This window comes from Rosa rugosa, chromosome 3 (genome assembly GCF_958449725.1).
Source record: "Rosa rugosa chromosome 3, drRosRugo1.1, whole genome shotgun sequence".
Taxonomy (NCBI): Eukaryota; Viridiplantae; Streptophyta; class Magnoliopsida; order Rosales; family Rosaceae; genus Rosa; species Rosa rugosa.
Window position 1 is genome coordinate 16,396,402 of NC_084822.1, and position 71,886 is coordinate 16,468,287.

At 41.4% G+C, this 71,886-nt stretch overlaps 3 protein-coding genes and 2 long non-coding RNA genes across 11 annotated transcripts; 1 reads left to right on the forward strand and 4 right to left on the reverse strand.

Moving 5' to 3' along the window:
• The first annotated feature begins 10,886 nt into the window (after nt 1–10,886).
• LOC133740004 (uncharacterized) lies at nt 10,887–19,306 on the forward strand. Its single transcript, XM_062167833.1, has 10 exons — nt 10,887–11,274; nt 11,961–12,515; nt 12,640–14,004; nt 14,112–14,436; nt 14,542–14,806; nt 15,444–15,660; nt 16,520–16,875; nt 17,001–17,144; nt 17,352–17,431; nt 19,054–19,306. The coding sequence occupies exons 1-9, from the start codon at nt 11,161–11,163 to the stop codon at nt 17,419–17,421; spliced, it is 3,411 nt and encodes a 1,136-aa protein (XP_062023817.1). The 5' UTR covers nt 10,887–11,160; the 3' UTR covers nt 17,422–17,431; nt 19,054–19,306.
• Nucleotides 19,307–27,829: 8,523 nt separating this feature from the next.
• On the reverse strand, nt 27,830–28,746 carry LOC133740067 (protein RADIALIS-like 3). The gene is made up of 2 exons (XM_062167915.1): nt 28,338–28,746; nt 27,830–28,076 (listed from the first exon to the last, which is right to left on the reverse strand). The coding sequence occupies exons 1-2, from the start codon at nt 28,613–28,615 to the stop codon at nt 28,049–28,051; spliced, it is 306 nt and encodes a 101-aa protein (XP_062023899.1). The 5' UTR covers nt 28,616–28,746; the 3' UTR covers nt 27,830–28,048.
• Nucleotides 28,747–31,857: 3,111 nt separating this feature from the next.
• On the reverse strand, nt 31,858–34,107 carry LOC133741414 (uncharacterized). The gene is made up of 3 exons (XR_009861904.1): nt 33,701–34,107; nt 33,175–33,235; nt 31,858–32,096 (listed from the first exon to the last, which is right to left on the reverse strand). It is a non-coding gene; the product is annotated as an uncharacterized LOC133741414 (long non-coding RNA).
• Nucleotides 34,108–38,566: 4,459 nt separating this feature from the next.
• On the reverse strand, nt 38,567–40,729 carry LOC133741507 (uncharacterized). The gene is made up of 3 exons (XR_009861974.1): nt 40,323–40,729; nt 39,797–39,857; nt 38,567–38,718 (listed from the first exon to the last, which is right to left on the reverse strand). It is a non-coding gene; the product is annotated as an uncharacterized LOC133741507 (long non-coding RNA).
• A 2,650-nt stretch (nt 40,730–43,379) lies between these two features.
• Nucleotides 43,380–48,333, reverse strand: LOC133735857 (uncharacterized). Of its 7 annotated transcripts, XR_009859304.1 has the most exons (10): nt 47,579–48,333; nt 47,073–47,163; nt 46,569–46,649; nt 46,417–46,488; nt 45,920–45,995; nt 45,655–45,752; nt 45,536–45,586; nt 44,873–44,958; nt 44,564–44,629; nt 43,380–43,900 (listed from the first exon to the last, which is right to left on the reverse strand). XR_009859304.1 is itself a non-coding variant. In XM_062163291.1 (6 exons), the coding sequence occupies exons 1-5, from the start codon at nt 47,734–47,736 to the stop codon at nt 44,625–44,627; spliced, it is 423 nt and encodes a 140-aa protein (XP_062019275.1). In that variant the 5' UTR covers nt 47,737–48,333; the 3' UTR covers nt 43,380–43,900; nt 44,564–44,624. The 7 variants fall into 7 exon arrangements, 3 of the variants coding, with proteins under 3 accessions (XP_062019275.1, XP_062019274.1, XP_062019276.1); XR_009859302.1 differs by having other exon boundaries at nt 45,920–46,488; XR_009859305.1 differs by lacking the exons at nt 46,417–46,488; nt 46,569–46,649 and having other exon boundaries at nt 45,920–45,945.
• Between the last annotated feature and the right edge of the window lie 23,553 nt (nt 48,334–71,886).

Sequence of the window (71,886 nt, forward strand, 5' to 3'; positions counted from 1 at the left end):
TCATGTCCGGCGGTGGAATCGACCAGCTGATCGATACGGGGTAGCGGGAAACTATCCTTTGGGCATGCCTTGTTGAGGTTTTTGAAGTCAACACACATCCGCCACTTGCCGCTGGGCTTTTTGACCATCACCAAATTTGAGATCCACTGGGGATAGACGACTTGGCGGATGAATCCAATGTCCTGGAGTTTGGCGACTTCTTCTCCGATTGCCCGGTATTTTTCTTCATCGAAGGCCCTCCGCTTCTGCTTGATGGGATAAAAAGAGGGTTTGATGGTCAGTTTATGAGTGATAATCTCAGGGGAGATACCTGGCATGTCCGCGTAGGACCATGCAAAGACGGAGGCGTTATGACGTAGGAATTGAATGAGTTCTGCCTCTACTTCTGGATCTAGTTGGGCGCCTATGCGGACTGTCCGCTCAGGGTGCTCGTCCGAGATGCAGACAACTTTCAAGGATGTGTCCGGGTTGACCGGCTCCTTCCTCACATACCTCTCCTCCTCATCCCTAGGGTCCTCGAAGATATTTGGTGGCGGTGCGTGGTTTCCCACCGTTAGGACATCATGGCGGCGTGTTGACCGCGCCATAGTCGTTGAATAACACTCGCGTGCCAACTGCTGGCTTCCCCTCACACTGCCTGTGCCGTTAGGTGTGGGGAACTTCATGAGAAGCATGTATCCGGCGATAATGCACTTAAGCTTGTTGAGCGCCGGTCGTCCGAGGATGGCATTATATGAGCTGAGACAATCAACGATTATAAATTCTGTATGTACCTCCACCATACACGGACTAGTGCCAATAGTCAACCGCATGTAGTCAGAACCGAGCGGCTGTGTGACGTCACCAGAGAAGCTGAGCAGTGGCTCATGATCCTGGAGCAACTTGTTATTCCGCTTGAGATGGCTGTAGCAACCGCTGAAGATGACGTTGACAGCGGACCCGCTATCTACCAATATTCTCCCCACTGAGAACCTACCAAGAATGGCGTCGACCAAGAAGGGGTCATCATGGGGTAGGTGCACCCCGCGCTCTTCCTCCTCAGAGAATGTAATAGGTTCCCAACCTACCTTTGGGATTTTGGCGGATCTCTCGTAACGGATATTGCAGACTTCCTTTGGGTGATTAATGCGTGCGTAACGCTTCCTGGCTCTGTGAGACAAGCCCGTGATTGGAGCACCGCCGTCGATTGTGTTAATGCGGCCCAACGTCTCTACGTTGGCGATCACTGGTGGCGGTTGGCGCACCTTGAACTGTTCCATCTTGCCTTCACGGTACAAGGTCTCAATTGCCGTCTTGAGTGCGTTGCAGCTGTTGGTATTGTGGCCGCTGTCCTCATGGTATTTGCACCATCTGCCGATGTTTTTGGGTTTGCCCGTCCTTGGGTATTTTGCTGGAGGAGGTGGCGGGATCTGATCCTTGCACTGATTGTATATTTCCTCGTACGAGGTTGTGAGGACCGTGAACACTGCATACCGTTGAGAAGACTCCGTTTGTCTGTTGTGGTTATCTTCCTGGGTTGGGCGGTTTCCCTTGTGGTATTGATCCTTCTGCCGCTTGTTCTGGTAGTGGCCCTGTGGCCATTCCCTCTTCTTGTCAGTTGGTGATGCGGCGGGTGCCTTATTAACGGTTTCATGACTGGAGGTAGGCTGTGTGGCCTTTGCTGGCGTTACCGGTGGCGGTGGGACTTCTCCATATGTAATGAATTCCGCCTGGGCGTGAATGACCGCCTCACTCATGATATGGTCATATGCCGCATTTGGATGATTGTAGTTGAGGTGATAGAGGAACGACCCTTTGAGGAGTCCTTGCTTGAAGGCCGCCGATGCCATCGATTTGTCCAGATCGCGGCACTGAGATGCCGCCGCTCGCCACCTTGTGACGAATGCCTTGAGTGACTCATTCTCTCCCTGTTTGACGCTGAACAGCTGACTCGTGTTATGATGTCCGGCGGACAATAAGATGAACCGGGAGAGGAAGGTATGTGACAGTGCGTTGAATGAGTCAATGGATCCTGGCGGACATTCGAAGAACCAATTCATTACCTCTCCGTCCAGTGTTTCGCTGAACAAGTGGCAGAGGGTGGGGTCGTCAAATCCCTTGTTGTTGGTGACCTTTTTGAAGGTGTCCATGTGGACGAAGGGGTCGGTTGTACCGCTGTAATGCGACATCTTTGGTGTTTTTGCGTACGCAGGCCTGATAGCTTGTAGGATTGCAGCGGTGAAGGGCCCTGGTCTGGACGTGAAAAGTTGAGTTGACGGCGCGGCGCCCGACTCTGCCCGGACCAACCTTTGTTCCAACTGCTGCATCCTCTCCAGGATTTGGGCTGTTGCGTCGCCGGCGGGTCCGGCCTATGTACTCCGCTGGGTCTGCCTATGCCTTGGCGCAGGCGGATCACCCTCAGTTCTTGCCCTAATTTCCGAGCGGTTGGTGCGTGGTACCGACTCTGCCTCCTGCTCCAACATGAGTTGGGGAACGGGCGGCGGTCCCATCCCTAGTAGTTCGGGGGGGTCCAGCGGGACCTGCATCTGTACGACTGGTTCTGGTCCCAATGTACCAGCGTTGGGATGACTACGCCTTGTGCTATGCGAGTGCTCGCTCTGTACCGGGTTGGCGGTTCTTTCCAACGTCCTTTTCAGGTCATCAAAACGTGACATCAGCGCAGCCACCTGTTTTTGGGCCTCGGTCTTCTCTCTGCGCTCCTCTTCACGTTCTCTGTTTGCCTTGTGAAGGTCTGCCAGTGCCAACTCGTACATGGCGGCGAGGTCCTGGCCTGGTGGGCGGCTGCTGCCTGGATCCGTCTCACCGCCAGGGTTAGTTGGGGTGTTGAATAGTGCGCGGTTAACACCTACCGCTGGATTGGATGGTTGGGGGATGGCGGATTGGTCTGCCTGCTCATGGGCGTTTCCCCCGCTACCGCTAGTCATGGTAATTGTGATGGGATGACCTCTTGTTCAAGGATTCCCACAGACGGCGCCAATGTTAATGCTCAAAGTCTGGCGGTAGCCAAGCCTTCGTTTAACGCGGGTCCGGCGGGCGGACCGCTACTCTGTATATTTGGTGATTCCTGCTGGTTGCCAAATGAAAGACAGGGCGTCAGAGGGAGACCGCGTTGGGCGGTCTTCACTTCTCCGATGCCTAAGTCAGTTGATGCATATAGGCAATAATAATAAATGAGTAGTTAATGCGTCCGTAATGAAGGGAGAAGAGAGGACCTTTTATAGGTGAGGAGAGGTCTGATCTTCTCCCTTGTTTTCGATGTGGGACTGATATGCTTCAGTTTCCCAGTTCCAGTAGCTTCTGATGCCGTCTTGGCAGAGTGCGTGGCGGCGCGTCAGCGTTGATCCCGGGGAACGCTTGTGCTCAGGCCGTGGCCCGCCTGGCTGCCTATCTGTGGGTTACTCCTTTGACGGTAGTTGGTATCTCTGGCGGTACGACGAGTGTGTCTGATTATAGCTAATTATGCTTTGCAACGTACATGTAGGTACACTCTAATATTTCAAGGTGATGATATGCATCCCGAGTCCCATTGTACTTCTCAATTTTGAAGGGTTTTGCCTCCTGTGGATGCTTCTCGGCCCGTATTTGGGGTATGAATGGTTCCATTTTCCCTTGAACCCTGTTGTTATTGGTTGCCAACCATACCTGTTTTCGGCACTCTCGATTCTTGCTTGTAGGGCAGTGATGGTTTCCCTCATTTGCAGCAACAATCTTGCTTTGGGATCGAGTGGAGGTATGGTATTGGTTGTTGCGGCTGTGGCAGTGCCACGCCCCTGATTTTAACACAAATAAAAATCGATATATAATCCCATAATTATACATCCGTGATCGTTCAATCATCAATACAAAATACCTGGAAATCTTTTTCCCCTTAAACAAAGTATATACTGATGCCCTGAACCCACTATGTCAGTATACACTCGCTCCAAAGAGTTATATATTACACAAACTTACGAATTAAATTGTCGACAACAAAATAAAACGTAAATGCTCCTCAGAGCTTACTACATAGCGGAAGTCATAACAATGGCAAAACCAACAAAATTTGCTTCCTACCCGTTCTGCTGCCAACAAGCTACCTCAGCTTCAGCCACGATTACCCTGACCTGCAGGATCAACCCCTACACCATTGAATAGTGCACCAGGTTGCCACACAACAAACCCGGTAAGCTTGTGAAAGCTCGTATGAGTAACTCATGAACATCAATCAACAACTCACACAAATCAGCTTCAGGAAACAATGCAACCATGATTCCTTCTAACATTCCATGTCCTTTCCACCGAAGGGACAACTTAAGTCACCGCTGTGACAATGTTCTATTTGCTAACTTAACCATCAAGAAGCAATTCAAGTCTCATCTAGACAATAAAAGAAGAATACTCTCGGAACTCTCCTTAAAACTACATACTTATGAGTCTCCAGCAACCTCGACCGTTACCCCCATAAGCTATAATGGCAGACATACTAGCGCTCTAGCTGATCGTAACCATTCACCCTGCCAAAGACGTGATTCCCTATTTCTTGCCTTGGTCACCATCTGCGACCTGTCACCATCCGTGACATATGATTTTCAGACCCAGTCTGGTCTTAGAATCAAACGTTGGTCACCATCTGCGACCTGTCACCATCTGTGATATATGAATTTCAGACCCTGTCTGGTCTTAGAAACAACCGTTGGTCACCATCTGCGACCTGTCACCATCATTTTCAGACCCCGTCTAGTCTTAGAATCAAACGTTTGTCATCATCTGCGACCTGTCACCATCTGTGACTCTTGGTACAATGACCAATACATTTAAAATAAGTCACACTTGACTCAAAAATGTAACATCAAACTCACTTCTTTTCAAACAATAGAAAACATCTTTTTCCACAATATTGTTTCCTGAAAAGTCGCCTTCAACAATAATATGAGCACAACCATGCATATTATTCATCACACATCACTCACAAGAATATATATATATATATATATATCACGTAAATATATATATACGTAGTCATTCGCTCAGGAATGCCTACTAATACCAACTATAGTTTGCAGTTAAATAAATAACACCAAAACAATAAGGGTATTCCGTTCGTAAATGAACCTTGTGAGATTACTCACCTCGAAATTCCTGCTGCGTCTTCACAAATCCCCAAAGTGGCGCCAATCGAGGCGAAACCACATCCGAGACCTCCCAAAGTCTCCGGAATACTTCCACGATCGATGTGTCCAAACCACAAGTCGATCGGATGCTCGGATCCTCACGGATCGAATAAATCAAACGGTCCGAAACCGTAAAAATCATAACAAATTCATACGAACTCCAAAAATTGCGTATTATATATCGAAACGCTCGTATCGACGAGTAGATGATATATAATACCAGAAACTATCCATTACAAAGACGGAACGCCGCCAGAACACCACCACAGGCGGTGGCGCACCGCTGCCGACCAAAATTCAATATTTCCCAAAACTTCCAACATCAAAGATGTTCATCTCAGCGTGCTCATCCATTTTCATAACTAGCACGAAGTCAAAATCGAAGCGTAAAGGGTCGAAAACTATCTCGCAAGCCGTGTATTACTGTTCAATCCGAGTTGAACAAAGTTTCACGTGAATCGATCCAAACAACCACCACAGATCGATCAAGGAGGCTCCTGCGAACTCCACAAGCCTGGTTTGAAGCCCCGCCGTCGTAGAAGATCGGAGAACCGATCAGGTCCGATTTCCTCAAACTTCGCCGCTTTGCTGTGCCGCACACGGTGAGTATCGCCGCTAGAGACTGCCACAGAGACGACCGAAGCAAGGAGACGAGTCGATCTGGAAAGTTTCACCGGTAGAGGTCACCGGAGCTGCGAGTTCCGGACGGGTCGGAAAACCGGGTCCGGGTCCGGGTCGGGTCTGACGCAAGGAAGAGAGAGAACGGAGAGTTTGGTTTCCGGAAAAAGAAACTCAAATGGAAATAGTAAATTTCCTGAAAGGGAAACTTCTATTTATAGTGGTTTTCCAAAACTTCCGCAGACCATAACTTCCACATACGAACTCCGATTTTCGCGTTCCACATGTGCACGAACTCGTATTAACGCGCTCTGCAACTTTCGTGAAGGAAGTTTTCCGAGAATCGCAACGAATAAAAAGTCAACCTTTGCGCCCCCCCTAAAGTCATACTTTCCGAATAAAATTTTGTCTGAAACACTTCCGCTCCATCCACGAGCCACGAAACCGTCCAATAACCATAAATTAGATTCCAGAAATTCGTGGAAAAATAAATACGAATTTCCGGGGCATCACAGGCAGTCCCCGAGGTGCCTGCCGTGTCAAGTACTGGTTGAGGTGGAGGGGGTAGTAGTGTTGTGTTGAGGGAGTTAGGGAATAGGGGTGAGCATATGTATATGACTTGTGGGCCCGTGCTCGCGTTTCCTGGTGTCGGGTGAGGGTCCCAGGTGTTGTCTTTGTTGGATTGGGTGCAATGTTGAAGGTACTAGCGAGACCTGTGCTTGGGTTTGTAGTGAGAAAGGTCCTTGGTGTGTTGACACCACTGATCGTTGGCATTGGAGTTTGCTAGTAAGCTCTATCTAGTGCCTCGTTGTGTGCTATTCTCCACTGAAGTGCTTTTCAGAGAATACAATTCTGGTTGGCCATATTTTCGACTGCCCTGCGAGCTTCCTCAACGGCTAGGCGCTCAGCCTTCGCCTGCGCTCGTGATTGGAAAATGTCGTGCTTGGCGATCTCAAGTGCTGTCACGGGGTTAGTAGTTATTGTGACAATGGAAGTCTCCCCGCTGGGGCTAAGGAAGTCGAGAGTACGTTGTACCTCACGCGATTGGTGGTCGTCACCTGTATCGCTAATGCTAGTAGTCATTTGTTAGAGCGTGTGGTGACGTGCCAACAAGGATAGGAAGGGACTCCTTCTGGCGCCAAATGTTTCTGTTGAATAGATGAGTATGGTCTAGTCCAGTAAAATCACAGGATGTCGTTTTACTATCGCTTCCTGGCTCATTTATCTGTAAAACAAACAAAGGTCAGAGGAAAGACCGGTTGTGCCTGCCTTCAACATCTGATGCCTAAGTCAGTATCATTATAAGATAAAGATAGTGGAAAACGATAGTAAACAGTTACCTCTTTAGGGTGTTGGAGATGGCCTACTTGTAGAGGATTTGGGGGGATGTAGCTCCCTTGCTTCCAATGTGGGACGTTTGGGCTCTCGACACCGCTCTAAAGGGTATCGCGACCCTTGTCAGAAAGTATCTTTGCTGCTGTTTGTAGCTAGATGAGTCTTGTGCTTCCGGTATTTGTGCCTATGAGGTATATATACCAATATCCATTATCTCCACTGAACCTCTATCTTTCGTTCTTCATGATCATTATAATTTTTTTTTCTTCCTTGCTATCTTCAATTTTCTACTGACTAAAAAAATAATAAGAATTTTTCAGTTCTCAGGAACTTGGGTAAAACTGAGATTGAACCTCTGTAAAATCTCCAGCTTGGTTAAAACTAGTTCTTGGGTCTTACCCAGATCTCATTTTGATTTTCTTTGTTTTTGCTTCTGAGAAAAGAAATCAATTCTAGGTGAACTCTGGGATTGAACCTCAGCAAAATCAAATATCAAATCAAAACTTGGTTTACTTTACTTTTTTTATTTCTGGTTCGTAGATTCTTCCTTGCCTTAATTCATGCATTGTAATTCATGCATCATGACAATCTCGTACTTTGAGGATCATAACAACAACCACACATTAACCAATCGAAACATAGAATCATCTATAATTGTTCCTTTTTTGTGGGCAGAGCTGACCATGAAATTGGTCCCACATAAGATGTAGATCAAACAACATGGGTTTTGCTTTGGCTTGGGTTTTGCTTCGGCCTCTTTTTTGAAGAAGAGAGTTTGAAGAGAAGAAGAGAGAGAGAGAGAGAGAGAGTCCTTGTTTAGAAGAACAAAAGAGAGAAACAACAAAATATAAACAACAAAATATAAAAAGACAAACTAAGTTTTGTTGTAGACCATTGGATTTCAATATTGCCACGTGTCTTTATCTAGCTAAAATCTTATGAAGATTAGGAGAGAATTTAGCTTAGGAGAGGATCTTTTCTCGTCAAGTAATGTACCAAGAACACAGTTGAAGCAAAAAAACTCACCAATATATATATATATATAAAGGAGAAAGAAGTTTACACTACCTAATTTGCCATTCATACGTACTCATTATTTTCTCTTTTAATTGAAATTCTTATACAAAGACAAATTTAAGATACAAAAACAGGAAACAATTAAGGACTATGGATTGTAAAATAGGAGGTGGATTTCACTCTCTATCTAAAAGTTCACTTTTTATACCCGAGATTGCCGATTACAAAATGTGATAGAAGCTTGGCCCGTGACCCACCACTATATCGGTATTGTCCCAACTTAACCATTCGGTAGGTGTTGGGTTTTAATCACAAAAGGCCTCGGTACGTTCCCTCACATTGAAACAGGTGTTGGGTTATAAGTTATATAGTCTTTTGTCACCTTTTCTGATGTGAGATTTTTCCTCTCGAACACGTTCCCTCACATTGAAAATTGGGACACAGGTCTCATATCGACAACTTTGATCCAAAGCCCACATCAGACACTTGGTAACAATCCAATTGGAATTTTCGGATGACAATATAAGGAACTCAAACTTGAGCCCATGACAATTGGAGAGGCAATTGGAGAGGGACCCGCTCTGATACCATGTTAAACAATGACAAGCGTGGTCTGTGGCCGAAACCACCCGGTAAGTGTTGGGTTTTAATCACACAAGACCTCGGTACAATTGAGTGTAATCTACCCACTTATAAGTTATATTATCTTTTATTACTTTTCTAATGTGGGATTTTTCCTCTTCAAACAGATACCAACAAGCGCAACCCCATTTTTAGAGTAATTTTGAAACACATCATATACCATTACCCTCCATTTTAGTGGGTTTAGTATTTCCAGCAATTGCAACGGCATTACCATTACCAATGCGATTACCACCCTAACCCTAACATAATATGGACCCGCTAATTTGGTTGCAAAATGTTCCACACCTACAGCAATTAATTAGCATTTTTGGGATGCATGCAATGTTATATAAATAACTAGTAACTCCGGAAATCACCACAGGTGGTCGAGTTGGTAAGAGCCTCCAGGTGTGGAACCCCCATACCCCCGGGTTCGAATCCCGCCGACGCTTATTGGAGTTAAATCCCAATATATTCTTGGTGGTCAGGGGGGAGGAAGCGTTCTGACAAGATCTCCCGAGCACGGATTAGTCTCTGGGCCTAGGAAGCCTTTGAGGACACCGTGTGATTGAACAATAAAAAAAAAAACTAGTAACTCCGGATGCAATAACAAAAACTTGTGTAGGAAAAGAAGTCATCGACTGTTGGTCTTTCCAAATAACTATATAGGATATTGTTAATTGGTCTCTCTTTCTTTCACTTTCAATAAATTTCTTAGATTAATTAGCTCCTTTTTCCTTTGATGCATTTTTTATGATCTCGATTTACAACATGGACTGGAAATCGAAGCGGTAACTAGTATTATGGACTGCCATTATTTCCTCTTGTTATGTATAAAGGAAGCCAGGAAGACACTACATAAGTACGTATCTACATCCTTCGGCCTCACTGATAGAGGAAGAAAGAGAAAAAACGAGGGGCGAAAGAAAAGATGGAAAAGAAGTCAAATCAGTTTTAGTCGTTGTTTTGATTAGGGCTGGGATTTTAACCCGGAAACCCGAAACCCTACCCGGGACAGGCCCGAACGGTCCGGGCTTTAGAATTTATTTTATCTGTTTTGCAAGGCCCGGCCCGAAATAAATATAATACGGTCCGGGCCCTGGCCGAAGAAATCAAAAAAAAAAAAAAAGCCCGAAGGCCCGTTTTCTAACTTTCTCTATCAATATTTAATACTTAAGCTACTAAACCCTACTCTCTCTTCCTCTTTTCACTGCCGCACACACCCTTCTCCTTTCGTCTTCTTCCTTTTTCTTCTCCTCTTCTCTCCTCTCCTCTCTTATTCTGTTCATACCTTCTTTTTCTTCTTCTAGCTATGATTTTGTCACACTCTCTTCTCATCTTTTCTTCTCTCTCTCTCTTCTTCTTCTTCCATCTCCTCTCCTATTCTATGTTCATACCTTCTTTTTCTTCTTCTAGCTATGATTTTCGTCACACTCTTCTCCTATTTCTATTTCCCCGTACCTCAAATTTCGGTTCATGTGTTGATGTCAACAAAGTTGCAGACTTGCAGATCGGAAAGTTTAGTTTCCAGATCCATGCCATGTTGGGGAGAAGGCCAAGAGAATTAGGGGGTTCATGTCTTCAAGCAATTTAGGATATTTTCTTCATCTATGTAAAGAGGGTTTACTGATTTAGTGGTTAATTAGTGGACATGGGATTTTGATTTTTTTAGGGATTTTGGATTTTGATCAGTAGCCTTGTAGACTTGTATGTTTTGATTTCGACTGCAATTTGTTCAATATCTTGTGTTAATCTTCTATTTTCTTCTCTGCATTTTGTTTAATTCGTGAGAAGTAAAACTTTAAGATTTGTACGAAATATGTTGATCTGAAAGTCTGAGAAAAAGTGACTGAAAAACCAGAGCATAAAGTATGGCGTCCCCCTCTGATATTGAGGTTGAGCATTTGTACAGATTTGGGCCCAAAAACCCGGCCCGAAAAAAACGGGCCGGTCCTAACTCGGTCCCAGAACTTGAAACCCACAATTTGAGCCCGGCCCGAAAAATTTCAGTTTGGGCTCGGGCCCGATCCCAGCCCTAGTTTTGATATTAAGAAAGGGAGAAATTGCTACACGTATCCGCGTGTGGCTGATCCACACTCAAAATGAATGTGAGCCTGACATTTCCCTTAGATCCTTTTGCTGTTTTGGTCTTGGTCCTTGGAAAAGGGTACATGTACGTTGCCAATAGCAAAGTAGCTCTTCAAGGCTAAGTAAAATGCCAGCTTGTGGGGAAGCTGATTCTCTTTTGCTCTTTATCTTTCACTGTAAACAAAACGATCCTCTCCTTCAAGGCTAAGCAATAATCAAAGATAAAAAGAGCAATCTAGGTAGATGGATCGAGCTGAACTAGCTAGAACAAAGTGATAGCACGCAGAAGGAAGAAAGAGTAGTACATACATAGGAATTGTTTAGAATAATGGACAAGGAGAGTGGTAAGCCAAAAAAAGAAATTGGAGGTAGGAGCTTGATTGATTTGGTCTTCTCTTGGTCTATTACAGATGTTCTCAATAAAGATCATTACAAAAACCAGGTTTGCCTCTTTGCCTCTTATGTGATTAGTACAGCTAGCCCCAATTTTGTCAGTTCTCATTTTCGTTTCGTTTCCTTCTATTGGATTTCCTTCATAGGTTTTCGGTAAATGACCAAAAGATATGCTTGTGGGATACGGTTAAATTTCTTGCTTGATGAACATATGCTTTTAGTTTATGTAATGTATAAGTTTAGATGTGTTGTGATTTGTGAAGTGTTTTCTCAATCTTAATATTCTTATTGGCATGTTTAAGATGTTTATTGCATATCCTTGTTATCAATTAATGGAGTATCTTGTACTTAAATGTTTGTGTCTTTCATTGAAAAAAGAAAGAGGAAGGTACATTGAAAATTTGAAATCTTCAACTCGACTCTTGAAATTCTCAAGTGTTTCTCACCACCTAACCATTATGTTGCATTAGTAAATTTTGATTCTACTCAATCCGCCAATATCCCAGCCTGTGGTAGCTAGATTGCAGATTTTACAGTGATAGGGGAATCCTTATTTAGCTTATGTCTTTCGATGATTGTTAATTTGTATCTTTATACGTTTGGTTTGTGCACATTTTCTTTTATAACAACTTACCAAGCTATTGTTGATCCACCAAAAAACAAAAGACAAGTGTTAACAATAACTACGTGCTTATCTGCATTTGACATTAGATAATGTTTATGAGTGACTTGCAGGTAACTACGATTCCTGAGACGTTCTCGACGGTAACGAGTTACATGAAAGCATTTGTTCCTTCACTTCTTGAGGAAACACATGATGAATTACGCTCAAGCATGATGTCCCTGTCGCGGGCACCAACTTGTGAAATTCTAACAGTTGAAACTTCCAAGGATCATAAACCTCCCAAAGACTTGTTTTACCAAATTACATGTGCAGAAGATTACGTAGGAGCATACGAGCCAGTTGTTGGTGATATCATTGCCTTGACCAATGTGAGACCAAAATCCATTGATGATTTGAATAGATCCAGAAATTCTTATCTTATTGCTTATGTTATTGGATCACAACATGGAAGTTCTGATAAGCTTCCGATACTCGCATCAAAGTCTATCAATAAAGGAGAGTCAGGAAACAAAAAGATTAAGAGCAAGAGTGATACACTTTTTGCTGTTTACCTCATGAACATGACAACAAACGTACGTGTATGGAAAGCTCTGAACTCAGAATTAGGCTCAAACACAAATCTGTTTAAGAAGGTTCTGCAAGTTCAACCACCAAATCCATCACATGTATTCTTCTGAACTTTTATCTTTACTTTAACATCATGAACCTTAATTACCTAACTTCATGTTTCAGATCAGCGCATGAATGTTGTATTCTCAATGTTAATACTACTTTGTGTTTGTTTCTCAGGGTCAGAATTCTTGCAAGATTTGTTTTTCCAATGATAAGGGCTGCCCTGAGCTTTTTACTAGATGGCCCACAATGTGTTCTGATCTAAATGATTCCCAAAAGGCTGCAGTTTTGGACTGTATCAGTTTGAGTAAGTGCCATCACCAGAATACGGTCAAGCTAATATGGGGTCCTCCAGGGACTGGAAAAACAAAGACAATTGGTCTGTCACTATTTGCTCTATTTCAGTTAAAGTGCAGAACACTGACATGCACTCCCACCAATATCGCCATCGTAGAAGTGACAACACGGCTCCTGAGATTGGTTAACCAGTCATTGGATTATGGCAATTATGGACTTGGAGATATAATTCTATTTGGGAATAGGATGAGATTGAAGATTGATAATTATGATGACCTTCTTGAGATATTCCTTGATCATCGTGCTACAATTCTGTCCACATGTTTGTCTGGTTGGAAACATTGGCTAGAGTCAATGATAGAATTGCTTGAGGATCCAAACAAACAATACTCATTGTATTTGAAATCAATAAGGAAAAGACACAATTATGAACATGAAGATTCTGGTGATAGGAGCTCAGCAAGTGATGGTGAAAACGATAATCTAACATTTGAGCAGTTTGTGAAGGAGAGACAGTACTCACTGTATTTGAAAAAGAGAAGGGAAAAATACAATGATGATGGTAAAGACAGTGATAATAGGAGCTCATCAAGTGATGATCACAATGGTTTTTTGACACTTGAGGAGTTTGTGAAGGAGAAACAGTATTCACAGTATTTGAAAAAGGGAAAGGAAAGATGCGATAATGACGGTGAAGATACTGATAACACAAACTCATCAAGTGATGATGAAACTGATGTTTTGACGTTTGAGGAGTTTGTGAAGGAGAAACAGAATTACATTGGTGAGAATCTGAAGCTGTGTATGGTAAATTTGTATACTCACTTGCCAACTTCTTGCATTTCATTAAAGGAGGTGAAGGACATGATTAGAGCTATTAATTTTCTCGAGTCAATTAAATCTTTACTGTGTCAGGGGGTTGGCATTGCTAGTGAAGGGTTCCAATTGGTCCTGAACAATTGCGTTCATATACTGAAGTCACTTCGTGCATTTTCTGTTCCAACTTCTAATGATGGTCAGACAATACGGAACTTGTGTTTGGAAAATGCTTGCTTAATATTTTGTACTGCATCAAGCTCTGCAAAATTGTACCCGGAAGGAATGAAACCACTGGAACTTTTAGTCATTGATGAAGCTGCTCAGCTTAAAGAATGTGAATCAGCAATCCCTTTACAACTACCTGGCCTTCGACATGCTATTCTCATAGGAGATGAGAGGCAACTTCCTGCTATGGTTAAAAGCAAGGTTTCCATTTGTCCTTCCTGCTATTTACTTTTTCAAATTTGCAGATTCTTTTTATGTATATAGTCTTAGCATCTGAATAAATAGACACATATTGACTTGTCAATTAGATTGCTGAGAATGCTGGTTTCGGAAGAAGCTTGTTCGAAAGACTAGTCCTATTGGGACATGAGAAACACCTTCTCAATGTCCAGTATCGAATGCATCCATCAATCAGCTTATTTCCGAAAAAGGAGTTTTACAATAATCAGATATCAGATGGTCCAAATGTCAATGAAAGGAGCTATGAGAAATGCTTCCTTGAGGGAAAAATGTTTGGATCCTACTCCTTCATAAATATAGCCGATGGAAAAGAAGAATTTGATCGTGGACACAGTTTGAAAAATATGGTTGAGGTTGCTGTTGTCTATCAGATAGTTCTTAGCCTATACGAAGGTCAGCTGTTTTAAGATGTGTCTGGTTATCTTTTTGGGTTCTTTTTTGTTAGATATACGATTTTTCAGTTTCCTTAGTTTCCTTAATTTTGGTTTCGCACCACAGAATTCACTCGAACAAAGAAGAAGGTTAGTATTGGGGTAATATCACCTTACAAAGCCCAAGTCAATGCAATTGAAGAGAAAGTCAGAGAATACAGTACGGATCATTTAGCTGGAACTGGCTTCACTCTAAGTGTGCGGTCTGTTGATGGATTCCAAGGTGGTGAAGTGGATGTGATAATCATCTCCACTGTTAGATGTAATGGGAATGGATCAATTGGTTTCCTCTCAAATCATCAAAGAGCAAATGTTGTACTAACACGTGCAAGGTACTAAGTCTACACTCTACAGTTGCATTACTATAGCTAGATTGTTGATGGATGATTCATGCAGCTAGTGGCGGATCTAGGATACAAATTTGGGGTGGGCTAATTTAACACTTATTTATAAGAATTTTTTTTTTTTTCATCGATAATGTTTTAAGACATGTTTTAAGACTAAATTTTACAAGATATTCTAAAGAAATACTAATAAAAAATGTTATAACTAAATAAAAAGGGGAGAAGAAAATGGGTAAAGAAAAAAAAACAAGATTTGCCGTTAAGTTAAAAAAGAAACTATTAAGAAATACTAATAGAAAATCAAACAATTGTAAGTTTGTAAGAAAAAAAAAAAGGGAAAGAGCAATAAACCAAAGAAACAGGAACAGAGGGGGCAGCGGGACTCGAACCAAGGCCGGAAGTGGAAAGTGGGAACAGCAAAGTAACCCCAGCACTCAGCCAACTGAGCCAACGTAGGTCTAGCGGAAGTTGAACACATATACTATATTAATTTTTGACTGAATTTTGGGTTGGGCCAGCCCTTCAAGTGGATCCGCCCCTGCATGCAGCTAGATGAATCAGATCAATCCATGTAATAGTGCATATATATACTTGTCTGTATAATTGGTTGTTGCTGCATGTGTAGGCACTGTCTTTGGATATTGGGGAATGGACTGACCTTGTCTAAGAGTAACTCTATTTGGAAGAATCTAATCATTGATGCCAAGAATCGCAATTGTTTTTACAACGCTGATGAGGACAACAACTTGTCTCAGGCTATTGCATCTGCCCTTCTGGATCTTGACCAAGTTCAAGTTTTATTCAATTCTGATTCTCTGCTGTTCAGAAATGCAAAATGGAAGGTACACACAGTTCATCATTAATTTTCAAGCCTTACAATAGTACAAATCTATACTTTTATTTAACATGTATTCTCTAGAAGGGTGGTTTTAGTTGGATCTCCAAATTTGCTATCTGGACCTCCTATACTTGGTACACCTCTAATTTATTTTTTAGAATACTTGAAAAGCTAAGTAGATCTCCTTACCTTTACCAAAACACTCTTGAAAATGATATACAACAATTTATTACTCTACTTTTTATATGTATCTTCAATCACGAAAAGAAAAAAGAATCAAAATCACATGATATTGCTCTCTTATGAGTAGGTCTCTGCTCCACCAAAATTAATCAGAGGGTTGGTTCTCAATCTTGATGTTGCTGGAATCCCTTTGAATTTGCTAAAAGAATGATTTTAAGGGTTTTTGATTGGAAGATCGAGTAATAACTATATCATAATATTCAATTTATTTAGTTTAAGGAAATTTCAAATCAGATTGTTTTGAATTTAATTTTGTATTAAATGATAATTATTATTTTTATTTAATTATTTTAACTAAATTATAAAACTATGTAGGCAATATACGGAAATTCCGGAAAAAAAAAATTAATTAATTGAATGTTATATTTGGGGAGATTTTTTTTTCTTTTCATTTTTATCTCTTTGTCCTTATTTGTCTTTTCTTATGACTTCACAAAGTTTATTAATAATTGAAAAAAGTTAGAGTTCCAAATACCAAATTTCGAGGTCAAACTAGAACCCCTCTCTAGAATTCATATTCTTCCTTCCTTCCTTTCTTTCATTTTTTTTTTTAATTCTTTGCTTCTTTATATTCCTTGGTGTTATTGTTACCCTTGATTAGTATATATGCATTTGTACAGGTTTACTTTGCCAACGAATTTTACAACTCCATCGCAAAAATTAAAGACCCCAAGATTCGTCGGGAAGTGGTTTCCTTACTGACAAAGCTTTCAAGTGGTTGGCGCCAATCTCATGAGGCGGAACTCTATGGTAGGACTTCTTGTCAGCTATTAGAGAAGTATCAAGTCGATGAGAACCTGAATTTGATTTGGAATGTGGACATTCTCCAAGAGAATTCACAACATGTACAGATTATACAAGTTTGGGATATTGTGCCACATTCTGATGTTCCAAATCTCACAAACCGTCTTGACATCATTTTCGGGAGTTACACAGTGGACAAGGTTAATCGCTGCAAACAAAGAAGTCTTGAGGGGTACGTATGAACTATATATGAACTCATATATGCGTGCACATGCTTGTCTTTGTTTTGCTTAGACGCTTAGTGCAATTATTTTATGGATCTGGTTTATATCATCCATTCTTTATCAATTGCTATAGGGACGATGTAGTTTCAATTAGATGGCCGGTGGAATATTCAAGCAGTTACAGTGAATCTGATCCTCTGGAGTTCCTTTCAACACCATTATCTTGTCTCACTCTGAGGGACGAGCCAGCTGAAAATTCAACTGCATCTTATATGAGGTGTGTGAATGCATATGATGATTAAGCATAGTTTGAAACATATATTTATTACCATCCATTACTCGGGTTATTTCCATCTATGTTGAGCCACTTCCTTATTTTATTTTATTTTATTTTATTTTTTCGCTTGAAGTATAGAATATGCAATGACATACACGATTCTTTAATTTGATTAATTTCAATGATCGTTTGCAATTCTATTGTCAGAAATAATGCATCCAACATGAGTGGAAAGGAGGCCACCGGATCAACACCAAGGTGGACAGGTGGTAATTAAATGTGATGAGGTACAGTTCCGCATCTTCTCTCAAAGTGGACAGCATTCTTTTTATAATCTAACATTAGTTTTTTAGGAAACATTTTTGGGCTAATTACTGTTTAGTACCTTGTGGTTTGTGTCCAACATCGATTCAGTCCCTCGACTTTCAATTTCATCAAAAACACTCCTGCATTACCAAATCTCATCTAATAGGTCCTTCCGTCAATAATCCGTCAATTGGAGCCGTTAAGTCGTTGACGAGGCATGCCATGTTAGATCATGTGGGCCCCACCTATCAGGCAAAATGTCAAAATTACCCCTGCCTCTCTCCCAACTCCAAAAGAACTCGGCTTTCCCTACCCAGGCCCAAGCCACAGAGAGAGAACCACCACCTCTTCTGCAATGACCGCGCCTCCGTCTCCAACCTCCGACTATCCCAAGACTCCAGACGTTTTCTACGCCTCCACCTCCAGTCTCACCCAATCAAACCCAGTTCACCAATAACATTAAACTCCAACATAGACAAAAAAAGACTAAAAATTTTCACCAGAATTGACCACCTAGAATCAAATTGAATTAATAGAAGAAGAACAGAAACCGAGACTTGCATCAAACACAGTGAAGGCGATCTCCCAAGGATAAAACAATATCTCTCTCTCTCTCTCTCTCTGATCATGAGTGCCTACTCGTGGGGGACGGCTTCGAATTCACCGGAGGAGGAGGCCATGTCGGCGACGACGGCGGCGGCGGCGTCATCTTCATCAGAGGAGGAAGAGGTGGAGGACACTGATGAATTTCAGACCACCATCTCCTCCTCGTCGTCGTCCTCTGCGAAGAAGAGGCAAAATCTCCGGTTTCATGCGGAGCTGAACCAAGTCCCTCTATTCCAGAGAGCCGTGAGACCCCTGCTTCAGACTGCCTACACCGACCGAGAGTACCCGAACGACATGTTCCTCCCCAGACACATCAGCAACGCCGCCCACTTCTGCATCTCACCATGAGCTCAAGGGCCCCACTTTCCCCCTATTGGTCCCCTTCCACCTAATCTCAACGGCCAACTTACTCTCCCCGGCGCGGCCCTTGTCCTCCTCCTCCTGCCTCACCAGATCTCATCCCTCCAGTCGCACCACCAACCTCACCTCGTACTTCCTCGTATTCAGTGGCAGCCACGGCCGCCACTTCATCATCTTCACCACCATTCCGATTCAATTGAATCAAATCAGAAAAACCCAACCTAAATTTGGTCTGAAGATTTGGTTTTGATTTGAGAAGAAGGCCGTTATTTTGGGCATTTAGAGAGAGAGAGAGAGAGTGTGTGTGTGTGTGTGTGTGGGTGTGGGTGTGGGTGTGGGTGTGGGTGTGGGAGCTGGGAGAGAGGCAGGGGCAATTTTGACATTTTGCCTGATAGGTGAGGCCCACATGATCTGACATGGCATGCCTCGTCAGCGACTTAACGGCTCCAATTGACGAATTATTGACGGAATGACCTATTAGATGAGATTTGGTAATGCAGGGGTGTTTTTGATGAAATTGAAAGTTGAGGGACTGAATCGATGTTGGACTCAAACCACAGGGTACTAAACAGTAATCAGCCTAACATTTTTATATCTAAATATCTAACTTTGAAACATGTAAACATCTGAATTTCAGAAGAGGACATTATGCAAGGCCAAAAGCAGGGGAATATGTTGATTATGCCTCATGTGGATGTTGTAAACATTACATATGAAATAGTTGCAGTTATCCAATATTTTGGCAAAAGTTGATTTCAAGTGATCTTAAATATTGCAATATTTGAAACAATTATTTCAATATGAACCGCTTACATTATTTGACAGTCCTTTGTTTTAGTATGGTTTGATGGATTACATCCAATGTTCTATAAAAAAAAAACTTTAGCTGATCGGCTACACCTCCACAAATCAATTCACTATTACATATTGATAAAGGTGTGTGAAATTTGCACACCCTAAATTATAATTTGCACTCCAACTATCAATTTTAATATTTTTATATGTACTCTTCATACGTCTTTCCGATATTACCCTTACTATGACAACATTTTTCTTCAGTCTCTCTCTCTCTCTCTCTCGTGTCCTCTATTGCTTTCAGAGAAAAGAATCGTAGTGAAGCTGGAGATATGAATTTACCGTAGTGAGCAGGGCGACTCGAAGCAGAAGTCGCTGCCGTGGAGGTAGAGGAGGAGCGAGAGCTTTCGGGTCGGATCGGCGGATTTGGGTAGGAATATGTCGGCCGAGATGGGTGGGTCAATGAATGGTACCGTCTTTGTAAATGCGAAAGAAGAGAAACTCGTGTTAGACGTCGAAGTGACCAGCGACGGTGGCCATTGGTGAAATGGTAGAGTACGTAGTGTTTGTGGTGAATGATTGAGAAGGTTTAATTGGGTGAGTTGATCAAGTCATGGGATGTGGGAATATGTTATAGCTCATCCTGCATTGCCATCTTCCATTGCTCACTATGCTTTGATTGCATAGTTTCCTTTAGTGACACAGGATCTTCTTCCCCCAAATCAAGTTCAGCTTTAGTTAAGTACAACTTGTAGTCATTAGAAATTGCTGGTTTTCTGGTTCTGGTAGATCTTCTCACTATTTCTGATGCACCAGCAATATCAACTTCTGAGTTTTCAACACTTTCAGATTGCTGAACTTGATTTTCATTTACTGCCTCTGCTACTACGTTTTCATTTTCAGATGCCACTACTTCTGCAAGTTGTGTCCCATTGTTTAGGACTAGTGTAACACTGCAATCTTGATCTGGGATTGATGCATTGTTGCAGTCCTGATTTAGGACTAATACATCACTGCAATCCTGATAGACGAACCATTCTTCCATATTCTGATGTGCTTGTTTTGGCTTGTATCCACATCAAAGCTCAAAAGGAGTTCCTTTAACAACTTTACTTGGTGTTCTATTGCATATGTAGTTGGCCGTCTTTAAGGCTTCCCCCCATAAATACTTTGGAAGCCTTGATTTTGCAAACATGCTCCTTACCATATCCGTTAAGGTTCTATTTCTTCTTTCAGAAACACCATTATGTTGAGGTGTGTATGGTGTTGTATATTGAGCTTTAATGCCACATTCTTCCAAATACATGGCAAAAGGACCTTTGTGTTGTCCTTTCTCAGTATACTTTCCATAGTATTCACCACCTCTATCTGATCTTACCATTTTGATAAGTTTTTCAGTTTGTCTCTCAACTTCAGTTTTGAACACTTTAAAAACATCTAAGACTTGAGACTTTTCAGAAATTAAATAAACAAAGCAATATCTAGAATAGTCATCTATGAAGGTGACGAAATAACAATTTCCACAAATGGTTTGGACTGGAAAAGGACCACAAACATCTGTATGAATCAGTTCAAGCAAGTTTTCAGCTCTTTTAGAACAATAATTTCTAGCATTAGTCATCTTGCCTTTCAAACAACTCACACAGGTTTCAAAATCACCAAAATCTAATTAAGGTAAAATACTTTGCGTAACAAGTTCTTGCAGCCCAGACTTAGAAATGTGTCCCAACCTCTTATGCCATAAAAAGGATGAAGAACTAGGATTGCTCTTCCTTTTGGATCCTGATGATTTGTTATTGACAGAACATCTAAAGGTTGAGATACTGCATTATTGACACAATCGACTAACCAATGACCATCTATCAATTTAGCATCACCAAAACAAACATTCTTAAAATAGAAATACATATCTATATTATTACTGGAAAAGCCATAGTCACCACCTAATACAAATTGAGAACCTGAGATCAGGTTTCTCTTTATTGCTGGAATACAGTAAACATCGTTCAGTACTAATACAAACTTATTCCTAAAACATAATTCAACAACTCCTATTGCTTGAACTGCTACCCTTTGGCCATTTGCTGCGCAAACTCTTGTCTCATTCCTTCTTGGGATTGTTATCCTTGATAATCCCTGTAGTGAATTGACAATATGTATAGGTGAGCCAGTATCAAACCACCATGAGTTGTCAAAATTAAAAACTTTAGACTCTACAAGAAAAATAGTTTTTGACAGAAATGTACCTTTCTTGTTCAACCAATTCTTGAATCCCTCACAATCCTTCTTGAAATGGCCTAACTTCTTACAAAAGAAACATTTCTTAGGACCTGAGAGCTTGAGAGACTTACCCTTATTCAGATCAGTTTTCATAGGGTCTTTAGAAGTGCTTCCCTTGAACCTTTTATTTCCAAATCTTTTCTTAAACTTTGGCTTTGACATGAGATTGATACTCACTGCTTTGCCTCTCTTATTCACTTCATCCTCATCCTGCACACAAATAGAGATAAGTTCATTTAAACTCCATTTTTCCTTCTGTGTGTTGTAGAGGCTTTTGAGGTGGCTGTATTATTCTGACAGTGAGTTCAACAGCAAGTGCACCAGAAAAGAGTCTTCAATGGTCACATTCAGACCCTTAAGTTTTCCAGCAATGTCAATGACATGCATTATATACTCTCTTATGTTTCCTTGACCATTGAATTTCATTATGATCAGTTTGTTCATCAGATTTCCTGTTTCAGCCTTGTCTGATACTTTGTATTTCTCTGCAATTGAGTTAAAGTACACTCTTGCATATTATGAGTCTGGTATTCCCCCTTTCACAGCATCTGTCATGCTTTTCTTCATACAGATCATGGCCATCCTGTTGTTCCTGTGCCATTGTTGGAACTTGTCCCTTGTTTCTTTGTTTGCATTCGCAGGTAAGTCTGCAGGTGGTTCCTCCCTCAGAACATGATCAAAGTCCAGGATTCCCAGGTTCAGCTCTATGTCACTCTTCCACTTCTTAAAGTTCAAGTCATTGAGGATTTCAATTTGATTGATACTCATGCGAAAATGCATGGCTATGATACAATGAATTTAAATCAATCATATTGTTATAGTGAAGAAATTAATACACCAGAAATATAGGTCCCAGCTGATGTTAATCCAAATAGCATCTTGATGGAAAAATATATACTGATCAATAAGCTATAACATTTTCAAGAATTGGTATCATTTGTGATACACTGATCTCTAATGTCACATGAATGTTATTGAAGTATATATGTAAACTCAAATAACCAATTGTTTGGAAACTAATTTCTTTGGAAACTAGTATCAAATTAATTTTAAGTATAAGTGAGTCTATGTTTTCTGTTGATAATTGAGTCAGTTTATTCATTTATACAACAACCACTCTGATGGTATGATATATATGTATGAATAAGATGATCCAGAAAACACTTCAATTTGCATATAATCTTGAATACATGGCTACTTTGGCAGCATAATGTGTTGTTATCATATATGCAGTAATTTCTGAAAATATTCTATTCTGCAGATCTTCAAGATTATTGTCATGTATTATCTTGTAGATAAGTATCGCAGATAAAGCATGATGATCTTATTAACTTTGCAGTGCAATTTGAAAATCATAACTTGAATATCCAAGGGCACCACTTATGCATAAGTTAAACAAATTTAAATTGCAGCAAGGATTCTAGTTCAAGAAACTGTTGTGCAGTAATATGTAAAGATGATCATGAGAATTAGACTAAAACAAATACTTTAACAATCTTTATTTGAGCATAGTAAGCTCTGAAACCAATGGTTAGAGGTTACACAAAATGACTGCAATGAAATATCTCAGAATAAGCACATAAAAACTCATATACTATAATTGACATATTAGGAGTGCTGTAGTAGTTGCATCCTAGTTTAGGACTACAACAGTATATCTATCCTAATGTCTGTAGATTTACATGAATATTACAAATAGAGGATTGATATAGTATTCTAATCCTAAGTTAGGATGCGTAAATCCTTGCAATCCTATAACACGATAATCTCATATGTAAGATAATGACTATGTTAAATACAAGATTGTTATTAAACAGTAACATGAATCATAAATGATAAGGACAATCTGCAGTAAAATAAGTGCAAATTTAAAGCAAGATTTATAAGAGCATGGATACTAACACGATGGAGTGCCACTGTCCATTGATGCTTCTCTAAGATCCACTCTTTATCTCAATTCTTAGATGGGATAATTATTTGAGTGTGTGTAGTGTTCTTAAAGGGATCAATGTAGGCTGTTCAATCTCCTTATATAGACAAGGCAAATGAGGCAATTCCTTCTATCAAGGAACTGTCATGTAACTGCCATAGTTTTGTCTGATTGGATTGATCCAAATAACCATACAATTTGAATTTCAAATTCAAAATAGATCATTATCATAAAACCAATTTTCTATTACAGGTTTTATGTATTTATATGTGTTACTATTTGGACTCAAAACATCTCACATATAGCAGCTTAAGAAATATTGCTGATATCTAGTTCTAATGAGTTTTACAAATACCTCAATCATACAGTGATTTATTAGGTCTTATATATCCATGCAAAGAGTTTCAACACCTAATTGAATGTCATCAATATCTCACACTAAATTATTTGATTTATTGTGCATATCTCTTACCCTTCCGGTGATTACTATGCAGCTTTAGTTTGAGTTTTTCTTTCCACAGAAAAACCTATGAGCTTCATTTCAGCTTGGGAAAAATCGTTGCCGAAGAAACCTCATGTTTACCTGTCACTGACTCATACATTCTCCGCCCAGATTTCTCATGCAGACTCCATTGAAACTAGTACCTTATCATTGACGCAGAACTGATAATTACTTATTTCATGTCTGTAGTAAATTAGCAAGTCATGCACACTTTTAGCTTATTAATGTGATTATGCATACCCCACAAGGTCACCTAGATTTTAGGGGCATACAAGCATGAGTCTCAAGCAATAAGTAGCCGAGATGTACTATGCTTCCTATTCACCAAGGTATGATCAACATTGATATTGAAACTAATTGTACTATGGTTATCACTGCTCTTAACGGAGATACAGAAGATCTTTTTGCAGTGGGCTGTATTGTGGAGGATTGCAAGTCTTACTTGAGTGTTATTCCTTCCGCTAAGGTACAGTTTATATATCTTGAAGTGAATGGTGTTGCACATAGATTGACACATCTCGCTAGTTTTTCTTACTTAGACGAGTATTGGTTAGAGGATGCTCCTGTTATTATTCAGGATGCATTCTAAAAGGATTCTTGTAGTACTACTCGAGGTGAAGGTTAAATGTCTCCCTCGTTGTACAATTTTTCTCCTGCTATTAATAATATTCAGGCGTGGGGTTGAGTCTCCCATTTAGGCTGGATTTCAAACCCCTTTCAAAAAAACAAAAAAAAAAGTAGCCGAGATGAGAGGAAGCAATTGAAACGTGAAAACAAACAATAAGGAGGAGACTGAACAACTCAAGAACCTTATATAGAGTCTCGTGAATAATAGCCGATTAGACCAGTGCTATTAAAATCCTCATGTAATTGTTCACTTTTAACAATGATTTTTTTTTATTCGGCATTTAAGAGTTTAAAGTCCACAATTGTTTATCTCAATTTTGAGGGTGTCACTCTGTCAACAAACAATTTTTGTTGGTGTTCTAAACTTCTAATTATGTTGTGTTTGTTGAATGCTTTAGGAATTACTTTCAAAAAAATAATTAAGAATATCAATTTAAACTCTGAGTTTTGGGGATCAACGCATTTTTAGTAGACTCTATCTTTAGCTATTTAAGAGAGTATGTTTAGCTTTTAGCAATTCCATCAATCTCCTAAGAGTATCTTTAGCAGACTCTCTATCTTGGCTTATTACCTATTTTGGAAAGCATGTTAGCATTTTATCCATTTTAACTGTACCAGATTCCTAAGTGACTCTCTATTTTAATTTTTAGATATCTCGCTTCTAAATATAGAGAGTAAGACGAGGCTCTCTATTATTTTTGTAAATTTTTTTTTTTTTTTTTGAAATGGGGCTGGTGCGGCTGCCCTCAAGCCTTGATTAACGAAATTGCAGAATACATGGGGGGGACGTAGAGCTTGAACCCCAGATTACAAGAAGCATAAAGAGAATATCCTGAAATAATACCAAGATTCTCCACAAAGTCTATGTATTCTAACAAGCACCAATTAGCAAAGAGTGCACGAATGGCAACTCCATTTGCTTTGACATAGCGGTGACATACCGGAAAGATAACTCTATAACGAAGAAGCATCATTACAAATAGCACAGCTTTCCCACTATGTTGCCGCACGGAAATAAATCCGACGGCACTCAATTTCATCCTGCCATTAGAAGGTTGCGTCCATTTGACCAAACAAACAGCTCGCCGCCTCGCTAGGCCAGACAAGGCACACAGAGTGTGCATACCGGGACCAAGCCCACGTCGCCCTACCAAAGAGTGGTAGGGACTTATTGCCGGCATCAAGCCACGTATTACTAAACTGCAATAAGACATAATAAAGTAATAAAGCATAAAAGAAACAAAATTTTGGACCAGAGACCAAACCAAGGCCCAGGCCCAACAGTCACCGAGCCCAAGCCCAGAAAGAAGGCTGCCAACGTCACCCCTCCTCCCGATCGCGCACAGAGATCCTGCCGTCTGGCCATGTGCGGCACACCCATCGCATCGAGCAATCTTGGAAATATGCTCCACCCCGCCGCCCTCCCCATCATGCCGGTCAGCATAGCCGCTGGAGACAGACCCGATCCAATCAGGTAGATGGTTGCAGACGCAAGAGGCTCCAAACAACCCAATCCGGATCGGATAATTTCGATCAGATCTGACTCCTTCGGAACCCGCTGTCGCCGCCACCAGCTCGTCGCCACCAGGCGGCCACACCTTCCGCCATCCACCCTTCGCTCTTGCCGACAACAGCCCACGCTGCTCACCCCCACCGCAACCTCTGCGCGATCTAAAAGAAGAAGCCACCGTGAAGTCTTCCCTCCGACTGGACAACCATCTATCACCGGACACTCGGTCCACTATCGCCCGTCCGACGACGCCGCCAAGAGGGCGTGCCGTCGGACCAGGCATACGTCTGAATCGAAACTGGCCAAGCGCGTGCGGCGCGTTCTACTGTTTACTGTCTTCGTTTTTTTTATTTAAATTACTATTTTTGTAAATTTAGAACATTCTTTTTAAGTTTTTTTTTTTTTTAATTTGAGGTGAAAGGTCAATCTCATTCAGCATTTCAGCAAGCAGTACAATAATGACTTGCCCAGAGGGCCGTCAGTAGAAGCCATTACATAGAGCACACAACCCTAGCACACCCCTCACAGGAGCATACTACTTAGCATACCCCTAGCACACTCACCTTTTTAGATTAAGCGCAAAAACAAGAAACTAAATAATTCCGAAATCAATAAACTACCTAAGAGGCTACTTGTTTTATGTCGATCTTCCCCACTCAAAAAAAGAACACAAGAATCCCATCAATCCTTTCGTAAAAAAGGATGACATCCCAAACCTAAAATAAAAAATACAACTTAAAAAATATATTTAGATTATGGTTTCTTCATTCAAAAAATAATATAATTCAACACTAACTAAAATAAGGAGAATTGATGCTTTCATATTTTAAAAGTGACTAGCCAAAATAACTTTTTAGCTACTTAGGCTAAAATTTAATTCAAAAATAGCTAGCATTGCTAAAATGCTCTAGGTGGCTTTCCATTTTAGTTTTTAGCAATATGGCTCCCAAGTATAGAGAGCAAGATACGACTGTCTATTCTTAAATTTTGTTAATTTAAAAGATTCATTCTTAATTATTTGTTTTTTTTTTTTTTAATTCAAGAGCCAGTACAGCTGCTCTCAAGTCATGACCATTAATGAAATCGCATAATTCAAGGGGGCGGCATTGTACCTAAACCCTACATCACAATACGCCTCCGAACATTCCAAAATAATAACATGAGTCTCTACATGACCTATGTATTCTAATAAGCACTAACTAGCAAAGAGTGCATCATTGGTTACTCCATTTGCTTTACAATTGTGGTGACATACCAGAAAGACACCGCTCACACATGCAAAACCATAAATCCAGATTACACAATGGAGTATTCTTTGCTTGTTTTGTTTAATTTTTAAATGCAAAGAAATTGTTTGTATCATTTGAAAAATGATATAAATTCTAAAGTAGTTAAAATATAGTGAACTGATTCAAAGTATTTTACAAGTGAGTAGCAAAAATAACTTTTTAGTTACTTTAGCTAAAATTTGATTGAAATATATTGCTAAAGATGCTATAAGGTACTCTCCAATACTTTCCTACACAATTTGCTAATAAACTAAAAATTGACTATAACCTAAGCCTACTTGCCCTCCTTTAGGCTAGCTTACTATATCCATCCAAGTATTTTCAGATTCAATAAAATCTATTGATGATGTTAATTCGGTATTTTAAGATATGGAAAGAACCATCCAGTAAATGAGTATGAAGTTTGAAATCGAAGATGGTGGACTCGATTTTCCAATACGTATTCAAATAGAAGAGTATAAACTAACATGAACATGAGTGTTTTCTCCGGAATACAGTGGATGATATATATTATTGGAAGGGGAACAAGTAGAAACTTACGACCATATCATGAATTACAGTAAATAGGGAGGGACTGAGAGAGATAAAAGACGCACTTTTCTTCTCTTTTCTGATGGGAAAGACGCAGATTTTCTTTTCTCTGCTGATAGGTAATTTTCCACCTAATTACCATCAAAAGGTGCACTGACTTGAAGTTTACTACTGCAGCTTAAGATACTTCAGAAGCCTGCAAAGTAATGACTTATAAGTTTATTGGCATTAAGGAAATATTGTACTGAGATGCATTGCATTTGAACGAAAGTAATTGATGGTCTTTAAAAACTTGATGTAGAGTAGCAGCAACTTTCATAGAGGGTACATATTAAGGTGTGAGGATTTAGATCAAACAAGTTCTGTGCAATTCCCTAAATAAAGAGACCTCTTGATATACCCAGTTACTAGTGTTTCAGAATAGCAATTGCATGCTCAAGGATAGAGTAACAATTACCTTTCTTCCTCATCGACATTTGTAGTGGTGATTACGAGGGACTTGTAGTTGGGAAGAGGAACCCGGCCGGACTCAATTTGCCGGAGATCCTCAAGTAGGATATCATAGTGTCTCTTCACTTCCTCAGCTGTTTTATTCCCGCCAACAGCCTTGGCCACATTTTGCCACCGTTCTGGGGTATCCTTGTCGTAAAGGGCCAGAGCCCTCTCAAACAACTTGTTCTGCTTTGGTGTCCAGCAGCTGTTAGAGTCATGTTTTTTGAGAGAGCTTGAAGCCATGAAATAAAAAAATGGTAGAAACTAATATACTGATGAGTTTTCAAGTAGCTAGCTATGAAATATGGAATAGAAGAGAAGGGATGGGTTGGTAGACTACTAGTGTACAGGGGATTTTTGTAGGTGACAAGAGAAATGAGTAGGGATGCTATATATCAGGTGAAAATGGGGACGAGGAGGACCTGGTGGGTTAGAGCCAGTTGGCGAATCTATAAAGCCAAAGGGAGAAGTGAGGTAAATTATTCGTCTTCTTTTGGAGGAACCACAAATGAAGAATCAAATAGATTCAAAGAAAATAAATTTAAAATTCAGAACTAAAGAAGAATATTTTTAATTTTTTCAACTTGTCGCCTAAGTTTATCTTATCTTTATTATCTTCTCCATTTTTTCTACTAAAACTTGTCAGCATATATACACATCATGTCGAATAGGCCGTTATTTTTTCAATTTAGCTACGAAAATGGCAGACAGGTATATCATGTTTTTTCAAAATGTCTCAGCGTTAGAGTGGACGTGACTAGTAAAAGCTCTATCCATGCAAGATAGTTATTCTTTCTAACGATACACTATTTCCAACATGTACAGTATTAACGTGGTCAAATTCCACTATGCAACATATTTCAATAGTCGCTGGTCCCTTCTTGGCCTGGTGGAATTTGCTTTATTTGTGAAGACTACTGGGTCCAAGGATCGACCGGCATCACCAAACATATTTCAATAGTCTCTCCTATTTATCCGATACTCGACATTGTCATGAGAAGCAAATTAGGGGTAAATGAGTTTGGTAAAACTAAAACCCACAAGACAGCTGGTACAGTAACGTAAAAAAGGCCATAAAAACACACTTTTATCTAATTTATGTACGTAGTTTTACATATATCTATATTATATACATGAGAGTTCAATTTTCTCTCAACTTCCATTCGCATGCAAGAATTATCTAATACGATTTTGTTTGTGGCATTTTTTAACAAAACAAGGATCGAGAACAGCAAAAAGGAAACACCAATAATTTCTGAATAGTCCATCAGAAAATGGATGTATTCTATTCATCAAACCCCTCAAAGCTTAAGTAGTCAAGAGGAGGGCTGTACTACCCAAGTCTGAGAAGGCGATGATCGAGTTATTGGGTTCATACATGCATGCAGCCCTAACCTGCATATCACTGTCAGTATGTTTTGGACTTACATATAATTAAGCAAAATGCCAAAGAGGATCGATGTACTTGGGTAATTGAGTTCAATCCTCGGAAATGTGTTTTCGGATCTTTCTTCTGAACAATATTCCAAAACCTCCATAGCTGGCCACCTGAACTGAACCCGTACCCTGATATTAAATTACAGTATGAATTGTTTGCTTCTGCATGTATTTGTATCAGTACTCGAGTCAACAGGTGCATGCTGCTGGTTCATTTGGAAGAGAGTTCTAAGCGCAGTGAATCATATCTTGGTCAGTTATTTCCAGTTTTTACTTTTTCTTTATTGTTGCAGGAAACTAACTGAGAATGATCCGAAGTGACTAGAAACAGTGGCGGATCCAGGATGTACATTTGGGGTGGGCTAATTTATGGGTTGCTCATAATTTTTTTTTTTTTCCTATCAATAATGCTTCCAAGAATTTTGAGACTAAATTAGAAGAAGAGAAAAAGGGTGAAAAAAATGGGAAAATAGCAACAACAACAAAAAGGAACAAAAGAACAAAATTGGGGAGAAGAAAATGACGAAACAAAAAAAACAGGCATGAATTGCCAATTTGCCATTATGCATGCCTTTAAGAGGAGTCGAACCGTGGTCTTGAGGGAAATGAACCTGTCACTTTGCCAACTAAACCACGGATGAGTTTAGGACTTATAATACATGAAATCTTTGAAGCATTTTGAGTTGGGCTACAGCCACCTACTAGATATGCCACTGACTAGAAAAGTGTCACTAATGCCAAGCAGATCAAGGTGCTGGTATCGTGCGAATAAGATTTTGGAAATTTTCTTGTTGTGTGAAGACAAGTACAAGAATGACGTGGATGCATGTCAAAGAGACAATGAAGCAAGTTGAAGAAAAGAAGAAAGAATGGATTGAGTCATTGAAGGTGACCATGAAGCTATGAAGGCAAGAATCATGATGAAGAACTTGAAGTTAGAGTAATTCTAAATTAAGGGAGGATGTTGGAAATAACATTAATTTAGAAAAATGAAGCAAGTTGAAGAAAAGAAGAAAGAATGGATTCATTGAAGGTGACCATGAAGCTATGAAGGCAAGAATCATGATGAAGAACTTGAAGTTAGAGTAATTCTAAATTAAGGGAGGATATTGGAAATAACATTAATTTAGAATTATGTTGAGAGTTATGGTGAAAATAATGGTGAGAATTATGATGAGAATAATGGTGAGAGTTAGTGACTTCATAGATTATGAGAGTTAGGAAGATTTAAGGTCATCAAGTATTTTGAGAGTCTCCTCCATATCTCTCTCTAGGAGCTCTGTACATGTCTCTGGACTGTACATCTCCAATATTGTGTGTCATTCATGCATCATATCTCCCTACCCAATTTTTATTTTTTTATTTTACACTTTCGTTGTTATTCCAACAGATGGATGAGGTTCTACACTAATGTGCCTCGTTTCTACTATACAACTGATTATCTTTATGGTGAGGCTATTGCCACCCTATAATTTTCTTTGTTCACCCTACTTGCTTATTACACCCTACATTTTAATTTCAATTATTAGATTTACTTATCCAACCCATTTCTCTTTCCAGGAATATCCTCCATCATATGACATATCAAATTAAAAAAGAAATTTTGTTTAACGAAAATTTCTCATTTAATTTATATCAATTAAAAAAAGTCCTAAAATACATTAAAGTTTCCTAATAAAATCATAATTTGATTTACTTCCATTTTTTTATTTTTTCCATTCAGTTTCAATGTTCATTTATTCCAATCCATATTAAAAAATTAGTAAGTGCTACTATGAGCTATGAAAAAAAGATTGATTTTTTTTTTCGTATTTTAAATTTTTTTACTTTTGGTGTTTATAAAGGTATTATAAAGATTTGATGAAGTTAACACTAATGATTTTGTGAATTGAATAACGAATTAACGATGAGGACGCATGACAGGACCCGCCCCAGATTTCACCCTGAAATCCGAAGTGGCCCTGCGGGGCCCACTTTAGAAGAGATTCTACCAAAAATTTGGCGGAACTTCCCATAAAAGTAGGCTACCCAAAACCTGTAGGAAAACATTTACACTTCTAAATCATCCATCCTTAATCTTCTGGAGCCATCTGCTCCCCAAATCACAACTCCAATTTCACAAATATCAGTCTCAACCCAAAAACAATATTAATCCCATAGGTTATCAGAGCAATACTAATCCACTAAGTAACAAAGAAAACAGAAATAGAATGAGTACGCGGAAGCAATGCTGTTGGCTATGCCTCGACTCCATGTACGCCCGACCTCAACTAATTTCGCCTGCAAACTGGGCATTTGAAACCGAAGGGCCCAGGGGAAAAGTATTGAAAAACACGTTAGCGTGAGTGGACAAAAATAAACAAATTAAAACCAAATGTATTTCATACTTTCCCACATTTTTCGATATATATGTAAAATCCGGATGCATGCAACCTTTATAAAACACTTAAGAAAATAATCTGAAAAACGTTGAACTCCAGAAAACCGACTAGCCCCGCTAGTCACAACAATAGAGTAAAAGATTGAAATTTCAAAACTCGAAAATATAAGTCCAGCCCCGCTGGTTAAGAAAACTCAGACTAGTCCCCGCTAGTCAAAAATAGTATAAGTAGGGGAAGATGATAGCCATACGAATAAGCCACTCAGGCTTGGTTGGGTGATAGCCTCCCAGGCTAAAGAACTCCCATAACTCCCGTAATATACCCTTACGCCACTAAGTGTAGCGATAGGATACTGGGCTACAGAATTACTGTCACAGAGACAGTAACCTGCGCCACAAAGGCGGAAGGGCTACGGTGATCCCATCACCGCGCCACAAAGGCGGAAAATCAATGCTAGCATGATAAAATCACCCCTCAGTATGGCACAGGGAAACATAACCGAAAATCCAGTAAATCCAAAATACATAAGGCTTCCCCCATCTCTCGTTAAAGAATTTCCAACGACGTGTCCCACACGCCAAAAGTATCTCCAAATCAATAGCAGAAAAGCGAGATCAAACAAAATCACAATTCTCAAACCGAAATCATTACTAAGGCATTCCCAATGCCAAAACCAAAGATCGAATATATAAACAAGAAATAATTCCATCGAAATCCCATTTCGAAACTCCTTTAGAAGTCTCAAATCGAAATAAAATATAATTAGAGAATAATTCCGGAAATAACCTCGGAAATAAGCTAATTCACCATTAAGATTATAAATCAAAAGCAATTTCGGAAACGAATCAATAATGAAAGTATTTATATGAGATAATACTAAATCAATTTATAATCTCATACTCGAAATGTAAATTGATGAATAAATAGAGCATACTTTAAGAAATAATGCATGCATCAATTACTTAAAAACAAAAGTCCACTCACAGTACTATTGGGCGACCACGCAAACGAGTTCCTTCATTTAACCGTAGCTCGCGGCATTGCCCTGTACACAATTATATTTCCGTAAACGACAATCCGATAAAATAATTACGAACCTAAACGAAACCCGAAAATCCCTATCTCCATTACTTCTCAAATTCAACTCAAATCTCTTCCACAACACCAATTCCTCAATTTATATATCCCACAACGAAAACGAAGGAAATCCGACGACCGGATTTCCCACAATTCAATCACAAAACTTCAAACTTCGGAAATTCACAAATAATTCCAAACTCCTCCAAAAATTACCAAACTTCACATACAATCTCTATGATAATTATAGAATTCAACTAGCTAGAAATTGAAATTAAAAAGCTACCCTAGCCGCCGCTACCGCCGCCCACAGTGGCGGCGCCGCCGCCACCGCCACCAGCTCCGATGGCCACCAAACTTTGGCAGCAGCACCTACTCAACGGACCCAATAATTCTTTCAACTGTAACTAAGTTAGAAAATGAGCGGAAGTACCTCAACAATTAAGGAGAAGCTTGAACTCAAACTGTGAATAGTGACCGTAATCTTCCAATCGTCGATTCTTCCTCTACACTGCAAATCGTTGCAAAATATTTGGGGAGCATCATCTACATCGCAAGCCGCTTCCAAATGATTATGGTTCGTCGTCGGAGGTGGCCGGAATAGGAAGAAATCGGCGTTGACTCAAACTGCTACAGTAAACTTCTAAGGCTTGATGCGTCGTTTTCTGGCCAAGCCGCCGTGAGCCACCACCGCCAGCGCCAAGAGGAAGTCGAGACGAGTCCGTAGCCACCGGTTTCACGCTTTTTGGTGGCCGGAAAGAGAAAGCAACCGGAGTTGCAGAGGAGAGAAAGAGAGAGCGACAGCTCGGGGAGAGGAAGAAGAAAACGGGGGGGAAAGGGGGAGAGAGAAAAGAGTTACCGGCCATAGTAAAAAAATTTCAAATATATACTAACTACCAATGAACAGTAACTTTACTATTTCGCTTATAACTTTTGCATACGAGCTCCGATTTTTACGTACTACATATGCACGCGCTCGGTTTAACGTCCTCTACAACTTTCATGAAGAACATTTTCTCAAATTTTGACCCGAATAAAAAGTCAACTTTTAGGGCCACCTAAAAGTACTGAAACGACAATAAAAGTGATAGTAAATGTCGTTTACCGTCCTAATGATTAGTAAACCGGTGAATCAAGATACGGGATGTTACATTCTCCCCTCCATATAAAAATTTCGCCCTCGAAATTTCATGCTGGTTAGAAAGAAAGAACACACCAATTGATTCAAAATACCACAATCTCAAAATTTACCCACTCTAACTTAGATTAAGCTTTCCTTTTCGCAACCTCAAATCAACAACCACAGAAACTCTTATGATCCCCACTACAAAAGCAATGAAGACATGCCTATAATCCAAAATTATCAACGTCCAAAATCGATTCACTTGTATTGTTAAACCATGTAGCACCATAAACTCGCAAGTACATGAATTCCGGTGTAAAAGAAAATTCATTTCAATGGTTAGCTCAGATAACACATGGTATTAACGTCACAAATCACCCTGTTAAAATTATAGCATTCATAACCTTCTCACAAAAGTCGCTTAGTGAAAATCCAACCCATTTACCAACAACATTGTGATAACCATGCCACAAGATGGTCACTGCTAATCAACAATTCCAAAAGACATCACTTCCTTAGCTACCACAAGACAGCACTTCCTTGTTTGTGCTTAAGTTCCTAATCAAATGTCGTTCACGTAAAGGTCCCATAGTTGTCAAACATACAAAGGTCGACCTCAAACGAACCTATAAGTTCTTAATCAAGTAGATTATGGGGCCACTACACTTCCACTGCGCTACTCTGATATCTGACTAAAATCATTAGTCCAGCCTTGAGATGACGTTCCGAGCCGACTAAAAAAACTCATTTGATAGCTACCTTACTGGCCACACATATAACACCTCACTCAAAAACTTTTATAAATACGATAATGTGGAAAAACTTTTCTAAATCAAATGTGTCACAAGAAATTTACTATTTACAAATGCCTCTGATCAAAACTGCTAATAATTCTTACAAGTTAGTACTCGCTTAACTACCATGTCATGTACCACATCCTCAAAAATCCAGTGCAAGCAAGAATTATAACTACTAACTCTACTCCAGCTCAACGAATCATATCTGGAAGAAGATGCATCACACTCAAGTTGTTCTTAGCCGAAGCTACACTTCTTTAATAGTCATAGATCTAAAATCTGGTTGAATCCATGTCGTTCTCGTTGATCTCTGTTGCCCCAATTGATATTCTTAATCCATATACCAATGTAATTCTCACAACCGAAAACACCACTATCCGTAATTATTAAATACTTGATTGGAATTCTGATCAAACTCAAATAAAATAACTTCCTTAGATAATTAAAAAAACTCTCTCTCATAACTGCTCCACCAGTCCCAAGTAGAACATTTCCAACCATCTGTCCGACATCACCTCATAACAATTCTACTACAGGTATGACATTATAGAAAAGTTCTAAATTCTGTATGTGTCAAATCCTCTAATGGACACATACCTCTAATGGACTATGATGCATCAAACAACACTAGAAATTGTTCCAAATCTGATCCAAAATCTGACCAGCAGGAAAGAAATTCAACATTTGAAAAGAAAAATCCTCAAGCTGGAATCTGGTCAGAGGCAACAATCCCCACAAAATTCACAGCATCCCTTGTTGACTCAACAGTTCTAAAGTATAAATATACCCTCAAGCATTACCAAAAAGTCTTATCCACTACTAAGCAAAAATTTGCAAAAACTCTTTTGCTCAAAACAACCTGGAGAGAAAGTCGAATAATAGGCCAAATGGAAAAGCTCAAAGTCAATTAATTAAACAAATAACACTTTGCGTACCACAGAAACGAAAATCTAATTCTCAAGACAAGAAAATGAGATATCAAAGAAGTTCATTATCTGATGTTACAAGAATCACCAAAAATCAGTCATGTCAAACAACGTTGAACTTGCAAGGACTAGAATATAGTCAACTCTCCTTATTTAACTTAAGGCCAATGCTGATAAAGGACGACGGTCCTTACCGAAAAGAGGATAAGATAACCACGAATCCACTCCTCGAGCGACGCTTAACTTATAAAATTTCAGCTACAACAAGAATTCCTATGACTTTCCTGTGCTAACCAAAATTGTACCAAAAACTTTCTAAATCTTCTCATCAAGAATTAATCCAATAACATAACTCAATCATAGTAGCTCAACAATTAGTACTTAAATATCCATTGAACCCTTGATAGAACATAAGCCCAATCAATTTATTCCAACTCAACTCCTACTTCCTGTTCAAGTCGTCTTACCTTTAGATAAGTGGTGACCGGATTTCATTCATACCAACAACTTCCTATACATTTCCAATTAAAGGTCACCACGGTGGCAAAGTTCGCCCAATTCCTCCCAAGGAATCCATTACGTATATTCGATTCAAGCAATAATCAATCCCCCAAGGTAGCTAACACAATTCACAAGATCTTTCCTGAACAATCCTTTATATATATCATAGGACACCCGTCCAACATCTTGTAGCACACCAAGCGATATCCGGATCCGAATGTGGTCCCACCACAATAATGATCCAATTTCCTCAAAGTAATCAACACTAAAGTACATCACTTAAAGTATGCTACAATACCTTCCACCCAAAATAACAAGAGTCCTGGTCAAACCTTGACTTAAAATATTTCCGGAACTAACTGAAAACTTATTTCCTTAAAGTTATTCCACCAACCGCTAATATCATATCACAACCCATCCGTCAGGCAAAACTTCCACCAAGAGCCTAACACAATTCAACCTTCAAGGCTCCATAATTCAAAACTCGAATCAAATTCCATATCACATAGTAATTCCGTTCGAACTTCTATGGACACCCAACAAGGTCATTACTGCTATTCCCCAAACTTATGTGTAACTGTTTCACTCAAAAGCGGATAACCAAGGACACCCATTTGCATAATATCACGTACGAAGAGTTGATTCCAACTCTCCCAATTATTTACCGACCAAAACAGTAACTCTATTATAAAACCTTAAGCATTCTACCAATCTCTAGAACTTCAAACACATAACTATAAAAACCCACTCATGTTCATCTCCCTACTCGATACCATCCAAGACTCAGGTAGACAAAACTATAAGTTGTGGTATCTAAAGTCAATTTCTTTTATTCCGAGCAAAACTATGCTCATACACCCTGGTTAGGTCAACGACCCAAATCGACAATTTTTAAAAAAAAAATTTCATTCTATTTAAAATTCTCATTTACTGTTATCTCTTCCCACTTACCAACATCAGTGACCATAGCCACTTGAAAACACAGCCTCTAGACATAACAACCCAGGACATCTCTTCAATTTTATCTGTTGTCTACCGGAGAGTGATGCGTAATGATGCCGACATAAGGTGTCCAGTTGAGATACATTCCAATGTGGATTCTCTATAAATGATTTCCAACAATGAGATTCACAAAGAATCTCCATCGAATTCCAGTAATATTCCTCATGCCGCTCACAGAGCCGATCGTATCAAGTAACACATTCTCCAAAACTCAATTCAATGTTAGAACCATCATTATTACTAATTTCAATTCTCCAAAACCGGATTCTAAAACAGTTATAATACTCAGAGACAGCCCAAAACAATGGTCGTTCATCCCTACCAATAAAGTACAAAATAAAACTCCGGTCTCGCACCTTAACCATGCCCCAACAACTTGTCGGCATCGAGGAAGGGATAACCATAACATTTCCTCGAATCACATTTCATAGCACAACTCGAATTTGTAGAGTAGCCTTACTCTACCAATACCAGGGAAAGGTGCATATGTAAGGAGACCAATACGCAGCGGAATCCCTAAGAGGTCGGCGTACAAGAGGCATAGCACCAGAAGAAAACCAACTAGCTTTGTACCTTACACACTTGATGGATACCACAGCACCGAAGAGTACACGATGGGGAACCGCTGCAGTCGGGCCATCACTCGAGAGGTACTGGGCAACACCAAGCATATAAGGTAACAGAATAGAAACGAGTCTACAGAACCTAACAACCTAATGCTCTGATACCAACTGACAGGACCCGCCCCAGATTTCACCCTGAAATCCGAAGTGGCCCTGCGGGGCCCACTTTAGAAGAGATTCTACCAAAAATTTGGCGGAACTTCCCATAAAAGTAGGCTACCCAAAACCTGTAGGAAAACATTTACACTTCTAAATCATCCATCCTTAATCTTCTGGAGCCATCTGCTCCCCAAATCACAACTCCAATTTCACAAATATCAATCTCAACCCAAAAACAATATTAATCCCATAGGTTATCAGAGCAATACTAATCCACTAAGTAACAAAGAAAACAGAAATAGAATGAGTACGCGGAAGCAATGCTGTTGGCTATGCCTCGACTCCATGTACGCCCGACCTCAACTAATTTCGCCTGCAAACTGGGCATTTGAAACCGAAGGGCCCAGGGGAAAAGTATTGAAAAACACGTTAGCGTGAGTGGACAAAAATAAACAAATTAAAACCAAATGTATTTCATACTTTCCCACATTTTTCGATATATATGTAAAATCCGGATGCATGCAACCTTTATAAAACACTTAAGAAAATAATCTGAAAAACGTTGAACTCCAGAAAACCGACTAGCCCCGCTAGTCACAACAATAGAGTAAAAGATTGAAATTTCAAAACTCGAAAATATAAGTCCAGCCCCGCTGGTTAAGAAAACTCAGACTAGTCCCCGCTAGTCAAAAATAGTATAAGTAGGGGAAGATGATAGCCATACGAATAAGCCACTCAGGCTTGGTTGGGTGATAGCCTCCCAGGCTAAAGAACTCCCATAACTCCCGTAATATACCCTTACGCCACTAAGTGTAGCGATAGGATACTGGGCTACAGAATTACTGTCACAGAGACAGTAACCTGCGCCACAAAGGCGGAAGGGCTACGGTGATCCCATCACCGCGCCACAAAGGCGGAAAATCAATGCTAGCATGATAAAATCACCCCTCAGTATGGCACAGGGAAACATAACCGAAAATCCAGTAAATCCAAAATACATAAGGCTTCCCCCATCTCTCGTTAAAGAATTTCCAACGACGTGTCCCACACGCCAAAAGTATCTCCAAATCAATAGCAGAAAAGCGAGATCAAACAAAATCACAATTCTCAAACCGAAATCATTACTAAGGCATTCCCAATGCCAAAACCAAAGATCGAATATATAAACAAGAAATAATTCCATCGAAATCCCATTTCGAAACTCCTTTAGAAGTCTCAAATCGAAATAAAATATAATTAGAGAATAATTCCGGAAATAACCTCGGAAATAAGCTAATTCACCATTAAGATTATAAATCAAAAGCAATTTCGGAAACGAATCAATAATGAAAGTATTTATATGAGATAATACTAAATCAATTTATAATCTCATACTCGAAATGTAAATTGATGAATAAATAGAGCATACTTTAAGAAATAATGCATGCATCAATTACTTAAAAACAAAAGTCCACTCACAGTACTATTGGGCGACCACGCAAACGAGTTCCTTCATTTAACCGTAGCTCGCGGCATTGCCCTGTACACAATTATATTTCCGTAAACGACAATCCGATAAAATAATTACGAACCTAAACGAAACCCGAAAATCCCTATCTCCATTACTTCTCAAATTCAACTCAAATCTCTTCCACAACACCAATTCCTCAATTTATATATCCCACAACGAAAACGAAGGAAATCCGACGACCGGATTTCCCACAATTCAATCACAAAACTTCAAACTTCGGAAATTCACAAATAATTCCAAACTCCTCCAAAAATTACCAAACTTCACATACAATCTCTATGATAATTATAGAATTCAACTAGCTAGAAATTGAAATTAAAAAGCTACCCTAGCCGCCGCTACCGCCGCCCACAGTGGCGGCGCCGCCGCCACCGCCACCAGCTCCGATGGCCACCAAACTTTGGCAGCAGCACCTACTCAACGGACCCAATAATTCTTTCAACTGTAACTAAGTTAGAAAATGAGCGGAAGTACCTCAACAATTAAGGAGAAGCTTGAACTCAAACTGTGAATAGTGACCGTAATCTTCCAATCGTCGATTCTTCCTCTACACTGCAAATCGTTGCAAAATATTTGGGGAGCATCATCTACATCGCAAGCCGCTTCCAAATGATTATGGTTCGTCGTCGGAGGTGGCCGGAATAGGAAGAAATCGGCGTTGACTCAAACTGCTACAGTAAACTTCTAAGGCTTGATGCGTCGTTTTCTGGCCAAGCCGCCGTGAGCCACCACCGCCAGCGCCAAGAGGAAGTCGAGACGAGTCCGTAGCCACCGGTTTCACGCTTTTTGGTGGCCGGAAAGAGAAAGCAACCGGAGTTGCAGAGGAGAGAAAGAGAGAGCGACAGCTCGGGGAGAGGAAGAAGAAAACGGGGGGGAAAGGGGGAGAGAGAAAAGAGTTACCGGCCATAGTAAAAAAATTTCAAATATATACTAACTACCAATGAACAGTAACTTTACTATTTCGCTTATAACTTTTGCATACGAGCTCCGATTTTTACGTACTACATATGCACGCGCTCGGTTTAACGTCCTCTACAACTTTCATGAAGAACATTTTCTCAAATTTTGACCCGAATAAAAAGTCAACTTTTAGGGCCACCTAAAAGTACTGAAACGACAATAAAAGTGATAGTAAATGTCGTTTACCGTCCTAATGATTAGTAAACCGGTGAATCAAGATACGGGATGTTACAACGCAACAAAAAGATAAAAAAGAAAATTGTAATAAATTGAAAATTGGATGGAGAACATGAAGATTAATGTTATCAGAAGAGAAATTAAGTAGTTTTGTATTTAATTAGTTATGTATTTAGTTTTCCTTAAAGATTTAAATTTTAGAAAATTAGTGTACTTATTAGTCATTTTGCATTTGGGTAATATAGTCTTTCAATAATTCAAATATTGGTAGGGTGAACAAAGAAAATGGTAGGGTGGCAATAGCCTCACCCCTATCTTTACTCGCATATGGATCATCTCGATCTCACACGTTCAGAAGGTGTTATGGATTATCAATAATGTGATGTTGGTACATGTTAATCACTCGCACTTGTACCCACATATACATGCAATAATTAGAATTATGACATATACTATAGTATAGGGCAGGGCCGGTCCTGAGAATTCAGAGACCTAGTGCGAAAATTTGACAGAGGCCTTATGTTCATTGCATACTGATTTAAAAAAAAAAAAAAAAAAAAAGAATGGGTACAATAAAAAAAATGTTATGACAAGATCATTCAATAATATAAAAATTATTCTCAAACAACTAATCAAAATAACTAAGAAAGTTTCAAATAATGTCTCTTTTATAAGGTTAATAAAAACCTAGTAACAAAAGGGAAAAAAAAACTGATTTGCTGACACCAAAAAAAAAATCTACTAACAAAAGGAATGTGAGATGTAAAAAAAGACAAAGAAAAAGAGAGAAGAAAAAGAAAATCAGGGACACGGAGGGTGAAAGAAAAAGGAAGATTTAAAAAGAAAAAGAGAAAAGAAAAAAAAATCAGGGACACGGAACTGCGGAAGGTTTAAAAAAAAAAAAAAAAAAGAGAAAAGAAGATTAAAAATTGAAGTTCGAACCCGTGACAAGGATAAAATAACCCACGCGCGCCTTGGCCAGCCTACCAACTGGACTACACAAGATTCTATGCGTGGATGGGGAACTAAATTAATTATATTCATTTATACCTATATATACTCGAAACTCAAAGTCGGAGGCCTCCAATTTTCGGAGGCCTTGTGCGGCGGCACTACCTGCACACCCTCAGGGCCGCCCCTGGTATAGGGTTTGCGATATATATCTTATACCATATAAAGCAGCACATGCACTATCAAGACTAGTATCAAGTATCAAGGAGTCAAGAAAAGTACGTTGACATTCATGCTGCAATGTTCTAATGGGTAAGATCGATCTTAGTGAGTCGATCTGGAGTAATGGATGCTATATTTACTTACCACTTTTCTCACAAAGATGAATCCCACGTGAATAATCTGTATGTAAGTGGATCTTATCTCATGGCCTCTGCAAAAGATGTTAGTATAACATTATACCTCCAGTCATCCGGAGTCATTTGGGGTATAGGGTTATATTTTGTTATGGGGATGAGAAGGGGAGGAACCAGGATATTACGGTTGGGGGTCTAAATTAAGGCACGTTTACTTACTTGGAATGGGAGAAAATGATTACGGAGTAAAAAGATTCCTGTGTTTACTAACATATAAAGGAATCAGAATGATTCCGGATAAAGGTATTCATTCGTTTACTAACACATGATGGAATCGAAATGAGTATAGGTCCCACCTCCTTATAAGGAATCGATTCCTGAATATTTAGGAATTTGATTACGAAGGGGGGAGATGGGTTTAGGAATCAACCTTCTGGAATCAATACCGATTCCTTTCTTCTCTCATTCCAGTTGTCTCCGATTCATGATTATTTTTCATTCCAAGTAAGTAAACATGTCATAAAAGTTTTTGTTCGACAACAAAAAAATCATTTCCATAGAAGAAGCAAACATAAAATTGTAGCATATGAAATTCACCATAAAGGAGAAGATAAATGTTATGAAGCTCACTAAGGAATACTAATTAAACAGAAAAAAAGGAAATATGAAATTTTAAATTTTATATCATGAACATAAGATAACACAAAGGAAACACTACTACAAAAAAACCATTTTAGGACGTTCGAAAAACGTCTTCGAAAACTTTAGATGACACGCAAAAAAAACGTCATCTATCAAGGAGTCATTGTAAGTCACTTACAAGGACGTTCAAAAAACGTCCTCTAATGTTTATAAAGACGCCAGAAAAACGTCCTCTAATCTAAAAAAAAACGTCATCTAATGCCTTTAAGGACACTAAAAAAGCGTCCTCTAATGTCTTTAAGGACATTAGAAGAGCGTCCTCTAATGTATATTAGGACACTTAAAAAGTGTCCTTAAATCCGAGAAAAGGGTCATCTAATGTATATTAGGACGCTAAAAAAATGTCCTTATATCTATTATAGAACACAAAAAAAAGTCCTTGAAATGAAAAGAAGACATTTACATACAAATAATCTTTACAATCCCAAAACAAACGTCATTGTATCTATTACTTGTTACAATATACTTGACTACAAGCACATTCTAGTAACTGATTCCTAGTTATACATTCTAATCTTATCTAATCCTAGATGACAATAGACATGCATACAATTGTACAAATCTTTATCTAAAGAAAACAAATAGCACAACATTCTGAAGTAATGTACAGGGGAACCCTCCACCTACAATAGGACTTCCATGATCAGATAGCACTGGAAGTCTGGAACCACCTAAATGTAGTTTATCTATAAAACTGAAAAAGTTACCAAAAAGATCAATTACAAAACTCAAATCATTGTACAAAAAGACAGTTTTAATAGTAGTTAACTAGAGGAGCATCATGAGCGTGGAACATGTATATAGACTGATGACGAAGAGGAAACACTTGAAGAAACTCAAGCTGCTGCTTAGCATGTCTTTTTAGTTTTTAATACTCGTGAAGCTAAAATTGATGCATAGAAGTACCTACATTACAATAGTTTCAGAAAATCAACAATATGACTAAAGCAGAAAATTCAGTCTTCAATCACAAGACTTATACCAGAAAATCAACAATATTGTTGTAGATAGTTGTCCAATCTTGTCAAGATTGCATAATATCAATTAACAGAGAAGAAATATATGCTTTACCACTCAATTCGACTAAGAAGAGAACTTATATTACTGCATTTTCTTTATGGGGTTGACAAAATCAAATTCCCACATATATATAAATGAATTTGAATCACACATAGTTGGAGACAGTAAGCAAATTATTAGTGAAAGAGCTTACAAGATCAGTTGTTTGGAAACACAAGCAAAATTTAGAACGTAATAAGTAGAGGCCATGGCACCAAAAACCTTCTAGCCTTTTCATAGAAAGTTCTCAATTGCATAAATACCATACCACGGTATTATTGATTCCATTTTCTAAGCTATAAACTTATTTGAAACTCAGCCCACATATCACCTATACCATAATAACTAAGACAAATTTTCTTAAGGCAAATCATGAATTGTGGCAGAGGCAAAAGAAAGAAGCAAAACAAAGTTCCATCTGGAACTATGTTATTTGCCCTTGTAGAGCAGTCATATTTCGAAATGTAATCTCTACGATCCCAAACTTAGGACATAAGCAAAAGTAATTACCGTGTATAATCCCGGTAGTTAATGTACTTTATTGGCCTTTTGATCTTTCTTTTGCTAGTCCTCAACCTGATATCAAAAGTTTTACATTAGTGCAAGTGAGCAATATAACACTACTATTAATCGATTACATTACAAAACGTACTACATAGCAGCATCTTAATCCAAAACTTAATAGATGCAACCACATATGGATGTCCACATTAAAACACACAAGCATCTAAATCATGTAGACCACGCAACATTCCTTACTTGTAGAGTAAACCAATAAGCCATAATCAAAATCTGTTGCTAGAAATGATGGAACCAAACCTATTGCTGTCAACATTGGCGCCACTCCTCTCAATAGGGCTTCAAGCTGCATAACATGACTTTTGAACCTCCTGCACGCTATACCACTGCATATATATATGGAATCAGAGTTGAAGAAATCAGAACTGAAACATTGCAATTTGATATTTTGAAAGGCAGTTAATATAAGAAACTGGTTGACTCTACAAGAGTCAAGTTTGAGAAGCAGTCAAATTCATAATACTGCCACAGCAAGACCAAATCTCGGTTAGTTCTTGAATCTTGATTATGTCCCAAGTATTCCTAATACTGCTTCTACTTGCGGGTTTATAGTTTATAATGCAAATTACTAGTTTTATACAATCTTTGATTTGTAAGTTGCTGAAACACTTGGAAACACTTCTGATCTTCTAGCAGGAAAACTCATCATATTATCCACTTGCTCCACTCAACAACTCCACCAGATGGAGTTGGTACAGAACATTTAAACTGAAAAACAAAAATGGTACAGAACAAAGTAGACCTCTAGCCAAACCAACATAACTCAACCAGTGCATATTGAAGTATCCTTAACTGAAAAGAAACAAAGATATGGTTGTTGATTCGTGTTAGTTCAATGAACTGTAACACAGAGGTAAAGGTAATATAAAATTGTTCCAACTTTACAGTGGAAATTTAACTTACCTTATCTCAACTTTCATTTTCTAAAGAATATTATTCACAGCAGCACAGACCCTACCAAGAAAAGGTGAAACCACCTGACATTGTAATATTGGGATCGCATGATATATAGATGAGCACACCTGTTAAATGATGATTTCTGCACTTTTAACAGTCTTGGTACTACGTCGCCTCTTGCTTGCTGAACCAGTTTTAGCATCAAGAATTTTGTTTTCCCCAACTGTCAATACAGGGAGACATCATTTCTTACTACAAAATATGGAAAGAACTCCTCCAGGAAATATAGACTAATTAAGGGAGGAAACAAAGATAAAAGGGGAAAAAAAAGGATGTGAAATACAAATGGTGTCGATTATGGAGATCCAAACTGTTATAAGAAAGGCTAACCTTCAAGTGTCCCATTTTTACTTGGCCTATGTAAAGAACGATATGATGGATAGCAAGCACACATAAAATTCATTATCTGAAAACAAAACAAGATTAAAAATCAGAAGCAGTACAGAAAGTTGAATCATGAATATATACCTTGGCAATGACTCTAGGGACACACAATTCACATTGGCAACCTAAACAAAATATATACCTTGAATCATGAATGTAAGTTGAACTGGAAGCAAAGCAATAATTATGGGAAGACTAAATGCAATAATATTATCCAACAGAATGGTCAATTCCATATGTATTAGAAGCCATGCAGATCTTAAATAAAACTCTTGTATAATTAAGGGAGGAAACAAAGATAAAGTAAAAAAAGGGATCCGACCCAGCTGAGGGAGTAAAGTACTGAAATCTTTTCCAGAAGTCTGAATGGCTCTTCAGCCATTTTTGCAGCTAGACCAAATACCAGACTTAGTACAAGACCGCAACAGAATTTGAGCACTAACCACAATCTTCTCAGCAGCTTCACAAATCTTATCGACTTTGACCTCAGATAAACCTTTAATTCCAGTCAAGTTCTGCCAAAAAACAATCACAGTAAGGACATCCAACTTGAACATTTACAGTTTCAAAAATTCAGAGGTTAAGTTGGCTTTACATTCTTGGTGTGCATCGTCAAGCCATTGCAGGTGTAGGTCCCTGCGTCCTGAAGCTTCTAAACATCTCCGACATTGATTCCCTGAGAAATCACCGCACACAAATCTCATCGCTCCATTATAACTCCGATTTAGTCACTTCTGAAGCAATTTTAGCTTGAAATTTACTTCTAATCATAAAATTGTGAGCAAACAAACTCAATTCCGGCGAGGTCCACAAAAACTAAGAAAATCCATCAGGAATTTGAAAATTGATTGAAATCAATTACCAGTGCGAAATGATAAAAATGTAAAATTGAAGTATGTAATGGAAATAACATGTCAAACCTGTGATTCAATATAAGTCATTTCTTATACAAAGATACGTGACAACTCAACAAAATTGATTCTTAAACTCACAGATAGTAGGTTACTTGATAGTTGCACAATAAAGCTAGTTAAAAATTACTATAACAAAATACTCGAAAATAATACAAATGTACATCGAGGAATAGAGAGAACAATACCTGGTTCTTGCAGAAATATGAATTCTGGATGAGCTGGTGAGGAAGAAGTAATGGTTGTTTTGAAATACGAAAACACTTCATATGATAGACTCTGCAAAACAAAACAGAGCAACAAGAGTAAATAGTGCCTCTATGAGCAGAACAAACAAACTTCAATGCCAAACCAGAACAAACAAACATTTCCATGGTCCACACGTCAAAAACCATATCAAGTCTCACACACTATAATCTAATTGGTGACAATGAACTGCAAGTTCCTCCCTACTTCATTAAGAACACAGCAAGTTGAAAATCAATTAGCAACCCCACAAATATTTCCAGTTACCAATCACAAAGCTGCTGGCTATAACTATAACCCAATTCCAGATTACCAATAGCAACCAAATATGAATCTAACCCAACAAATAAACACCCATACATATTCATAGAGATTTCAAGTCATTATCAAACCGTAACAATCAATACTCAAACCATCAACTGTAAAATCAAGAGAGAAAAAAACTGACCTGCATCTGAGCACAACTTGCACATTAACTTCCTTATCCTTATCCTTGTGATTCGAATTCCAATCAAGAGTACCACGCCGCTTTTCGGGCCGAGGCGTGAGAAAAGGAGATGGGGATGCTGCCATCCCCGTCCCAACTTTCCTAGAATCAGGCGTCATCTTTCAGTCCTTCCCAAAACGTAAAGGAGATGGGCATGATGGTACCTTTCAGAGTTGAGAACTCTATGAGCATACTGGAGCCAGAGACAGCCTGAGCACTTAAGAACAGCAAAAGAAGACTATGCAAGGAAGAAAAGCTATGGATCGAAGTCAGTGATGCTCGATGGGTCATTAAGCATCAGAGCACATTGATAAAACTCGGTTTCTTTTTTCTTTTTCTTCTTCTGCTCTGATACCTCGGTTTGAGTAAATGAACGGGGTGATTTCTAAAGTGAATTTGGCGAGATTTCATGGTGGGAAATTGAAACTTAGAGAGGGAAATTTTGGAGAACCCGGGAAAGTGAAAATTTAGGGTTTTCCCTTTCAATTTTGCTGCAAAGTGCCGTGATTTGGGAGACTGATATATATACTTCTATATTATTGTTCTCTATGTCTGGGTTTCCTCGAATCGAACCTGGGACCTTACCAAACTCAGAGGTAGGCGCCTTAGTTTACCATGCTCTCCCGTCTCCCCCGTGTTTTGGAAAAAAACTAGAACGTCCTAAGCATGATACAAGGACGCATTTTAAAAATGATGTCATTATATCCAAAACCCATGTGTCCCCAATTTAAGTTTCTGTAGTAGTGAAAGAATTAATATATCAAACCTAAAAATTTGAACAAAATCTTTTTTTGGTATATTATTGGGGTGGGGAGAGTCGGGGTCGGTTTACTACTTAATTGAGACAGCAAACTATGATCAAGGAAACTAATTCATTCAAAATGACTTTTTCTCTCTATTTTCTTCTTCTACTCTTGCTTAAGAGGCTGTGGTCAGCGGCAGTGGGAGGTTTCTCCTTACCTCCGGTCATGCCTGCGTGAGCGGCTGGGGCAAGAGATCTCCTTTCCATTGACCGTGAAGGGGGAATTGGTGATGGGGCTGCCGATGCTGTGGTTTCTCATTGCAAATTCCCAAATTTCTTTGGAGATGAGTTTTCGATGGAGATCTGCCAGTATCTCGGTGGTTTGGATGCGAGAGTTAATGCGGATCGACTTGGGCATGGTACTGCTCTGAGCAGCATCGTGCAGGGGGATTGGTAGCCGGGAGATGATTGATGGCGACTGGGGGTGTTGCATGGTGGTGCTCATGCATCGGTTAAGTTGGGGCTAAGGGACGTAAGGGGTAGCGCGGCTGTGGATGTCAAGGCAGTTGTGATCGTTGGACAGATGGTGGCTGACGAAGTGACGGTGGTCTAGTAATCAGAGCTACGTCAGAAGAGTGGCTACGGCACTGCAGCCAAGATGTTGGGGGCTGATTGGGCTAGGGTTGTTCCTTGGGCATCAAGCTGGAGACTTGGGCTTCTAGGTTCAGACTAAGGTTTGAGGAATGTCGTTAGGGTTACCCACAAAGCCTACGCTATTTTTTTCTCGTAGGTAGTGTTGGGTAGCTTCTGGATGTGCTTATTAGTCTCCTGAAAAAGGTCGAATTACTTTGGTAGTGACCCTATCTAACAGCTCTACTGAGCGGGTCATTATGTGTAATTTTGCTGAACTTCAATATGAGTTGACTATTTCTCTCAAAAAAATGATCAAGGAAACTAATTGAAACTAATTAACATAGTTTAGGAAGTTGGAGGGGTCCGGACCTGATTGTAAGTTCGCCATTGGGGATGAGAAGAAGGAATTTAAAAAAAGAAAGAAAATTACAGAATAAACAATAAAGGCAACAAATTATTTTGAAAGCATTCATTACAGTTATTACCCTTTGCTTCTAAAGAGATTTGATAGTGTGAATAATATGTGATATCTTCAATTCACGTTTTATACAACAAGGATGTTAATTCTATCCATAATTATAGGACTAACTATAGTAATACAAATCTCTTAATTAACTTGTGATGACACAGAAGATCCCAATAACGAAGACTCCAAATCATATGGGATTCCTTTCTTCAATACTCCCCCTCAAGTTGGAGTGTATGTTAATTACAGCCAACTTGCTCAATAGTGCTGAAAATTACTTCGAACCCAGCGGCTTGGTGAACAAGTCAGCTGGTTGTTCCTTTGTTCGAATATGCATGGTTTTGACTAGCCCCCTCTATACTTTTTCCCACACAACATGGCAATCTATCTCAATATGCTTTGTGCGTTCGTGGAAGACGAGATTTGATGCTATATGAATGGCAGCCTGATTATCATAGAACAATTTAACTGCATGTGCATGTTTAACATTCAAATATCTTAATAAACTTCGAAGCCACGTAATCTCACAGCATGTTGTTGCCATAGATCTGTACTACGCTTCTGCACTAGAACGAGACATTGTTCCTTGCTTCTTTGTTTTCCATGAGATGGGTGCATTGCCTAAGAAAATACAGTAGCCGGTAGTTGATCTTCTTGTGTCCTTGCAACGTGCCTAGTCTGCATCACAATACGCCTTGATCTCCAATTGTCCGATGGAAGGCAAAAGTATTCCTTGTCCTGGTGTCTGCTTAACATATCTCAACACCTTGTAAACTGTATCTAGATGAGGTTGTCTAGGGTTATCCATAAATTGACTTAGGATATGTACAGCATACACGAGGTCTGGTCTCGTGATTGTGAGGTATATGAGCCTTCCAACTAATCTGCGATACTGAGAGGCATCCTTTAAAATGACTCATTCACCTTGCGTTAGCACCAAGTTCTGATCAATTGGAAATCGAGATGGTTTAGCGCCTAGGAAGCCTGCATCTTCAAGGACCTCTAATGCATACTTTCGTTGGCACAAAACAATGCCTTGCTTGGACCTTGCCACCTCTATTCCAAGGAAGTACCTTAACTGACCCATATCTTTGAGCTTGAAATGACTTGCAAGGAAGTGCTTTGTCTCCATGATGTCTTGTAAGTTGTTTCCTGCCAGTATAACATCGTCAACATAGACTAGCAAGGCTATGAATCTACCTTGAGTGTGTCGAACGAAGAGTGAGTAATCAGACCAAGACTGATTGAATCCGGCAGCCTTGAGAGCACCAGAAAGTTTCAAAAACCACTGCCTCGATGCTTGCTTGAGGCCATACAATGATTTGTGTAACTTGCAAACTCTATTCTCCCCCTTTTGTCCGAAACCAGGAGGCAAGAGGTCACCGTTAAGGAAAGCATTGTTGACATCTAGTTGATGAAGATGCCAACCTTGAAGAGCTGCAAGGCTGAGTAACACTCGAACTGTTGTTAGTTTGGCCACCGGAGCAAAAGTCTCGCGGTAGTCAATCCCTGCAACTTGACTATAACCTTTTGCAACCAAACGAGCTTTATACCTCTCTACTGTGCCATCTGGGTTGTGTTTGATCTTGTAAACCCACTTGCAACCGATTGGTTTCTTGTCAGGGGGGAGAGACACCAAACTCCATGTCTTGTTTTCTTGAAGAGCTTGAATCTCTTTGTCCATAGCTTCTCTCCATCGTGGTTCAAGGACAGCCTGAGAGAAAGATCTAGGTTCCTTTTTGAGTGTAATGTTAACAGTGAAAGCTTTATGTGTAGGAGAGTCTATCATAGGATAAAACATGGGCAATAGAATGAGGGGTACCTGGAGGAGTAACCTCGCTCGTGGAAGATGATGGTGCAGTATGTGAAGGAAGGGCTGCCTCAATATGAAAGCCTTGCAATGTGGTCGGAGTTCTGGTTGGCCGTGATGATCTTCGTGCTTGTGGCAATGAAGAATGAGGTATTGCATCTTGGGATATGGATAAGTCTGGTGGTGACCTATTTGGAGAAGGAGATGGTGGAATATTTTAATCCGAGTGATTGGTGGGATTGATATCAGCGGAAGTTGTGGGATTAGAATCAAGATTTGATTCCGAGAGATTTGTGGGATTGATATCAGCAGAAGTTGTGGGATTAGAATCAAGATTTGATTCCGAGAGATTTGAGAAGATTTAATCGTCATCAATGTGAGGTGAGGTAGATAAAGAAGGAAAGAGTTGAGGAGGTGTTGGAGAACTGACAGAAGGTGAAGATGTGGAGAGTTTGGATTGATAAGGAAACTCGGTTTCAAAGAAGATGACATCTCGTAAGACTAACATTTTCTTATCTTTCAGGCTATAGACTTTATATCCCTTTTGACCATGAGGGTAACCAAGGAAGATATACTCAGTAGAGCGTGGATCAAACTTGCTAGGCCAAAGTGGATGAGTAGACACAAAGCAACGACAACCAAAAACACGCAAATGAGAGTAGTTTGGTGATTTGTGAAATAACGTTTCAAAAGGTGTTTTACCTTGCAAAAGTGGTATCGGTGTCCTATTTATTAGATAGGCAGCAGTGAGTATGGCATCCCCCCAAAATGGTTTAGGCAAGTTTGATTGAAAGAGAAGTGCACGAGCAACGTTCAACAAGTGCCTGTGTTTGCGCTCAGCGACACCATTCTGTTGGGGTGTGTTGATGCAACTGGTCTGATGTAAAATACCCTTGGAAGAGTAAAATTGTGTGCATTTAAATTCTGGACCATTGTCACTCCTAACAATTTTTACTCTTTTGCCAAATTGATTCTCAACTAAGTTGACAAAGTGAATGAGTAGGGCTCGTGTTTCTGACTTGTGATGCATGAGATAAACCCAAGTGCTTCTAGAGTGATCATCAACTATGGTTAAGAAATATTGTGCCCCAGAAAGAGATGAGACGTGGTAGCCACCCCATATGTCCACATGAATCAAATCAAAACAAGAATTACTAGAAGAAACACTCAATGGAAAAGGTCTTCTAGTTTGTTTAGCTAAAGGGCAAATGGAACAATTACTTGCATTGCAAGATTTATTTTGCACAAAGGGAAATAATAAAGACACTTTGCTAGATGGATGTTCGAGCCTTTGATGCCATAGGTCATGTGTTTTGGTGTTCACCACATTGCACGTTCCTTTCTTTGGCAGATTGAGACAGTAGAGTCCCTCACTTTCAGTTCCCGTCCCAATCATCCTCCCTGATTGAAGGTCCTGTATGAAACAAACTTGTTTAAGAAATATGGTGATATAAAAGGAATCAAATGCAAGTTTGCTGATGGAGATGAGATTTAGGTAAAACAATGGGACACATAGAACATTGTGAAGGACAAAGTGTGAAGAAAATGACACTGTCCCAATGTGAGAAACATGTAATGTGGTGCCATCGGGCAACTTCACTGTACGATTGTGCACAGGTTGAAAAGATGTGAGGAAAGCCGAATTACAAACTATGTGGTCACTAGCCCCACTGTCTAGGATCCATGTTACATCTTTATTATCTTGTGAGAGGGCAAATGCTTGACCTGAGAGCTCCTCATAGTTAGGAATGTTACCAACAAGATTGGCTTAAGGTTGTTTGGTCGAATTCAACTTCTGTTAATGTCTAAAAGTTCGGCGGTAGCTGAACCTTTGTTAACGCTGATCCGGTGGGCGGATCGATACTTGTGGTGCTCTCAAAGCTTCCGCTACCTGTCAAGTAAAATACAAAGGGCGTCAGAGGGAGACCGCGCTGGGCGGTCTTCAACTCTCCGATGCCTAAGTTAGTCAATGTATTTATGTTGACAAAGTAACAGTAGGTAAGTATTGAATGCGTAATTAATGAGGAGAGAGGAGAGAACCTTTTATAGGTGGGGAAGAGGAGGTTCTTCTCCTTGTTTTCGATGTGGGACTGAAGTGCTTCAGTTCCCAGCTCTGGGAGCTACTGATGCCATTTTGGCACGGCGAGTGGCGGCGCGTCGGCGATGATCTGGGGGTGATCCGACATTGAGGTTGTAGCCCGCCTGGCGGTGTACCTGTATGTCATTCCTTTGGTTGGAATTAGTACCTTTGGCGGTACAATGAGCGTGGCCCATTATAGCTAATTATGCTTGCAAATGTACATGTATGTACAAGTCCCCCAAGTCCCCAGTCGAGGAGGGCAATCTTGGTTGGGGAGTTGTTCGGCGGTTTGAAGCGTTTTTCTTCCGCTAGACTTGCAAGAGCATAATTAGCGTCAGTTCGTTGTCAACCATGGATTTAATGAGCAAACGCTTTATACCCTTTCGGGTGGGCCCCTGCTAGGCCCCCCAGGGAGTCCCCCACTCCCCTGCTAAGATAGACCTCCGGGTGGTCGGCGAATTGTTTGTTGAGGGGGAGCTGCACGGAGCAGAGGGTGTTGGGTAGCGAACCCAATCTTAGTACCCGAGTGACTGGGGTCAACGTGCCTGATCAGGGCCGTCGTAGACTGTTGACAAGTCCCCGTGTCCCGTAGGGACCGTCTAACCTTAACGCCGAGTGGCGGTCGTTGTCAGAGTGAGGCGTGGCCTCGGGATCCGCCGCTGGCGGATATCCCCCCACTGACTGCAGCAAGAAGCAGCGTCCAGTAGACGTGCCTGGCGGTACTTTATTGAGCGATATTGCGCTGAACAAAGCACGCAGCTTGCAAGATGAAGGGGTTCCGCTAGAGGTGTGTAGCGGAAGACGCCCCGCTTGCAGGATGGCAAGGGAGAAGTTCCACTGGCGGGGTTTCGCTCAGCGGAAACTTCGTCACTTGGGGGATGACAATGGAGAAGTTTCGCTGGCGGGGTTTTGCTCAGCGGAGACTTCGTCACTTGGGGGATGACAAGGGAGAAGTTCCGCTGGCGGGGTTTTGCTCAGCGGAGACTTCGTCACTTGGAAGATGACAAGGGAGAAGTTCCGCTGGCGGGGTTTCGCTCAGCGGAGACTTCGGACGGTTGGTGAAGTCATCCAAGTGGTTACTTCCACCAGACGCTTCGTCTGGTGGTGGTTGACACGTGTCCAACCCGTAGAGGGTTAGCGTGCGGAGGCTTGTCTCCTAAGCCTGGCCGTCTTCTCGCCATAAATGATAGTAATTATGGATTTCATAACCGAGGCGACGCCTCGGTTAATCCGGAGAGTAAGTGGAGACTTGCGACACGTGTACGGCTGGTGTGTGATGTCGTTTTTGAGCGGACGACTTAGAACGCGTTGATGTTGACATAAAAGGGGGGGAACTTCAGCGAGATTTGACACTTTGTGAAAACTTTAAACCTGAGTTGTCGTCTTCAAGCTCTGTGCGATTTGCGAAGAGAGTTCCGGGGGACGAAATTTGTTGAGTCATCGGATCTTGGGGACGAGGCCTCTACCTGCGAAGACAAGCGCCTTCAACCACACCGAAGATTTCACCTTTGAGGTTGGTGCTCTGAATCTCATCCCTGTTCCATTGAATTTCTGTGTGTTTTCTTCTGTCAGTTTCTGGGTTTGTTGATTTTGGGGTGTTCTGTTCTTGGTTGGCTCACTGAGTGTGTAAAGTGGGCTTTTGGGATGGTTTTTGGTGTTTTTGACACGGTTGGGATTTCGGGATTTACTAGATGGTTGAATCTGGGTTAAGTGTTTGGGGGTTGTGTGTTCTTGTTTTGGTGCTTTCTGGGTAAATTGTTGCTGATGTTCTTGGCTATAACTGATGTAAGAATAGGGTAGATCTGTGTTTGTGCTAACTGGTGTGGGTTTTAGGGTTTGGGATGGCTAACGTCATAGAGATTTCGAGCAGTGAGGATTCCAGTTCTGACGTGTCGTTCAGCGCGGCGGACAAAATTTTTATTGACTCGTTGCGTCGTCTGCCCATGCAGGAACCTCACTGCCAGAACCGCTAGAGGTGGAGCCGCTACAGACCATACCTTGGGAAGTAGTCATGGGTCGTGCTTCACGTCCAGAGAGCTCTAGGGCGGGTGAGGCCGCTGCGGCCAAAGCTAGGCGCGATGAGCGGTTGGCAAGCAACAGCGCTGCCAGCGGCTCCGCTGGGGAAGAAGAAACAGCGGGGGAGGACGCTGAGTCAGCGTGGTTCCTCCAGGATGGCACCCCTGTTGACGAGGCAGGAGAGCGGATGAATGTTGCCGCCGTTAATAGGGTGAAGCGGACGTTCCGGCTGCCGGGCTCGGTGAAACTGCGCCCGCCGACGGCGGATGAAAAGGCGTCGATTCTCCCGGAGGGGTTTGGCGCCGTACACGAGGCGATATTCCGCCAAGGAGTGACACTCCCGCTGGTACCCAACCTTCAGATTCTGGTGTGCGAGTTTGGCCTTGCCTTTGGTCAAGTCTGCCCCAACATGTGGCGGTTGATGCTGGCGCTAAACTCTCGGTGGCGGTTGTCCGGATGTGAAGGGCCTACTGTGGCGGAGGTGCTTCATTTCTACGAGCTGGTCTATGTAAAGCGCCAGGGTTGCAGAGGGCAAGTGAACTTGAGCCGCCGCCAGGGAGCGCCCAAGCTGATCGAGAATCTAATGGATTCAATGTCCTACTGGCGGGGGACCTTCTGCGTCGCCACAGAGGGGTGGGAGTATCAAGCTGGGTCGAAAGAGGAAGGGCCGACGTTTAGGATTAAGTCGGAGTTCCAACCCAACCGAGGTTGGTAACCGGTTTCCGCTGAACGTAGTTGGCGGATTCTTGTATTTGCAGACTTGTATTTTTACTAACGACTATTGTGTTTGTGCAGCGGGACTGCGGTATAACCTAACGCGCGAAGAAGAGTGTCGCGTAGCACGGATCAGAGGTTGCTGGCGGAACCGCAACTTGCTGGACTCTCGACTTCTGACTGGTTGGGAGTTGCTGGTCGATCAGCGGCTAACTCGCTCCGTTAGTAAGAAATCTCCGCCACAACGCTTTTGTTTTATAATAAGTAACCCAGGCTGACTGGTTTTTTTTTTTTCTTTTTTTTTGTAGAACATCCGCCGGGTAACACTCGCAGTCGCGACGCTTTCGAAAAAGCGATGGATCGTGCGGAGGTAGATAACTTCCTGGAGACCATGTACGCCGAGGGGCTGGCGGCCCAGAAGACACTGGTGAACCCCGAGACACTAGCGCTGAGCCAGTCCGAGGTTCCGGTGCTGCTGCCAATGCCGCACCACTCCCATCTTGGTGACGACGACTTGCCTGTCGTCCAGGCGGGGGCCCCCGTGGCGGGCGGGAAAAAGGGGGCCGCATCAGCGGCTTCTCAGAAGGAGAGGTACCCGCCAACAGGCGCGGTCCCCATAAAGAAAGACCGGTGCCGCTGGCGGAGACCGTCACCAGGCCAAGGGAGGAGCCGCCGGCGAAGGACACGAGGGTCGCTGCCGGCAATACAAGGGCGCTGGAGAGAAAGCGCCGGCAGATTGACTCCCCTGACGAGGAAGAGGGGGAGGATGTGGGGCCAATCCGGGTCCGCCACCAGAAGAAGGCCCGTCAAGGTCCGTCGTCGTGGTGGAGGGAGAGGCGCCCGCCGCCAGTGACTTGGACTCATTTGTCGAGTATGCGGAGTTCATGACGGATGGTGAGCGGGAGTTCCTCTTCCACCTCTGCGAACGGCTAGGGTTCGGCGGCCTAGCGGGGATCTCGCGCCCAACGGCTATTGACCAGTCGCCCTACAGCTCGGCGTTTGGTCAAATATCCGCAAGGCTGCACGACATGTTTGAGGCGGCGAAGAAGCAGCCTCTGGTCGAAGGGGAGCTTAGGGAGGAAATCCAAAGTCTCCAGAGGGAGCTGGCGGAGGCGAGGGAGAAGCTGGCGGAGGTGGAGCGTCGTCTGGCAAAGGCAGAGTGTGACTTCGCGGACGCCCGCGGCAAGCTGACGGTGGCCATTGAGCGGGACTTGGAGAGGAATGACCGCGTCTCCAAGTTGGAGCAGGACATCGCCCTGTTGCAGGAGCGGATAGCCGCTAAGGATAAGAAGCTCATTATCGTGCAGCGGGAGTCCGCCGCCAAAATAACGGAGGTGAAGCGGCTAGAGGGTCAGGTTGCCCGCCTGAGGGCTGAAGGGGATACTGTCGCGGCCGCCGCTGTTGAGGCATTCAAACAGTCGGCGGAGTATAAGAAAGCTCTGACCGAGTCGGCGAAGGCTGGGGCCTTGGCGAACGTAGAGCTGCTGCAGCGGAAGGGGGCCATCGACTTCGCAAAAGCGTCCCAGCCCGATGTGCCGCCGGCGAAGAGTGCCCCGCCGAAGAAGAATGTCGTGACTGCCCTAGCGGGAGGTGTCCGCTCAGGCAGTGGGAAAAGTGGCGCACGCCCAGCGGAAGGGTCCCAGCAGACTCCTCCTCCTACCCAGTCGAAGGTGTCACGTGCTGGCTTCCTGGCGGCGCACACCCGGGCGGACGGCACGATAGAAACTCCAAGTCCCACAGCCCGAGGGTCTGATCAAACGAGCCGCGCCATTGCGCCGCCGCATGCTGAAACAGAAGATGCCAAGGGCAACCCCTGAAGCTGGAGCCTCACTATGTTCTCTTTTTCTTTTTCTTTTCTTTTTTTTGTGGCCGCTGAGGCATAACAATTTGTAACAAGTATTTTGCAATGGAATGAAGTTTTTGAATTTGCGTTTGTTATGATGTGTTTGTGCCGCTAGTACTTTGACTTAGAGTCTTTCTTTTGTCAATCACTGAAACATTAAAGGAATTAAGATTGGTCCAAGTGCACCACGTAGCGGACGTGGTCCGCTGACGATTGCTGGCGTTGCCAGTTGCCCTCGGTGCTGGACTTGGGAACAATGGTTTGAATAATTCCTCGTTTCATTGATAGCTGATTGATCAGCGTGTACAAAAGTGGGGTAGTACCCGTTGGGTAGCTTCCCTTAGCTAAATATTGAACAAAAATTTAGCTAAGTCAAGATGCTCCTGGGTAGCGGATGACTATTTGTAGTAATACCGAAGGTGTTCGGTATTCCAAGGGTGGGTCGACGTGACGCCGTCCTTGCCCATTAAGTAGAAGGTGCCTGGGCTAACAACTTCCACAATTTTGTATGGACCTTCCCAAGTTGGGCGGAGTTTTGTTGGCGATGGAATGACTTCCTTCATTACCCAGTCCCCCAATTGGAGGTTCCGGGTCTTGACTCTGGCGTTGTAGAAACGCGATACCCGTTGTTTATTTTGCAAGTTGTGCAAGTAGGCCTTGTGTCTTTTTTCTTCTAGGAGGTCCCTGTCCAGGTTGACGCCGTCGCTGTTGGTCTCTGGGCAGTAGCCTTCGACCCTAGCGGTAGGCTGAGTTACTTCAACAGGTAGGACAGCCTCTGTGCCGAACATCATACAAAAAGGAGTTTCGCCGGTGGCAGTAGTTGAAGTTGTCCGGATTGCCCAGAGTACTTCTGGAAGCTTCTCCGCCCACAAACCCTTGGCGTCATCGAGTTTCTTTTTTAGCAGCTTTTTGATTATCTTGTTTGTTGCTTCAACCTGGCCGTTGGTTTGGGGATGGGCGACAGATGCAAAACTCAACTTGGTGCCCAAGTTGGCGGTAAAGGAGATGAGTTCCTTGTTGTTGAACTGCGTGCCGTTGTCTGTAATGATTGTGTGTGGGACACCATAGCGGCAGTAGATGTTCTTCCAGAGGAAGTGAATTACCTTGGCGGTAGTTATTGCCGTCAGTGGCTCCGCCTCTATCCACTTGCTGTTGTAGTCGATGGCAACAATGATGTACTTGAACTGGCCCTTAGCGGTTTGGAACTTTTCCATCAAATCAAGGCCCCACGTGGAGTGAATCCATGGGCCAACGATGATTGACAGCGGTTCTGCCGGTGCATGTGGGAGATCTGCAAACTGTTGGCATTTGTGGCAAGACCTCGAAATTCGCCGGGCGTCATCACCAAGTGAGGGCCAGAAGTAGCCCTGTCGCATTGTGCGGTTGGCCAAGGATCTGGCGCCCGAGTGGTTTCCACATTCTCCGGCATGGATTTCCGCTAGGACGACCTTTCCCTCCTCTGGGGTTAGACAGCGGAGGTTGGGATGGGTGAATCCTTGGCGGTAAAGCTTGCCATTCTGGATGTTGTAGCGGGTTGCTCTCCGCTTGAGCTGTCTCGCCTGGACCTTATCCTATGGCAATGTGCCGCTGCGCTTGTATGCAATGATCTCGTCCATCCAGCTGGGACTGACCTCAATGCTGAAGATCTCCGCCAGGGTCTTTGTGATACTTGGCCTGTCAAGGCACTCCACTCTTGTGTCCGTTGGACTTTTATGTGGTTGGGCGGTTGCCAGTCTCGCCAGCGAATCAGCCTTGGCGTTCTTTTCCCTGGGGATTTGTGTGATGGTGTGAAATTTGAATTTTTTTAGCAGCGTCTTGACGTACCCCAAATATGCCGCTAACTGCTGGTCCTTGGCTTGGAAGCTGTCGTTGACCTGGTTAACGACTAATTGAGAGTCACTGAAGATGTTGACACTGTCAGCCCCTGAGTCAATGGCGAGGAGCAGGCCGGCGATGAGTGCTTCGTATTCCGCCATGTTGTTTGAAGCTTTGAAGTTGAATTTCAACGCGTACTCCGCATTCAGTCCCCCGGGTCCAGTTAAGATGACTCCGGCGCCGCTGGCCTTGGCGCTGGCGGAGCCGTCCACATGCAGGTTCCAATCCGAGTGCGGGGGAGTTGCTTCCTCAGCGGTTACCATTTCTGTTCCGGGCTCTGTCTCGGTACCGGGTTCTGGCTGACGCTCGGTGAGTTCAGCGATGAAGTCCGCCACTGCCTGGCCCTTCATGGCGGTTCTTGGCTTGTAGTCTATGTCGAACTCGCTGAGCTCAATGGCCCACTTGCTGAGGCGCCCTGAGTGTTCAGAGTTCTGCATCACTTGCCTCAGCGGTTGATTGGTTAACACATGGATCGTGTGAGCCTGGAAGTATTGGCGGAGGCGTCTGGCGGCAACGATGAGTGCGAGGGCTAGTTGCTCCAAGGGAGGATACCTTGTTTCTGCTCCGTTCATGCCCCTGCCGGCGTAGAACACTGGGAGCTCGTCTTGGCCTTCCCGCCGGACAATGGCCCAGCTTACCGCCGATACCGAGACCGCTAGGTAGATGAACAGTGTCTCTCCTTGCACAGGGACAGAAAGGAGAGGGACTGCCGCTAGGTATTCCTTCAGGCCCTGGAACGCCGCCTGACACTCTGGGTTCCAGTTGATGACTTTCTTGTGAGTCGTTTTGAGGAGTTTGAAAAATGGGGCACACTTATCAGTGAGTCTGGAGATGAATCGAGAAAGGGCGGTTAACTTGCCCTGGAGGCACTGGACGTCCACCTTATACTCGGGGTCCGCCAGGTTAAGGATGGCATGTACCTTGTCCGGGTTAGCCTCGATGCCTCGCTCGCTGACGATGTATCCCAGAAATTTGCTGGCGGTGACTCCAAAGAAACATTTTTCTAGGTTGAGGCGCATACCATAGGCCAGGAGAATGGTTACTATGATTTTGAGGTTTGCCACATGTCCGCTGGCCTTTATGCTCTTAACTAGCATGTCGTCCACGTAGACCTCGATGATTTTCCCCAGATGCTCAGCGAACATGGCGTTCATCAACCGCTGATAAGTTGCACCGGCGTTCTTCAGACCGAAAGGCATGACATTGTAGCAGTAGAGGCCTTTGTCGGTGGTGAAGGTGGTGCATTCCTGGTCGTCGGGATGCATCTTGATCTGATTATATCCGAAGAAAGCGTCCATCATGCTGAGGAGCTCATGTCCGGCGGTTGCATCGACTAGCTGATCGATACGAGGTAGCGGGAAACTATCATTTGGGCATGCCTTGTTGAGATTTTTGAAGTCGACACACATCCGCCACTTGCCGCTGGGCTTCTTGACCATTACCAAATTAGAGATCCACTGGGGATAGACGACTTGGCGGATGAACCCAATGCCCTGGAGCTTGGCAACCTCCTCTCCAATTGCCCGGTATTTTTCCTCATCAAAGGCCCTCCGCTTCTGTTTGATGGGATAAAAGGAGGGTTTGATGGTCAGCTTATGAGTGATAATTTCAGGAGAGATACCTGGCATGTCCGCGTAGGACCATGCAAAGACGGCGGCGTTATCACGCAGGAATTGAGTGAGCTCTGCTGCCACCTCTGGGTCTAGCTGGGCGCCTATGCGGACTGTCCGCTCAGGGTGCTCGTCCGAGATGCAGACAACTTTCAACGATGTCTCCGGGTTGACCGGTTCCTTCTTGACATACTTCTTCTCCTCATCCCTAGGATCCTCAAAGATATTTGGTGCCTGATTGCCCACCGTCAGAATTTCATGGCGGCGCGCTAACCGCGCTACAGTTGTTGAATAGCACTCTCGAGCCAACTGTTGACTTCCTCTCACACAGCCCGTGCCGTTGGGTGTGGGGAATTTCATGAGAAGCATGTATCCGACGATGCTGCACTTGAGCTTGTTAAGCGCTGGTCGTCCAATGATGGCGTTGTACGAACTGAAACAATCGACAATAATGAATTCCGTATGTACCTCCGCCATGCATGGACTAGTACCAATAACCAGTCGCATGTAATCCGACCCCAGCGGTTGTGTGACGTCGCCGGAGAAGCTGAGCAGTGGCTCGTGATCCTGGAGTAGTTTCTTGTTCCGCTTGAGGTGGTTGTAGCATCCGCTGAAGATGACGTTGACAGCGGACCCGCTGTCCACCAAGATTCTCCCTACTGAGAATTTGCCAAGAATGGCGTCGACCAAGAATGGGTCGTCATGCGGTAGATGCACCCCGCGCTCCTCCTCCTCCGAGAAGGTAATAGGTTCCCAACCTGATTTTGGGAGCTTGGCGGACCTTTCGTAGCGGATGTTGCATACCTCCTTTGGATGATTAGCGCGTGCATAGCGCTTTCTTGCCCTGTGAGACATGCTGGTGATTGGAGCACCGCCATCGATGGTGTTGATGCGGCCCAAGGTCTCAACGTTGGCAATTACTGATGGTGGTTGGCGCACCTTGAACTGCTACAACTTGCCGTCACGGTACAAGGTCTCAATGGCCGTTTTGAGAGCATTGCAGCTGTTGGTATTGTGGCCGCTGTCTTCGTGGTATTTGCACCACTTTCCGGTGTTCCTGGGTTTGCCCGTTTTTGGGTACTTTGGAGGGGGTGGCGGTGGGATCTGATCCTTGCACTGATTGTAGATGTCTTCATACGAGGCAGTGAGGACGGTGAACACTGCATACCGCTGCGAGGACTCCGCCTGCTTGTTGCGGTTATCCCCATGGGTTGGGCGGTTGCCCTTGTTGTAATGTTGGTCCCTCTGCCGCTTGTTCTGGTGGTGGCCCTGCTGCCACTCCCTCTTCTTGTCAGTTGGCAGTGCTGAAGGGGTCTTGTTAGCAGTTTCCTGATGACTGGAGGATGGCTGTGTTGGCTTTGTTGGAGTTGCTGGTGGCGGTGGGGTTTCTCCATATGTGAGGAATTCCGCCTGGGCATGGATGACCGCCTCACTCATGACGTGGTCATATGCCGCATTAGGATGATTGTAGTTGAGGTGATAGAGGAATGGCCCTTCGAGGAGTCCCTGCTTGAAGGCCGCCAATGCCATTGTTTTGTCTAGGTCACGGCACTGAGACGCTACCACCCGCCACCTTGTGACGAAGGCCTTCAGTGATTCGTCCGCCCCTTGCTTGACGTAGAACAGCTGACTTGTGTTGTGATGTCCGGCGGACAATAGGATGAACTGAGAGAGGAATGTGTGTGACAGTGCATGGAATGAGTCAATGGACCCTGGCGGACACTCGAAAAACCAGCTCATCGCCTCACCGTCCAATGTTTCGCTGAACAAGTGGCACAGGGTGGCGTCGTCAAATCCCTTGTTGTTGGTAACTTTCTTGAAGGTGTCCATGTGGACGAAGGGATCAGACATTCCGCCGTAATGCGACATCTTTGGGGTTTTTGCAGATGCTGGTCTGATAGCTTGCAGAATCGCAGCGGTGAAGGGCCCAGGTCTGGAAGCGAAAAGTGGATTCTGAGTTGGCGCTGGAGCGCCAGACTCCACCCGGATCAACCTCTGCTCCAGTTGTTGCATCCTTTCCAATATCTGGGCGGTTGCATCGCCAGCGATACCAGCCTGACTATTCCGCTGGACTTGCCTGCGCCTCGGCGCAGGCGGATTGCCTTCAGTCCTCGTCCTAGCTTCCGAGCGGTTGGTGTGCGGCAGTGATTCCGCCTCCTGCTCTAACATTAGTTGGGGGATGGGCGGTGGTCCCATTCCCAACAACTCAGGTGGGTCCAACAGTACCTGCATCTGTATGACTGGCCCCAGTACCAATGTGCTAGTGCCGGTAGCCTCCAGCGTCCTCTTCAGTTCATCAAAACGTGACATCAGCGTAGCCAACTGTCTTTGAGCCTCAGCCTTCTCCTTGCGCTCCTCCTCACGTTCTCTGTTTGCTTTATGAAGATCCGCCAGTGCTAGCTCGTACATAGTGACAAGATCTTGGCCCGGCGGACGGCTGCTGCTTGGATTTGCCTCAACGCCGGGATTGACCGGGGTTGTGAATAGTACGCGGTTAACGCCTACCGCTGGGTCGGAGGGTTGGGGGATGGCGGAATGGTCTGCCTGCTCTTCAGCGTTTCCCCCGTTACCGTTAGTCATGGTGATTGTGGTGAGATGACCTTTTGTTCAAGGGTTCCCACAGACGGCGCCAATGTTAATGTCTAAAAGTTCAGCGGTAGCTGAACCTTTGTTAACGCTGATCCGGTGGGCGGATCGATACTTGTGGTGCTCTCAAAGCTTCCGCTACCTGTCAAGTAAAATACAAAGGGCGTCAGAGGGAGACCGCGCTAGGCGATCTTCAACTCTCCGATGCCTAAGTTAGTCAATGTATTTATGTTGACAAAGTAACAGTAGGTAAGCATTGAATGCGTAATTAATGAGGAGAGATGAGAGAACCTTTTATAGGTGGGGAAGAGGAGGTTCTTCTCCTTGTTTTCGATGTGGGACTGAAGTGCTTCAGTTCCCAGCTCTGGGAGCTACTGATGCCATTTTGGCACGGCGCGTGGCGGCGCATCGGCGATGATCTGGGGGTGATCCGACATTGAGGTTGTAGCCCGCCTGGCGGTGTACCTGTATGTCATTCCTTTGGTTGGAATTAGTACCTTTGGCGGTACAATAAGCGTGACCCATTATAGCTAATTATGCTTGCAAATGTACATGTATGTACAACTTCTCTAGTAGTTGGTGGCCATCATTGGAATTCTCCCATGGTTTCTGAGGTCTTGGAAGAGCTCTGGTCTTTCTTGTGTTCAATGACCTGTTGTTCTTCGTCACCAGCCATGAGGTATTTTGTTTGTGTAGATTTCTAGGTTCTTAAGAGCGATTGCTCTAATACCATAAAGAGATTTGATAGTGTGAATAATATGTGATATCTTCAATTCATTCATAATGGTTTACAACATTTTATACAACAATGATGTTAATTCTATCCATAATTATAGGACTAACTATAGTAATACAAATCTCTTAATTAACTTGTGATGACACAGAAGATCCTAATAACGAAGACTCCAAATCATATGGGATTCCTTTCTTCAATACTCCCCCTCAAGTTGGAGTGTATGTTAATTACGCCCAACATGCTCAATAGTGTTGAAAATTGCTTCGAACCCAGCGGCTCGGTGAACAAGTCAGTTGGTTGTTCATTTGTTCGAATATGCATGGTTTTGACTATGCTCTTACCTAATTGTACCGAGACCTTTTTGTGATTAAAACCCAACACCTATCGGGTGGTTAAGTTGGGACAGTATCGGTACAATGGTACGTGGGTCACGGGTCACGCTTGTCGCTGGTATCAAAGTGGATCGTTCTTCAGTACGTCGTTTGCTTCTGATACGTAAACCCTAATATAGATGCTGCAGATATCTACTTTACACGGAATACAACCGTTGGGTTAGCTTCCGAAGACCCAAATATAGAAAAAGATGATGAAGTGGAGTGGTCCAGTAACCTCTAGGGATATGATAACGAGATTTCAGAAAGACCCATGCCATATTCGATTATATTTTTGTTTACCAAAATGTTTCTACCATGTTTTCAAGGTTCCCATTATGATCGATCACTTAGATTATACATAATAATACGTTTTCAGTATCTGACTCACTGACTGGTTTATTATAGGATAACTCACTCTATAAGTGAAATTAGTATCTCCTATTTGAGCCAGTTATTGACTGAACTATGAAGGTTGTCTATTTCAGAGACTAAAGATACCCCGAGGAGCAGGGCACTGTGTTCTAACTGAATGAAAGATTTGCATGTTTCTGCAATTTTGATTTTCCCATATAATTCAATGAGCTGTAGCAGTCGAGCACAATGGACTAGGTTAGGCGCCATTTTATTGTTTGACATTGATTGAGAAAAGTCTGGTCCTTTTTATAGCTAAAAGTGGTCCTCAGCTGGGACACCAATCTCTGAATATTTATATATATGCCCAATTAATCTTTGAAAGCTTACGCTCATAACACCCTTTTTCTCCTTCCGTGCTAAAGTGGTCCTATCCTAACAAGCTGGAATATCCTATTAAGAATTTGATGGGTTTGCATATCACATTATATTGGAATGATTTAAAGGGAACAAAGGTTTAACAGTAACTTAAAGACATATGAAAGTAAAATCCACCAGCCATATACTTGGTCCATGAAACTCTAGCAGAGCATAAAATATAGATAAAAGGAAGAATCTCTAATCATCAAAAGAGAGAAATTAAAGAAAATTATGCAAAGCCATAAAAATTGTTCTGTATGTGGATAAGTAGATAGATGCACTTGTGTCTTGGGTACCAAGCAATTGGAATCAATGTGCTACCTAGCCCTCACTTCATGAATATGATGGATCGATCAATGGTATTTGTTTTCTGCAAGTTGGACATGCATTGATTAATTTTTTTTTTTTTTTTTTAGAAGAATGGATTATTAATTTAGTGACTACAGCAAAACTAGAACCGAGAGAGAGAGAGAGAAAATACTTATGAATTTAACTAGATAATGACTTTGTGGTTTAAGTTGTTCAATTCAAAGTGCTCAGGTGGGTTTAAAAAAACAAATTCACAAAAGGGATATAATTTTTTTTTTCTTTTAAGGGGAATGGATAAATTTCATTGATATCAAAAGATCATACACGACCTCACTCGGTCAATTAATCTTGAGGGATTCGATGATCCCTCATATTACATCTTAATGCTCAATTAAGGGTGGTTCTAGTTGGACCTCTAAATTTGTTATTTGGACCTCCTATACTTAGTACACCTCTAATTTACATTTTAAAATACTTGAAAAACTAAGTAGACCTCCTTATTTTTACCAAAACACCCTTGAATATGAGATACAATAATCTGTTACTCTACTTTTTATCTCTATCTTCAACCAAAAGAAGAAGAATGAATCAAAATCACATGATATTGTTCTCTTATGAGTATGTCTCTCCTCCACCAAAATTAATCAGAAAGTTGGTTCTTGATCTTGATGTATTGCTAGAATCCCTTTGAATTTGCTAAAAGAATGATTTCAAGGGTTTTGGGTTGGAAGATTGAGTAATAACTATATCATAATATTCAATTAATTTAGTTTAAGAAAATTCCAAATCAGATTGTTTTGAATTTACTTTTGTATTAAATGATGGGTCATGTATAGAAATTATTATTTTTACTTAATTGTTTTAGATAAATTGTAAAACTATATGACAATATAAGGAAATTCTGGAAAAAGAAAAAAACAATTTAATTGAATGTTATATTTGGGGAGGTAAGAAGAGTAATTTTTTTTTGTCATTTTCCTCACTTTGTTCTTATTTGTCTTTTCATATGACTTGACAAAGTCTATTAATAATTGAAAAAAATTGGAGGTCCAAATATCAAATTTAGAGTTCCAACTAGAACTACCCTATTCAAAAAGACTACAATCTAAAAAAGAAAATGCAAGACTAAAAGCCAAATACAAGAAATAAAAACCATCCTACTCCTACGCAACCCTAGAACAAAACCACTGTCTTGAAAAGCATCGACGCCTAAGAAGCTCATGGTGTACGTTTCCGCTTCCAAAACAGCAAAAAGATTCAATCTAAGGAATTATAGGGGTGTTGAGGCCAACCCACAACAAGCCCACCAAAGCCCAACCCAAGCTAGAGAGAGGAGGGAAAATGGGCTAAGACCCAAAAGCCTAACCCATTCCCACTACCCTTACCCTTGCAACCTAGACCAACAGAACCCGAGCGAGGTCGCTGGAAGCCGTTGCTACCACCGACTCAGTCCAGTGGCCTTATCACCTGAGAATCGAAGGCAGCCATCCCTTCCACCAAACTTGCTGGTGCAACTAAACAATCCGCTCCCGCACCAGACAAGATCTAATCCGCCACTGAAGTCGCTTCCGACCAGCCAAAAGCGTCCGCACCTTCACAATGGTCACAGGCCTCGAGCACAATGGCCCCCCAACCAAGTGCTTCCACAACCTTCAAAACACTGAAACCATTAGCCCGAAACCGAACCCGCGATCCAAAAAAAGGTGAGCCCGAGAACAACACCTCCCTCCCCTTCTGATATAAAATGCCGGACGGCGCTTTAATTGATGGGGCAAAACGATCTCACCGAAATTTTGTACTCATTTTTTTGTTTATTGACCCACAAAAGGGATATTGAGCAACTCCAACAGCTTCCCCAAATTTTAATTTTTATCTATTTTAGGAAAAAATGAACATCTTTTACTCCAACAGATTCCCTATAACTATCCCCATTTTAGGGATAGTGAGGAAATAGAAAAGCAAATTCTCTAATTTATAGCATTCTCTAAAATTTTAAGGAAGAATTATGAAGATTTTAAAGATTGTTGTAAAATAGGGAATCTTTTGGAGTTGGAGAAGAAAAAGAGGCTAAAGCTTTAACTTTTGATTCCCTATAATACAAAAAGTATAGAGAAGCTGTTGGAGTCAATGGAGGAAAATAAACTTTTTGAGCAACTTCTACGGTTCTACTTGTACTCTTAGCCCAATTGTGGGCTGAGGGAATCAAAACCCTAGCCCAATTGTGAATTGCAAGGAAGTCAATATCTGTCCCCGATCCAGACCTAGATGGACTTGCATTTTTTTAACAGCAGTAAATAAAATGCAAGGCCTTGGCTTCCCCTGTAAACAATTGTACAAATACCCATGAGAGATGGTCATGAATGATGGGTTGGATTGAATTTGAAGCGCTATGTAGTACTGAAGCACAAGTTTTTCTGTGTATGAAATTTTCAAGTGGTCTATCTAATAGTGACAAGATGATCGACGAGTTGTCTTTAAAAATTAAAAAAGAATAATAATAAATAAATAAAAAGCTTGAGAGAATGACATAGATCGAAAAGCAAAACATTCTGGTGTGCAAGCTTATTCAGTCATAACCTCTTGCGATAATGCATTCACGTGAGCGATTGCACATGCATATGAAAAATAAGATCCTCTTCTTGTAATTATTGCGCGGATTTAGAAACCCAGTATATGCGTTGTTGGGACAGTAGTGAAAGAGAGTGAAAGAAATTCCAGCACAAGTCTATTCTTTCTCACAGCTCTTATAACATTGAATTTCTTTCACAAACAGAAACCGCACCTTAAAAAACAAAGAGTCCAAATAATATAGTCCAATCTCAATCATATTTCCATTACCAAAAAAATCTCAATCATATTCCTCACAACAAAATTTTCCATGGCCTTTCTGAAAAGTTAGTGAATTTAGGTACTTGCTTTTAATTCTTGTTTCTTTCTTGGTCGTCCTTTGAATCATTGCGATGGTGGTAACATTTTTCCTGGAGTGATATTTAGATCTGCAGGGAAGTAGCACTGTAGCACTGGGGTTACACTTTGGGTACACAATTTATCATATTATAAAATGGCTTAGCTAGTACAGCTGGTTCTCTCAAAATCAAATTGACTTTGCATGCACCCAACTAGGCACCATCATAATCTCATAGGACCAATTACCCCCACCAATATCTCAGTACCATGGGCCAAGGGGTGGGTTGGGGGCCCTATAAAGTTTTCTAATCAAATTCGAAGGATAATTTCACTGAACTTTATATTTCCAACCTCTCTATTCTATGGGTCAACAGTTCACAATTCATAATTGAAGGGAATTAAAATTCGCACTCTCAATTTTACAATTTACACTTTATATTTTTTATTTTAATACGTCAATATCACAATTTTTACCATTCACACCATAAAAAAAAAAAAAAAATTAAGATACTGAAAAATGAAACATGGAGTATGTATTATAAAATGATTTCACTCTCCTAATTAAATAATGTTACAACATTAATGACTACAAGAGGAAGCATATGATTAACCAAGAAGATATATAATCTGCATCATTCACTTCATTAGAAAAAATAATCGCATTACAATTTTTATTATTTTTGTATAGGTTGAATATTGGGAAACATATAATTATCACAAGAAAATTTTACAATATGTTAACATATGACATACATATAATTATGACTTTTGAGACTTAACTACTCACGAGAACCTACTTTACTCTACTGAGGGCCTTCTTTACCTTAACTATGCCTTTTTCCTAGTTTACCATTACCGAAGTGGTAACATGAGTCTTTAAGTTGTTAAATATTACATGAAATTGGACATTATCACATCTATATATAATTACATTAGAAACAGAGAAATACATTAAAGGGACATAATATCTTTGACAATTGCATCTACCAATTAATCGGGATCAATATCATCCCAAAAATTAATTATGGGCTTACTTAAAACATGATCTTTAAAATTACACTCTTAAGCTAACCGCCTTAGATATTTTTATGAGAAACAAAAACTTTAATCTCTCCGATGGTGTTACCTTCAGCACCCCAACCACCTTCAAAGTCAAAATGTAAGACTAGTTACTCTCCTAAGAGATTCCGCTTCTACTATCACAAGATCGAACCCAACACCTACAAGAAATAATTAAGATACTTGCTTTGACAACCCAAATGTAAGACTAGTTACTGCCCTAGCTAAGAGAACTGTATGCACACTTATTCAAAAGTGACCAAAAACAAAAGAAAGTAAACTCTAAACTAACATGAATCTCGAGCACCCTTGCTCGGGCTGGACCTGTAGATTGCATTAATTCTACTGTCTCTTCATATATCATGAGATGAGATGTTGCATATAATGTTTACGAACTTGTGAATTGTGACTTAAGTGACGCATAACACTTGAATTTGAGTTTCAACAGTTCAGCCCAAGGACAGCAAATTAAAGAAAAGAAAAAAGTAACAAACATACATATGTTCATGATGTTGATATTTTCAATTTGGTGAAATATAATGCCAATTAAGTTGGCAGACAAATATATATATATATATATATATATATATATACAAATACGTAACAGATAAGCAGTTGTGAGGGGAAGGCACATATATATATATATATATATATATATATATATATTGTAAAGTAATCTACAAGTTGGAGTAGTTTTATAGCCATAAGAACTTAAGAAGGGCTTGGATGCACACACTTTGCCCAACTCGGTCTCCCTCTCCCCTGTCACCTAACCTCCTCACCTTAGAATGCTCCTAAGTCCTAACATATATTAACATCGGTGCTTCAAATCCAATACAAAAAATCTTTCACTTCAACCCTATGATGTCATTTAGGCCTTCATTGTCCTTGGTCTTGATACCTTCCCAAAACCACTCATGTGATAATGTCTCTAGCTCCTCTACACTGTTTTACTAAACTGACATGCATATGTCACCTAACCCTAGCTAATTCCAACCAATGGGCTTCCTTTCTGATCTATGTGCCCTTGATTTATAGAGCACAAAGCACCAAATAAGCAGGTATGGAATTCTAGCATTTATTCAAACTGTCTCTCTAAAGACCCTTGATTTCTTGATTCTTATAAGTGGTTTTGCATAGAAATTAAGCTAGTGGGTATAACTAGATATGTTTGTCTATCAATCCCTTGTCTTTGAGCTAGCTAGTAGATTTGATAGATAGCATTAGATCTATTCGATCTCAAGCTAGATGGAATCTTTTACTAGCTAGCTTGTTGATATATGATATGAATGTATTCTTGAATAAAGGTTGATCTGCCATTGTACTAGGGGTTATATATTTTGACACCCATCATGGCCATCTTATTCCTATTCTCATAGAGATCCCAAGCTAGCTGCATGCAGCTTGCTATGTTTCAAAATCTTGTTCCCTTTAGATGTCATCCAATGGATGGTCAATTCATGAATTAATTCTTTAAACATGAATTGATGGCGGGACTTAGATATGTTTTCTTGCAAATCCTATGGATCCATATTCTTCACCAATATAAATGTACTTGCAGAAATTAATTTAGCACTAGCAAACCTGTAATTAGTCTATCAAATTTAAAAATCGAAGTACTGGATTAGAGTAAGATGTCAAGTCATATGCCAGCCTAATTTGGGACAGGCTTGACCCAAAGAACATATTCTACACTGAATCTGACCTAACTATTAATGCCAGCTCAAGTTAATACTTA

Excerpts from the sequence above, each read along its gene's own strand:
- LOC133740004 (XM_062167833.1), top strand. The coding sequence starts at position 11,161 with ATGGACAAGGAGAGTGGTAAGCCAAAAAAAGAAATTGGAGGTAGGAGC. Across the intron at positions 12,516-12,639 it reads AACCACCAAATCCATCACAT|GGTCAGAATTCTTGCAAGAT; the intron begins GTATTCTTCTGA and ends TTTGTTTCTCAG. Across the intron at positions 14,437-14,541 it reads AGTTCTTAGCCTATACGAAG|AATTCACTCGAACAAAGAAG; the intron begins GTCAGCTGTTTT and ends TTCGCACCACAG.
- LOC133740067 (XM_062167915.1), bottom strand. The coding sequence starts at position 28,615 with ATGGCTTCAAGCTCTCTCAAAAAACATGACTCTAACAGCTGCTGGACA. Across the intron at positions 28,077-28,337 it reads AATGTCGATGAGGAAGAAAG|GCTTCTGAAGTATCTTAAGC; the intron begins GTAATTGTTACT and ends ATTACTTTGCAG.
- LOC133735857 (XM_062163290.1), bottom strand. The coding sequence starts at position 47,736 with ATGACGCCTGATTCTAGGAAAGTTGGGACGGGGATGGCAGCATCCCCA. Across the intron at positions 47,164-47,578 it reads CAAGTTGTGCTCAGATGCAG|AGTCTATCATATGAAGTGTT; the intron begins GTCAGTTTTTTT and ends TTTGTTTTGCAG. Across the intron at positions 45,753-47,072 it reads CATATTTCTGCAAGAACCAG|TTGGGGAAAACAAAATTCTT; the intron begins GTATTGTTCTCT and ends CTGTATTGACAG.